Here is a 59,274-nt window from a genome sequence, read left to right as displayed (position 1 = left end):
ATGCACAATTGAGAGCATCCTGTCGGGCTGTATCACCGCCTTGTAAAGCAACTGCACGTTCTGCCCAACGCATCACCGGGGGTAAACTACCTGCCCTCCAGGACACCTACAGCACCCAATGTCACAAGAAGGCCAAAAAGTAATGATGATGCTGTTTAATCAGCTTCTTGATTTGCCACACCTGTCAGATGGATGGATTATCTTGGCAAAGGAGAAATGCACAACATTTGAGAGAAAGACGCTTTTGTTCGTATGGAAAATGTCTGGAATCTTTTATTTCAGCTCATGAAACATGGGACCAACACTTTACATGTTGCGTTTATATTTTTGTTCAGGATAGATGGCCATGCTACAAATGCTTTACAGAGCCTTTGATTCTCATGCCGTGTCTATGAGGGCAGAATTATAATACAGTCTTTTGATATAAGTGAGTCTGATCAGCTCCCATTAATAATAATTACTGGCTGTTTAGAATGCCAACTGAACTGAATATCCATGTTGGTCTTGTTTAATCAATCATTGCATTAAAAACGTTATTTTATTTCATTTAACCTTTATTTAACTAGGCAAGTCAGTTAAGAACTCATTCTTATTTACAATGACGGCCAACCAAAAGGCAAAAGGCCTCCTGCAGGGACGGGGAGGACCAAACACACATCACAACAAGAGAGACAACACAACACTACATAAAGAGAGACATAAGACAACAACATAGCATGGCAGCAACACACAACAACACAGCAAGGTAGCAACCCAACATGAAAACAACATGGTAGCAACACAACATGGCAGCAGCACAACATGGTAGCAGCACAAGACATGGTACAAACATGATTGGGCACAGACAACAGTACAAAGGGCAAGAAGGTAGAGACAACAATACATCACGTAAAGCAGCCACAACTGTCAGTAAGAGTGTCCATGATTGAGTCTTTGAATGAAGAGATGGAGATAAAACTGTCCAGTTTGAGTGTTTTTTGCAGCTTGTTCCAGTCACTATCTGCAGCGAACTGGAAAGAGGAGCAACCCAGGGATGTGTGTGCTTTGGGGACCTTTAACAGAATGTGACTGGCAGAACGGGTGTTGTATGTGGAGGATGAGGGTTGCAGTAGGTATCTCAGATAGGAGGGAGTGAGGCCTAAGAGGGTTTTGTAAATAAGCATCAACCAGTGGGTCTTGCAACGGGTATTCAGAGATGACCAGTTTACAGAGGAGTATAGAGTGCAGTGATGTGTCCTATTAGGAGCATTGGTGGCAAATCTGATGGCCGAATGGTAAAGAACATCTAGCCGCTCGAGAGCACCCTTACCTGCCAATCTATAAATTACGTCTCCGTAATCTAGCATGGGTAGGATGGTCATCTGAATCAGGGTTAGTTTGGCAGCTGGGGTGAAAGAGGAGCGATTACGATAGAGGAAACCAAGTCTAGATTTAACCTTATCCTGCAGCTTTGATATGTGCTGAGAGAAGGACAGTGCACTGTCTAGCCATACTCCCACGTACTTGTATGAGGTGACTACCTCAATCTCTAAACCGTCAGAGGTAGTAATCACACCGGTGGGGAGAGGGGCATTCTTCTTACCATACCACATTGTCACGCCCTGGCTCTGGGGACTTTAATATGTTGAGCCAGGGTGTGTATAGTCTATGTGTGTTCTAGGTTTCACTTTCTGGTTTTGTAGATCTATGTTGGCCAGGGTGGCTCCCAATCAGAGACGGCTGTAGCTCGTTGTCTCTGATTGGGAGTCATACTTAGGTAGCCGTTTGGCACTCATTCATTGTGGTTTCTTGTTCTTATTTGGGTTGTGATTTACCATTGACTGTCACGTCATCGTTTTGTTGTTTTGATCGTGTGATCATTATCTAAATAAATATGTTCGCCTTCAACGCTGCGCCTTGGTCCTCCTCTATGTATGACGATCGTGACAGAAGAAACCACCAAGATTTGACCAAGCAGCGTGTCCAGGAGCCATCACCAGGGAGATCCCTAGCAGATCTCCTTCGCCTCCTCGACTGGGTCAAGCCGAGTGAGGAAGAGAAGGGCTTGACATTGTGGCAGAAGGGTGAAAGGCTGGCGAGGGACATGGAGACCTGGTCCACGGGTAGGAGAGACGCCCAGAAAATTTTTAGGGGGGGGCTAACGCCGTGGACGACGGGCCAGCAGGAGACCGCGGCAGAGCGGCCCAGCGGATTGGCAGAGGAGGCCGCCAGGTTACGGGGGCCACTGGTCGAAGAGGGGGTGGAAGGTGTAGAGGCACGGCGAGAGGTACTGGGGTGTGTTACCAGTCCGGTCCGGCCCATTCCAGATCCCTGCGTAGGACCAGTGGTGTGTGTCCCCAGTACGGTCCGGCCTGTTCCTGCTCCCCGCACCAAGTCAGTGGTGCGCTTCGTCAGCCCGGCTCGGCCCGTTCCTGCTCCCCGCACCAAGTCAGTGGTGCGCTTCGTCAGCCCGGCTCGGCCCGTTCCTGCTCCCCGCACCAAGTCAGTGGTGCGCTTCGTCAGCCCGGCTCGGCCCGTTCCTGCTCCCCGCACCAAGTCAGTGGTGCGCTTCGTCAGCCCGGCTCGGCCCGTTCCTGCTCCCCGCCCCAAGTCAGTGGTGCGCTTCGTCAGCCCGGCTCGGCCCGTTCCTGCTCCCCGCACCAAGTCAGTGGTGCGCTTCGTCAGCCCGGCTCGGCCCGTTCCTGCTCCCCGCACCAAGTCAGTGGTGCGCTTCGACAGCCCGGCTCGGCCCGCTCCTGCTCCCCACACCAAGCCAGTGGTGTGCGTCGTCAGTCCGGCACGGCCCGTGCCTGTTCCACCGGTGGCTGGTCCGGCACCGGTCAGATGCTTCATGCCGGAGCTAGAGCAATCCGCTCCACCAGTGTGCAGTCCAGCTCCGGCCAGCGGGGCCAGACCGGACCAGGGGTACTTTGGGGGGTTGGAGAGGGAGCGGGGATCAGGCCCGGAGCCGGATCCGCCGCCTAAGCGGAGTGCCCACCCGGTCCCTCCCCTGTGGTGTTTGGTGGGCGCGGTCGGAGTCCGCGCCTTTAGGGGGGGGTACTGTCACGCCCTGGCTCTGGGGACTTTAATATGTTGAGCCAGGGTGTGTATAGTCTATGTGGGTTCTAGGTTTCACTTTCTGGTTTTGTAGATCTATGTTGGCCAGGGTGGCTCCCAATCAGAGACGGCTGTAGCTCGTTGTCTCTGATTGGGAGTCATACTTAGGTAGCCGTTTGGCACTCATTCATTGTGGTTTCTTGTTCTTATTTGGGTTGTGTTTTACTATTGACTGTCACGTCATCGTTTTGTTGTTTTGATCGTGTGATCATTATCTAAATAAATATGTTCGCCTTCAACGCTGCGCCTTGGTCCTCCTCTATGTATGACGATCGTGACACACATGACCTTTGTTTTGGAGGTGTTCAGAACAAGTTTAATGGCCGAGAAAGCTTGTTGGACACTAAGAAAGCTTTTTTGTAGAGCGTTTAACACAAAATCCAGGGAGGGGCCAGCTGAGCACCTGCTTTCATTCGAAATGCCTGTGTCTCTTAGAGACATGTATTTTTACATAGTCTGTATGTCCATGATGTGCACTTATATCAGATCTCAACATATGCAGAGGCACAACATGATGGCAGTAAGTGACATCATTTGACATTTGCCCAAAATGGCCACAGTGAGCAAATGCATGAAGAAGCCTGTGGCTGGCTGCTGTCTTCAGGAGAATCCCCCCCCCCCCCCCCCACGTGACGTCAGCACAGATCAAGGACCAGTGTTGCTTGGAGGAACAGGGGAGCTGGGAGACACAGGAATGTAGCTCCAGTGGAGCCTCAAGGAGAGGAGGGGGGCAATTAATTCTAAAACATCCCTCTAAGTGTTTTTTCTCCCTGTAGACATTTTGGGCTTCTTTTGTTTCCACTTTCTCCTTCAGTCTCAAGCTACAATTCTGTTGTTAAGACAACCAGAAGGAATGGCAGGCTACTGCTTGTTTGTAATGCCTGTCTGTCCTCATGAGAGAGCTAGTGTAACAGGGCACCACCACACATGCAAATACACAAACAAAGATGAGTATTACAGACACACACACACACACCTCATTATGGACACACACTCACACACACATATGCTCTGCAGCCTCTAACTTTCAATAGCTGACTGTCTCCGTCTGTCTCACTCTACTTTATTATATGTAGAATGAAAGTGCTTTTGGGCGGTATTTGAATGAGAGTGACTATACCCTTTTCAGCTGCTATGACCCTTTATTAACATGCGTCTCGAATGGAGGTCTCGTGCTCAGGTATGATGTCCCCTTTCGTTCCCCGTGCTCGCCACTCATTGGCTCCCCGGCGCTGGGGGGCTTTTGTTCTCCCCCTCTCCACTCCCTCTCTCTGTCTGAGCGAGTGAATGGAAATACGCACAGATGTGTGGCGCTGTTCAAACTTCTCCTACGCTGTCGCGCAACGGCCAGGCTAGACTGTGTGTGGTGTCCTCTAACTCGTTGTTAAAAAGATGCGATAGCCTATCCACCTGCGGATGCCACTCTATTGCGGTGGTTCACCCGTGACCAGTCCAAGGGTAGTAGCCGTCCTCCAGGCGCAGACGGCAGCGGGGAAAGCAGCTGTTCTTTTCAGGAGGCGAGACTTTGATCCGCGGCGTCATGGAATGGATGATGCAGCTCAGTGAGCCCACATTCCCTTCACTAACGTATCTCAACTCGTCTGCAGTCTAAAAATTGCAGAGGCTGAAGGAGTTTATTTTTGAATTAAGGTTAGGGTAGGTAGCCTGTGCCATTTATCACTAGGTTATATTGCACCTGCTTTCAACTGCTCGCCATGGCTATGGAAATCTCTACTGGTAGGATATGATTAATTTGTTCAGGATTAATTTTCTATTTGTATTTAGCCTACCACTTAGGCCTATGTAGCTTTTACAAATCACATGTTGATCTATAAAACGTGAACTGATGTGTGATTTTGTTGATGTAGAAAAAAACATACATTTTGTCATTTGTTTCATAACAGGCATGTGGCTGGGATCCAAGGACCATTGTCGATATTTCTTATTTTCTTTAAAGAAAAATATAATGATGCTAGGCATAATTTGATTTCATAGTCCTCGTGAGAGCCTAATTATTGATCTGTTTCAATGGTGAATATATGTCATTGCATTTTCTCTCGAGAAAGCGGGCTGGGGGCAACGGGGACACCAGAGGCACTCACAGACAGCGAGAGTTAAAAAATTCCTACTTTCACCTGCAAACGGCCAGACATCTCAGAGAAAGCGTCGACTTACGACAGGACAACAGGTGCCTCTTTGCGCACCACGACGAACACAGAACTGGCATTAAGCAGCGGGGTAGCAGTGAGAGAAGACACCGTTTCCTCTTACCTGGTGTGAAAACGGAAAAGGTTATACATGCTTCGGCTTTTGATTAAACAATATAAAAAGGTGGTGAATGAAGGAGTGGGGGAACTCTCAGCCAGCTCTGAAGTGGATTCATCCACACCTGTACCTTTCCTTACCACTAGGTGTAACGCTGCACCATACCTGCTATAAAAGTGTAGTTACTACACCACTCCTGTATGTGTGTGTGTGTGTGTGTGTATGTGTACACGGTTTGTGTAGCTGTAGCCTGTGTGTAAGTTATAGTCAGCTCAGAGTGCCCACTGCACTGTATGGCTTTTTATTCCTATCTGACTGCGTTGAGGGTTCATATAGGGATGGAAGCCATGCAGTGCGCTGGGCTCCTATCACGCTGGACCACAGAGGAGGACCACAGAGGAGGACCACAGAGACAAGCCCCCCAGTGCTCACCCCCCTCTCCCCTCTCCCCTCACCTTCCTCTCCCCTCACCTTCCTCTCCCCTCACCCCCCTCTCCCCTCACCCCCTCTCCCCTCACCTTCCTCTCCCCTCACCCCCATCTCCCCTCACCTTCCTCTCCCCTCACCCCCCTCTCCCCTCCCCTTCCTCTCCCCTCACCCCCCTCTCCCCTCTCCCCTCACCCCCCTCTCCCCTCACCCCCCTCTGCCCTCACCCCCCTCTGCCCTCACCTTCCTCTCCCCTCCCCATGATGATTTGTCTCCTACTGCAGCAAGACTGTCTGGAAATGTGGCTCTCTTATCAGTTCACAGACACCTCCCTGAAGTGAAATAATACCTCCAGGATCCGTCATCACCCAGATGTACATCCACAACAAGATACCATTGTGTGTGTTTGTCCATGATGAGGTGTGTGTATGTGTGTGTCTGTAATGTGCCACCTTCCCCCATGCCACCTTATCAAATACAGAGCTAAATGTTTATATATCCCCCTATGCAGCTTGTTATGGTCTAATCTCACATGTTGATTTTGAAAGATGATTGTGGTTTGGCCAATGTACAATCACAACAATATTCACTGACAAGTAAAGTGAATAGATGACATGTATTGTGTCTAGACTCAAACATGTCATAGTGAGACATATAGAGAATGAGATTGAAGGGGTGAGTGGGTGGTGCATCTAGCTGTTTTATAGAACAAGTGTCAAGAGTGATGACATTTGCCCCTTCCTGTGCCCTCACGGACACATATCATTGGAGAACCAGTTTATCTCGCCTTTGGATTTTCCTGGTGAAGTCCAGAAATGCAATAACCTTTTTGCCAGATAGCACAATACTGCCACCCTCAGTAAAGCACAGTGCACTGCATTTTACACTCAGTTTTTCTTATCACAGAGTTTCTCAAATCACCACTACATATTACAATAGAGTGAATTGAAAAAATAATAGATCTACCTAAACAAGTCTGGAACTTGTAGCCTACTAACCACTAGTACCCTAAGGCCTCTATGGGTAGACTTATCGATCTCCCAGACACACAGTCTCCCCCCACCCAGTCTCTCCCCAAAATAAACTCAGATCAGAACACAACCAAAAGTAATACAAGGACTATTTTACAACTATTGTACCACTAATCTGAGTTTTGATGTGCAGGGCACTGCTGCCTGCAGGCCATGCCTGTTTCTCTCTCTGGAGCAGCAAAGAGTGGGGAGTACTGGCACAGCGGAAGTGGATGCGGATATGACGTTTTCTGAAACCTACCAACAACAATCGCAGCACATTGAGGGGATTTGATTAATGTGCACTCGGGTAGGCGTGTTTTGCGCCAGGTAAAAGTTGATTGCATTCGTTTTGGAACCTGGCTGCCTCCCGGGCGTGAGCCAGGTGCAGGTTGACGTTTATTGTCATGAGTCTTGTCCTGGAGGCAGAACTGAGCGATTTCTCATTAGATAGGCCAGCTGAAAAGTCAAAATGGCTATATTATTAGAATTATTTGTTTGTTTGTTGCTTTTTGGTCTTAATTTGAGGTTAAGGTTAGGCAAGATCCAAGATGGCGTAGCAGTGCGGTCGTGTTCTCTGTTGTGTGTCCATGTAAATAGCCAGTTTTTTGTATTTTTTTGTATATATTTCCCTATCACACTTTTCATCCTTCTACTAAATATACTTTCCTGCAACCCGCCTCACTCAATGTGGAACGGATTCTATTATTTACTGACCTTTATCTAGAATCTCCAGTTGAAACTAGCTAGCCAGCTAACTAGCTACTTGCTATTAGCCACCGTTAGCGGTTTTCACCCAGAACATCGGATTTTCTGCTGGAATAACTGAATACTGGACCTTAACACCGGATCGCAACTAGCTAGCCGCAACCGAATGGATGTTGCTGTAGGCTAATCACCACTGCCCCCGAAGCAAGCACCAGTTAGCCTTGCGCTAGCCTCGAGCCAGGCCCATATCCCGGCTATCTACCTCTTTGTCTACCGGACGGGAGTAGCCAGTTAACTAGCTACTTGCTATTAGCCACCGTTAGCGATTTTTCACCATTGTCTGTGGCCTGCACTACCTACCAGCCAGCTCTAGCCTGGACTATTATCGGCCAGTCTGCACTGTCTGCACAGCGCGTTATCGACCCAGAACATATCGGATTTTCTGCCGGAATCACTAAATCACTGGACCTTTAACACCGGATCATCATTTGGATGACACCTCAATTGGGAGGTGGTAATGGCTGGAGCAGAATAGTGGAGTGGTATCAAATACGCCAAACAAATGGTTTCCATGTCGTTTCCATGTGTTTGATGCCATTCCAATCATTATTATGCCTGAGCCATTATTATGTGCCGCCCTCCCATCAGCAGCCTCCACTGCCATGGCCAAGTGTAAAACATCTGCAGAAACAGCATTGAAGACCGATACAAAGAAGCTTAAGCAGGTTGCAAAAGGCAAAGCTGGAGGACCAAGAGCCAAAAAAGACCAAGGTATTGGTAAATGTAGCCAACTAGTTACAACACCTGGCTAGCTAGCTAACACTGAGCAAATACTGATAGGAAACAGCCATGGAAATATATACTCTGTATCTTGCCATTTAGCTAAGTTAGGCACTGACAACATGACATATCAAATGTTTGGCTGCGAGTTACATGTAAAATGCAGTGTTGCAATTGCATCTCTCTGAGGCTGATTGCATGACTTCAATAACTCCTGCATCAAATTTGTCACTGATGCGTTTCAATGGGCCAGCATCTGTCAGATTCATGTTTTGACAGATTGTATGCAGGTGCATAGTCTTGCATGGTTACCACATTTTTAGCAAAAAATAATAATAATTGGGCTTGACTGTTTTGCATGTTATTTTGGCATTAATACGTGTCACATATCAGTTTGCAAACAATGTAAAAAATATATATCATTGAGTTAATAAAGTCGCATATAAACATTGTTTCTTTTGTTTTCTTGAGCTCCAAAATGCAGGTGTTTCAGCCTAGCTCAGTGCTTTCTGTGGTGGTGGGGCAAGCCAGCAGAAAATACGTAGTGTTGCGCTGTGATTGGCTCAGTGTTCTGTCACTCATGGGGACACTACATCACTGCCAAGTCTAAAGGTAGACATCGACAATTCAAGCCCTTTGGATGCTGTCATAGAGTTACATTAGAAGTGCCCTTCCAAGAAGGCTCAAGGTCATTGGCCACAGATAAAATGACGTCAAATCACGTAGCTTTGATTGGACTGATCATGTCAACGTCTTACTTTCAAAATCTTAGCTAGCAGTCATCATCATGAATCAAGTCGACAATCTACTGGCAAATCCTTTTTAATCCTTGTCATATGAAGAGAAATAATGAAGAGAAATTATAGATAAAACGTATCGGTGCTCATCGGCCATTGGAACAAGTTGGAAATCGCAAATTCAACAATGAGTGGTTTGAAAGGAATCGGTGACAGTGGCTAACTGCAAGCATTTCCCTATCACACTTTTCATCCTTCTACTAAATATACTTTCCTGCAACCCGCCTCACTCAATGTGGAACGGATTCTATTATTTACTGACCTTTATCTAGAATCTCCAGTTGAAACTAGCTAGCCAGCTAACTAGCTACTTGCTATTAGCCACCGTTAGCGGTTTTCACCCAGAACATCGGATTTTCTGCTGGAATAACTGAATACTGGACCTTAACACCGGATCGCAACTAGCTAGCCGCAACCGAATGGATGTTGCTGTAGGCTAATCACCACTGCCCCCGAAGCAAGCACCAGTTAGCCTTGCGCTAGCCTCGAGCCAGGCCCATATCCCGGCTATCTACCTCTTTGTCTACCGGACGGGAGTAGCCAGTTAACTAGCTACTTGCTATTAGCCACCGTTAGCGATTTTTCACCATTGTCTGTGGCCTGCACTACCTACCAGCCAGCTCTAGCCTGGACTATTATCGGCCAGTCTGCACTGTCTGCACAGCGCGTTATCGACCCAGAACATATCGGATTTTCTGCCGGAATCACTAAATCACTGGACCTTTAACACCGGATCATCATTTGGATGACACCTCAATTGGGAGGTGGTAATGGCTGGAGCAGAATAGTGGAGTGGTATCAAATACGCCAAACAAATGGTTTCCATGTCGTTTCCATGTGTTTGATGCCATTCCAATCATTATTATGCCTGAGCCATTATTATGTGCCGCCCTCCCATCAGCAGCCTCCACTGCCATGGCCAAGTGTAAAACATCTGCAGAAACAGCATTGAAGACCGATACAAAGAAGCTTAAGCAGGTTGCAAAAGGCAAAGCTGGAGGACCAAGAGCCAAAAAAGACCAAGGTATTGGTAAATGTAGCCAACTAGTTACAACACCTGGCTAGCTAGCTAACACTGAGCAAATACTGATAGGAAACAGCCATGGAAATATATACTCTGTATCTTGCCATTTAGCTAAGTTAGGCACTGACAACATGACATATCAAATGTTTGGCTGCGAGTTACATGTAAAATGCAGTGTTGCAATTGCATCTCTCTGAGGCTGATTGCATGACTTCAATAACTCCTGCATCAAATTTGTCACTGATGCGTTTCAATGGGCCAGCATCTGTCAGATTCATGTTTTGACAGATTGTATGCAGGTGCATAGTCTTGCATGGTTACCACATTTTTAGCAAAAAATAATAATAATTGGGCTTGACTGTTTTGCATGTTATTTTGGCATTAATACGTGTCACATATCAGTTTGCAAACAATGTAAAAAATATATATCATTGAGTTAATAAAGTCGCATATAAACATTGTTTCTTTTGTTTTCTTGAGCTCCAAAATGCAGGTGTTTCAGCCTAGCTCAGTGCTTTCTGTGGTGGTGGGGCAAGCCAGCAGAAAATACGTAGTGTTGCGCTGTGATTGGCTCAGTGTTCTGTCACTCATGGGGACACTACATCACTGCCAAGTCTAAGGGTAGACATCGACAATTCAAGCCCTTTGGATGCTGTCATAGAGTTACATTAGAAGTGCCCTTCCAAGAAGGCTCAAGGTCATTGGCCACAGATAAAATGACGTCAAATCACGTAGCTTTGATTGGACTGATCATGTCAACGTCTTACTTTCAAAATCTTAGCTAGCAGTCATCATCATGAATCAAGTCGACAATCTACTGGCAAATCCTTTTTAATCCTTGTCATATGAAGAGAAATAATGAAGAGAAATTATAGATAAAACGTATCGGTGCTCATCGGCCATTGGAACAAGTTGGAAATCGCAAATTCAACAATGAGTGGTTTGAAAGGAATCGGTGACAGTGGCTAACTGCAAGCATTTCCCTATCACACTTTTCATCCTTCTACTAAATATACTTTCCTGCAACCCGCCTCACTCAATGTGGAACGGATTCTATTATTTACTGACCTTTATCTAGAATCTCCAGTTGAAACTAGCTAGCCAGCTAACTAGCTACTTGCTATTAGCCACCGTTAGCGGTTTTCACCCAGAACATCGGATTTTCTGCTGGAATAACTGAATACTGGACCTTAACACCGGATCGCAACTAGCTAGCCGCAACCGAATGGATGTTGCTGTAGGCTAATCACCACTGCCCCCGAAGCAAGCACCAGTTAGCCTTGCGCTAGCCTCGAGCCAGGCCCATATCCCGGCTATCTACCTCTTTGTCTACCGGACGGGAGTAGCCAGTTAACTAGCTACTTGCTATTAGCCACCGTTAGCGATTTTTCACCATTGTCTGTGGCCTGCACTACCTACCAGCCAGCTCTAGCCTGGACTATTATCGGCCAGTCTGCACTGTCTGCACAGCGCGTTATCGACCCAGAACATATCGGATTTTCTGCCGGAATCACTAAATCACTGGACCTTTAACACCGGATCATCATTTGGATGACACCTCAATTGGGAGGTGGTAATGGCTGGAGCAGAATAGTGGAGTGGTATCAAATACGCCAAACAAATGGTTTCCATGTCGTTTCCATGTGTTTGATGCCATTCCAATCATTATTATGCCTGAGCCATTATTATGTGCCGCCCTCCCATCAGCAGCCTCCACTGCCATGGCCAAGTGTAAAACATCTGCAGAAACAGCATTGAAGACCGATACAAAGAAGCTTAAGCAGGTTGCAAAAGGCAAAGCTGGAGGACCAAGAGCCAAAAAAGACCAAGGTATTGGTAAATGTAGCCAACTAGTTACAACACCTGGCTAGCTAGCTAACACTGAGCAAATACTGATAGGAAACAGCCATGGAAATATATACTCTGTATCTTGCCATTTAGCTAAGTTAGGCACTGACAACATGACATATCAAATGTTTGGCTGCGAGTTACATGTAAAATGCAGTGTTGCAATTGCATCTCTCTGAGGCTGATTGCATGACTTCAATAACTCCTGCATCAAATTTGTCACTGATGCGTTTCAATGGGCCAGCATCTGTCAGATTCATGTTTTGACAGATTGTATGCAGGTGCATAGTCTTGCATGGTTACCACATTTTTAGCAAAAAATAATAATAATTGGGCTTGACTGTTTTGCATGTTATTTTGGCATTAATACGTGTCACATATCAGTTTGCAAACAATGTAAAAAATATATATCATTGAGTTAATAAAGTCGCATATAAACATTGTTTCTTTTGTTTTCTTGAGCTCCAAAATGCAGGTGTTTCAGCCTAGCTCAGTGCTTTCTGTGGTGGTGGGGCAAGCCAGCAGAAAATACGTAGTGTTGCGCTGTGATTGGCTCAGTGTTCTGTCACTCATGGGGACACTACATCACTGCCAAGTCTAAGGGTAGACATCGACAATTCAAGCCCTTTGGATGCTGTCATAGAGTTACATTAGAAGTGCCCTTCCAAGAAGGCTCAAGGTCATTGGCCACAGATAAAATGACGTCAAATCACGTAGCTTTGATTGGACTGATCATGTCAACGTCTTACTTTCAAAATCTTAGCTAGCAGTCATCATCATGAATCAAGTCGACAATCTACTGGCAAATCCTTTTTAATCCTTGTCATATGAAGAGAAATAATGAAGAGAAATTATAGATAAAACGTATCGGTGCTCATCGGCCATTGGAACAAGTTGGAAATCGCAAATTCAACAATGAGTGGTTTGAAAGGAATCGGTGACAGTGGCTAACTGCAAGCATTGCAACTGGGAAGTCGGGAATAAACAAGCTCCGACTGGGAAAATACGTTTTGAACGGTCATCCAACTCGGAATTGTAAATCCGGCCTCTTTCAATTTCTTTGATGACAATATTTGCCCAAGAAGGACCGCCGCGCCACCTTTCTGTTCAAGTGAGCAAAGCACAACAAGGTGAGTCCAAAAATTTATTGTATGCTGCTGCATAAATTATGTAATATGCCAGGGAGATATGTATACTGTAGCTAAGAAAGTAATACTAAGTGTATGTTGTGTAGTAAGCTGTTAGTAGCCCATGTGCTTCACCCTAATAATTTGGTCTATTTTCACCTCTTAATTTCACCTACTGTTCTGAGTCGGTGGTGCACATGTAGCCTATAACCTGTTTTTGAGAAATGTAATCGAATATTGTAAGCACTTTCATTGTCTGCTTATATGCCCCCTTTATTTATCCTACGGTTCTGACTTGGTGTACAGGGAGAACACTGTAAGAGCGGCCCATGTTCTGAATTCTGTCGCTGTACATTTCAAAAGTGCTGAACAAATAGTTATATTGACTACGTCCATCCTAGCTCGCTCATTAATGTCTTAATCGAAATTACGGATTGCCTCTTATCCGCTTGTCGTCCCCTTATGCCATAGTTTGTACATCTCAATTGTCAGTAGAAACCACATTTGTTTAAGCAAGTCAGCCATATCAGCTATGTTTTTTTTAAAGGCAGTAAATGAGGCTGAATGTCACGCCCTGGCTCTGGGACTCTGTTATGTTGAGCCAGGGTGTGTAGTTTCTATGTGTTTGTGTTCTAGGTTCTTTATCTAGCTCATGTGTTTCTGTGTTGGCCGGGGTGGTTCTCAATCAGAGGCAACGAGTGTCAGCTGTTGCTTGTTGTCTCTGATTGGGAACCATACTTAGGCAGCCTGTTTTCCACAGTGTTTTGTGGGATCTTGTTCCGTGTTGGTTTTGTGTTGTAAACCAAGGACTTCACGTATCGTTTTGTTGTTTTGTTCGTGTGGGTGAATATAAATAAAAGTATGTTCGAATATCACGCTGCGCCTTGGTCCACTGTGTTTGACGATCGTGACACTGAATGAACTGTTTCGCTGCCAGACAAGGCTCTGCTGATAGCCAGTTGTAGCAGTGGTATAATGTTGGGACTGCAGTTGGGACAGCTTTATGTAGGCCCTAACAGTTTGTGGACACCGTTTGTCACCGTTATAATGCAATTAATTTATTGTTTAGTGTTGTGTTGTGTAGTGGCTTTGCTGGCATGCATCCCACTTATTTATTTTTTTGCCCCACCAAGATTTACATGTTAGAAGCGCCACTGGTTACCATTGTGGATCAACTACAGTGGGGAGAACAAGTATTTGATGCACTACCGATTTTGCAGGTTTTCCTACTTACAAAGCATGTAGAGGTCTGTAATTTTTATCATAGGTACACTTCAACTGTGAGAGACGGAATCAAAAAAAAAAATCCAGAACATCTAATTGTATGATTTTTAAGTAATTAATTTGCATTTTATTGCATGACAGAAGTATTTGATACATCAGAAAAGCAGAACTTAATATTTGGTACAGAAACCTTTGTTTGCAATTACAGAGATCATATGTTTCCTGTAGGTCTTGACCAGGTTTGCACACACTGCAGCAGGGATTTTGGCCCACTCCTCCATACAGACCTTCTCCAGATCCTTCAGGTTTCGGGGCTGTCGCTGGGCAATATGGACTTTCAGCTCCCTCCAAAGATTTTCTATTGGGTTCAGGTCTGGAGACTGGCTAGGCCACTCCAGGACCTTGAGATGCTTCTTACGGAGCCACTCCTTAGTTGCCCTGGCTGTGTGTTTCGGGTCGTTGTCATGCTGGAAGACCCAGCCACGACCCATCTTCAATGCTCTTACTGAAGGAAGGAGGTTGTTGGCCAAGATCTCGCGATACATGGCCCCATCCATCCTCCCCTCAATACGGTGCAGTCGTCCTGTCCCCTTTGCAGAAAAGGATCCCCAAAGAATGATGTTTCCACCTCCATGCTTCACGGTTGGGATGGTGTTCTTTGGGTTGTACTCATCCTTCTTCTTCCTCCAAACACGGCAAGTAGAGTTTAGACCAAAAAACTATATTTTTGTCTCATCATACCACATGACCTTCTCCCATTCCTCCTCTGGATCATCCAGATGGTCATTGGCAAACTTCAGACGGGACTGGACATGCGCTGGCTTGAGCAGGGGGACCTTGCGTGCGCTGCAGGATTTTAATCCATGACGGCGTAGTGTGTTACTAATGGTTTTCTTTGAGACTGTGGTCCCAGCTCTCTTCAGGTAATTGACCAGGTCCTGCCGTGTAGTTCTGGGCTGATCCCTCACCTTCCTCATGATCATTGAAGCCCCACGAGGTGAGATCTTGCATGGAGCCCCAGACCGAGGGTGATTGACCGTCATCTTGAACTTCTTCCATTTTCTAATAATTGCGCCAACAGTTGTTGCCTTCTCACCAAGATGCTTGCCTATTGTCCTGTAGCCCATCCCAGCCTTGTGCAGGTCTACAATTGTATCCCTGATGTCCTTACACAGCTCTCTGGTCTTGGCCATTGTGGAGAGGTTGGAGTCTGTTTGATTGAGTGTGTGGACAGGTGTCTTTTATACAGGTAACGAGTTCAAACAGGTGCAGTTAATACAGGTAATGAGTGGAGAACAGGAGGGCTTCTTAAAGAAAAACTAACAGGTCTGTGAGAGCCGGAATTCTTACTGGTTGGTAGGTGATCAAATACTTACAGTGGGGAAAAAAAGTATTTAGTCAGCCACCAATTGTGCAAGTTCTCCCACTTAAAAAGATGAGAGAGGCCTGTAATTTTCATCATAGGTACACGTCAACTATGACAGACAAAATGAGAAAACAATTTCCAGAAAATCACATTGTAGGATTTGTAATGAATTTATTTGCAAATTATGGTGGAATATAAGTATTTGGTCAATAACAAAAGTTTCTCAATACTTTGTTATATACCCTTTGTTGGCAATGACACAGGTCAAACGTTTTCTGTAAGTCTTCACAAGGTTTTCACACACTGTTGCTGGTATTTTGGCCCATTCCTCCATGCAGATCTCCTCTAGAGCAGTGATGTTTTGGGGCTGTCGCTGGGCAACACGGACTTTCAACTCCCTCCAAAGATTTTCTATGGGGTTGAGATCTGGAGACTGGCTAGGCCACTCCAGGACCTTGAAACGCTTCTTACGAAGCCACTCCTTCGTTGCCCGGGCAGTGTGTTTGGGATCATTGTCATGCTGAAAGACCCAGCCACGTTTCATCTTCAAACAGGTGCCATTAATACAGGTAACGAGTGGAGGACAGAGGAGCCTCTTAAAGAAGAAGTTACAGGTCTGTGAGAGCCAGAAATCTTGCTTGTTTGTAGGTGACCAAATACTTATTTTCCACCATAATTTGCAAATAAATTCATTAAAAATCCTACAATGTGATTTTCTGGATTTTTCTGATTTGTCTGTCATAGTTGACGTGTACCTATGATGAAAATTACAGGCCTCTCATCTTTTTAAGTGGGAGAACTTGCACAATTGGTGGCTGACTAAATACTTTTTTTCCCCACTGTATGTCATGCAATAAAATGCAAACAATGTGATTTTCTGGATTTTTGTTTTAGATTCCGTCTCTCACAGTTGAAGTGTACCTATGATAAAAATTACAGACCTCTACATGCTTTGTAAGTAGGAAAACCTGCAAAATCGGCAGTGTATCAAATGCTTGTTCTCTCCACTGTATCTGTCTGTAAACATGGCTGCATATAAAAACGCATTTTACAACTGATCTGAATTTATTTTTGTATTGATTTTGTGCAGAATTAAACTCTGCAATAGCTATTTACCACACGACTTTCATATAATAGTAGCCATATTCATGAACTGTCCTCTTTCATCAAGACCCTTTATAGGGGTTTAAACAGAGATTTTAGGTTAGGCAATTTCTCAACATAATGGCTAGGGTTTTATCTATTTTATGGTGTGGCATGAAAACAAATCAGTGGACCTTCTCTCACTCTCATCATCTTACCATGACCCATCTCTCCACCCCCTCAGAGAATGGAGAGGAAACCGAGAAGGTTCAGAGAAAGGCCAAGCCCAAATCTCGCCCCATCAAAACTACAATAGGGAACAACCAACACCAGCAAATACTTCCACAAGGCTCCAGTGAAAGAGGAGTCTGCTGATATGACTCCTGAGAGTGATATCATCCCTCCTTTTATAAGAGCTAGGATATACATGTATACCGTAAAGCCTGGGAAAAAATAAGAGGATGAAGACTGGGAGGACGTGTAAAATGTGAAAGGAATGAACACTAGTTTTGCTTGCACAATGTTTGTTTACATCACATGTAGGTCTGTGTAGATTAGTGTTCTCTGTATGTAAGCCTATGATGGCTCTGGTCCTTACTCTGTGTGTGTGGCCATGTGATATTGTTGTCTGTCCTCAGAGCTGGCTGAGCCCTTAGGTCCAGTGGAACCAGTAGAGCCAGCTCTGCCCTCACAGCCTGTGGAGATAGAGATTGAGACCCTAGACATCATCCGCAAAAGGCAGAAAAGTTGAGAGATGGTGAAAGATACCATGTTAGCACTGGCAGTCCGTGTATTTGTGTGTACTCCTTTGGAAAAGCAAGTGCTCCATCCTAGATAATACTGTCAGAGACTAGGATAATTGGTCATTTTTCCAAGATGGAAATATGAATCAATCAATCACCATGACAACTCTGGTAGTAAACCACATGACTCCAGGGAGAAGAGGAAGGCAGAGTTTGAGACCTATCTGCGACGCATGATGAACCGCTTCAACAAAGATGTGGTGGAGGACACACACAAGGTGAGCACACACGCACACCCCCCACACACACCCACACACACAAACATGTAGTGTAAGGACCTCCACATGGCCTGCCTCACAGACTGTCATGCTGCGTTCACCTGATCACAGAATGGCTGTCAACCATTTTCCGCATGTTCTCTTCTCATCCGAACACTGTATTCTTACGATACAGATGATTAACATCTCTCCAATAGGTCCACCTCGTGTCTTCTAGCCAATGGGATGTTCCGGAATCGGTTGTGTAGTGAACCAGATCTGCTGGCTATCGCCCTCTCTCTGCTGCCCACCCACTTTACCATGGTGGCCAAGGAACGCATTGACACCAACTACCCCTCTGGCCTGCTCAACTGGCGAGAAGGGCCTTCAATTTGTGTGTGTGACTTTAATTGTGTGGAAACCTTTGTCTCTGCTTATTCCTTGTAGCATGCTAAACTATGTTTACCGTTCTTAACACCTGACTCATTTAATCATACCTGGCTATGTTGTTAAGTCTGTGTTGTTCTTTGTAATTGATCCTGTTTGATGTCGTCCTTCGCTCCAGGTTTGGGGCAAAGTTCACGCTGAACCCAGATCTTTCCTGTGAGGAGAGGCTAGAACCACAGGCCATGCTGGAGAGGAGGCTGGGCAGTCTCACCGCTAGAGACCAGGAAATGACACATGTGAGTGACATGTATCCTGCACACTGAAGGCACCTTGCAGAAACTTTTGTGCATGTTCGTCTGTAGCATTTTTTTTTTTAAACTGCAAATGGAGTATGTTTGTGAGGGAGGACCATATTGTTTTGAACAGGTCGGGCTCTTATGGTATGACTTGTTCTCTATAGAGAGTAATCAGGCCTAACTTTGTTTGCCTTGATGGTACTCAACTGAAGCCTGTTTCCTTTGTCTTACCTGCATGATGTAACCTTGACCTCTGACCCCTGCGCTTGTGTCTGTTTCCTCCAGCTGTTTCTGTTGGTGTTTAGGTCGTTGCAGCTCTTGTCGACTGGTGCTCTCTCTGCAGCCCTTGTCACTGAAGCCCCCCATCAGCCAAGGTACAGCCTGACTGAAGGCTTTTGGGTCATTCCACGAAATGATTGCCTTTTGCATCCCTTTGATATTTTAAGTAGACATTGTGCACCAATATTGGATTTTAAAATCCTGTTATATTAAATGAAGTGCCCTTTAATATAGACCACATGGAGTATTCAATAAATCAGATTTTTTATATGAATAAAGACTTGCTAAAGTGCCAAAATCCCGCATTTTGACACGTCCCTCCGTGAACCCTCTGTGACTTCTAGGAAGATTTTAACCCACTTAACCCCAACATTACTCCAAGTTTCACCATTATTGTAAAGCCATAATTATTTGTTGCTTTGACAGTCATTTCTCAAGATTATTATTTATTTAATCTGATTTAGTTATTAATTTACGTCTGTCCCTCATTTTAAGGTCAACTCAGTTATGTGAACTGAACTCTCATTTTAATGTGGTGAAGCTATTCCTTTTAAAGTATTTTTTAAACATCTATTAGTCAAACGATAGTGTAAAAGCAGGTGAACTGGTTCTACACTTTTTTTGACCATGTTCTGATGTTTTGTGGTGGAAAAAATGTCAACCCTGTGTTACCTATAGATAGACAGTATGTCACGATCGTTGACACATGATGAAGCGGACCAAGGCGCAGCGTGATAGGCGTACATACTTTTAATGAGTACTTTACATCCACAACAAACGATACGTGAAGTCCTAGGTTAAATACACAAACCTTCCGGAACAAGATCCCACAAATGACAAGTGCCAACAGGCTGCCTAAGTATGGTTCCCAATCAGAGACAACGAGAATCAGCTGCCTCTGATTGGGAACCACCCTGGCCAACATAGAAAACACGAACTAGAACACAACATAGAAAATAACACATAGAAACTCCACACCCTGGCTCAACATATAAGAGTCCCCAGAGCCAGGGCGTGACAGTACCCCCCCCCCAAAGGCTCGGACTGCGACCGCGCCAACCAAACCCAACAGGGGAGGGGCCGGGTGGGCATTCCGCCTCGGAGGCGGATCCGGCTCCGGGCGTGACCACCACTCTCTCGCTACCCCCCCGTAGCGCCCCTGGTCTGGTCTGGCCCCGCTGGCCGGAGCTGGACTGGACACCGGTGGAGCGGATTGCTCAGGCTCCGGTGTGGAGCAGCTGACCGGTGCCTGACCAGGCACCGGTGGAGCAGGCACGGGCTGTGCCGGACTGACGACGCGCACCACTGGCTTGGTGCGGGGAGCAGGAACAGGCCGGACCGGGCTGGCGACGCGCACCACTGGCTTGGTGCGGGGAGCAGGAACGGGCCGGACCGGGCTGACGACGCGCACCACTGGCTTGGTGCGGGAATCAGGAACGGGCCGGACCGGACTGGTAACACACCCCAGTACCTCTCGCCGTGCCTCTACACTCTCCTTCTCCCTCGTGAACAGTGGCCCCACGTAACCTGGCGGCCTCCTCTGCAAACCTGCCGAACCGCTCTATCGCGGCCTCCCGCTGCCTCGCCGTCCACGGTGTGAGCCCCCCACTAAAACATTTTTGGGCTTGTCTCTCCCCCGTGCTCATGGCCTCCATCCCTCTTGCCAGACTCTCACTCATCTCCTCCCAGGTCCATCCTCTCTCCTCGTCACGCTGCTTGATCCAGTCGAGGTGGGATCTTCTGTCATGATCGTCGTAAGAAGCGGACCAAGGCGCAGCGTGATAGGCGTACATATTTTATTGAACGTACTCACACGAACAAAAACAACAAACCAATAAACGATACGTGAAGTCCTAAGGTTAACAAAACACAAACCTCTCCGGAACAAGATCCCACAAATGACAAGTGCCAACAGGCTGCCTAAGTATGGTTCCCAATCAGAGACAACGAGAATCAGCTGCCTCTGATTGGGAACCACCCTGGCCAACATCGAAAACACGAACTAGAACACAACATAGAAAATAACACATAGAAACTCCACACCCTGGCTCAACATATAAGAGTCCCCAGAGCCAGGGCGTGACACAGTAGTGGTGGAAAAAGTACCCAACTGTCATACTTGAGTAAAAGTAAAGATACCTTAATAGAAAATGACTCAAGTAAAAGACACCCAGTAAAATACTACTTGAGTAAAAGTAAAAGTATTTGGTTTTAAATATACTTAAGTATCAAAAGTAAAAGTATTAATTATTTCAAATTCCTTCCTCTGTTGTCATGTGACATCCTTTTTTTTTTTTTTTTACGGGTAGCCAGGAGCACACTCCAACACTCAGACATTAATTTACAAACAAAGCATTTGTGTTTAGTGAGTCCGCCAGATAAGAGAGAGTAGGGAAGACCAGAGATGTTCTGTATACATGTGCGTGAATTGGTCAATTTTCCTGTCAAAATGTAACAACAACTTTTGGGTGTCAGGGAAAATGTATGGAGTAAAAAGTACATTATTTTCTTTAGGAATATAGTGAAGTAAAAGTTGTCCAAAATATAAATAGTAAAGTAGAGTACAGATACCCAAAAAAACTACTTACTTATTTTACACCACTGATAGACAGGCTAGAAATGTTTTAACGATTATTTTTTTGGGGTGAAACTTACTTTCAATTGCCCCTCCTGTTGCACACAACAAACTTCCATTCCCCCTGTCACAATGAGATTAATGGCTGTTTTAAGATAAAATCGTCAACCCATTACTGTATTTGGCACTTAATAGGCACTTATTATAGTCTTTTTATTTTATTTAACCTCTTGAGATGGGAAAACGTTTTTTATGAAGTTGAACATGTGCACTTTATGATAGACTGTTAAAATTAGGTGAAATCAAAAGTTACACTACTCAAAAGGCACCCAATCTGTGGAACAACCCTTTTATTTGTTAGTGTGCTTGTGTTCATTGGGGTTGTATGTGTACACTTGTTAAAGTTCACAGGCTCTGTGTGTGTCCTTATCTGATCCAAATATATTCCTCATAGCAAGGCCAATAACTCAGGTAGCCTGCCTGGGAAGAGTCCCTTGCAGAAGAAACCTCCCAAAGAGAGCCTCTCAGAGCCCAAGGTCTCCCCAGGGACCAAAATACCATCAGGGGGGAAGGGCGAGAAAGAAAGGAAGAAGGCAAAAAAGAAAGAGGCAGGGGAGACTGAGACAGGTTTGTCAGTGGGACAGAAACCCAATATCTCCAAGTGCCACAGCATATCCTTGAAGGTGAGCTACAAAGAGAGCAGTGAAAGGGAGGGACCCAGTGATGGGGAGGAGTTACAGCTGACCAATGAGGAGGACAGCGAGGCATCTGAGGAGCCAAAGCCATCAGGGCCAAGAAAGGGAAAGGAGGCAAGAGAAAGGCCAAGAGTTCAGCTCTACAGAGAAGAAGTAGTGGAGGCAAGAAGAAAGTGAAGAGTGAGGAGGAAGATGGGGGGGCGGAGGAAGAGCAGGGGATGAAGCCGGGCAGGAGGAAGGTGGGGAAGGGTGAAGACGAGTGGCTGAAGGTCTACCTGGAGAAGGCTGGGTGTGTGTGGACGTGGTGCAGGGGGTGGGGCAGCCTCCGCTGTTCTCCAAGCAGGTCACCCAGCCCATGACCTACGTGGTAGCCGTGGATGGGGACAGTCACCTGAAGGATCTGGGCAGCAAGTACGACCCCACCTGGATGACCTCCACCAGAAAGCGCCAGGTGGACGAGGAGTGGTGGGAAGTGACGAATCTGAGAGAGACATCCAGGAGGATAAAGAGGTGAGAATGAGACGCACATCCACACACCTTCATTTATACAGCTTGTCATATACACTCCTCTCTCTGTGCTCTAGCTCCAGGGGAAGATGCTGGACAAGCCGTTACCAACATCAATAGCAGAGTTCAAAAACCACCCCTGTATGCCCTGAAGAGACATCTACTGAGATATAAAGCCCTCTAACCCCCCCCCAGCAGCGATCCTGGGGTACTGCAGGGGAGAGCCCGTCTACTCCAGGTAAGCAGCACACATAACAGGGATTTAGTTTAGTTCGTTTATTAGTTTTTTCATAACTGATTTTGAATGCAAAGCATTAGATAGAGGGCTGTTTAAAAGTATAATGTTGTTTCAAAGCAGAGTTAATGGAAATGTATTATCGTGGTATTCGTAGAGTTTGTGTTTGGTATCCAAAACAAATGTATATTTTTTTGATTGTGAAAAGTCATGAGAAATACAGTAGTACCTATTTGCATCTGGGTTATCCACAGGGACTGTATTCACGCACTACACTCCAAAAACACATGGCTGAAGGAGGCACGCACCTTCCGTCTAGGAGAGGAGCCCTACAAGGTGAGCAGTCGTATTCATTAGGGCACACTGTAGCAAAACCCTCTCTCTCCCCCACACACTCTCTCAACCTCTCCTTTCTTCTCTCTCTCTCTCTCTCTCTCTCTCTCTCTCTCTCTGTCTCTCACTCACTCTCTCTCTCTCTCTCTCTCCCACACACACTCTCAACCTCTCTCTCTCTCTCTCAGATGGTGATAGGGTGTTCGAATCACTCTCGGAAGGCCAGGATGGTGTCAGAGCAGAAGGACAAAGATGCCCTGCCTCTGTTTGGTGAATGGCAGACAGAGGAGTACAGCCACCGGTAACTGTAGATGGCAGGGTATAATTACTTTCTAATAAAACTGTGTGTGTGTGGGTCAACTGTATACAGTGAGGGAAAAAAGTCTTTGATCCCCTGCTGATTTTGTACGTTTGCCCACTGACAAAGAAATGATCAGTCTATAATTTGAATGGTAGGTTTATTTGAACAGTGAGAGACAGAATAACAACAAAAAAATCCAGAAAAACGCATGTCAAAAATGTTATAAATTGATTTCCATTTTAATGAGGGAAATGAGTATTTGACCCCCTCTCAATCAGAAAGATTTCTGGCTCCCAGGTGTCTTTTATACAGGTAACGAGCTGAGATTAGGAGCACACTCTTAAAGAGTGCTCCTAATCTCAGCTCGTTACCTGTATAAAAGACACCTGTCCACAGAAGCAATCAATCAATCAGATTCCAAACTCTCCACAATGGCCAAGACCAAAGAGCTCTCCAATGATGTCAGGGACAAGATTGTAGACCTACACAAGGCTGGAATGGGCTACAAGACCATCGCCAAGCAGCTTGGTGAGAAGGTGACAAAAGTTGGTGCGATTATTCGCAAATGGAAGAAACACAAAAGAACTGTCAATCTCCCTCGGCCTGGGGCTCCATGCAAGATCTCACCTCGTGGAGTTGCAATGATCACGAGAACGGTGAGGAATCAGCCCAGAACTACACGGGAGGATCTTGTCAATGATCTCAAGGCAGCTGGGACCATAGTCACCAAGAAAACAATTGGTAACACACTACGCCGTGAAGGACTGAAATCTTGCAGCGCCCGCAAGTTCCCCCTGCTCAAGAAAGCACATATACATGCCTGTCTGAAGTTTGCCAATGAACATCTGAAGGATTCAGAGGATAACTGGGTGAAAGTGTTGTGGTCAGATGAGACCAAAATGGAGCTCTTTGGCATCAACTCAACTCGCCGTGTTTGGAGGAGGAGGAATGCTGCCTATGACCCCAAGAATACCATCCCCACCGTCAAACATGGAGGTGGAAACATTATGCTTTGGGGGTGTTTTTGTGCTAAGGGGACAGGACAACTTCACCGCATCAAAGGGACGATGGACAGGGCCATGTACCGTCAAATCTTGGGTGAGAACCTCATTCCCTCAGCCAGGGCATTGAAAATGGGTCGTGAATGGGTATTCCAGCATGACAATGACACAAAACACACGGCCAAGGCAACAAAGGAGTGGCTCAAGAAGAAACACATTAAGGTCCTGGAGTGGCCTAGCCAGTCTCCAGACATTAATCCCATAGAAAATCTGTGGAGGGAGCTGAAGGTTCGAGTTGCCAAACGTCAGCCTCGAAACCTTAATGATTTGGAGAAGATCTGCAAAGAGGAGTGGGACAAAATCCCTCCTGAGATGTGTGCAAACCTGGTGGCCAACTACAAGAAACGTCTGACCTCTGTGATTGCCAACAAGGGTTTTGCCACCAAGTACTAAGTCATGTTTTGCAGAGGGGTCAAATACTTATTTCCCTCATTAAAATGCAAATCAATTTATAACATTTTAAAAAATATGTTTTTCTGGATTTTGTTGTTGTTATTCTGTCTCTCACTGTTCAAATAAACCTACCATTAAAATTATAGACTGATCATTTCTTTGTCAGTGGGCAAACGTACAAAATCAGCAGGGGATCAAATACTTTTTTCCCTCACTGTATTGCAGTGTATTAACCATTGAGTTAAGTGTATGCTTGTTTTCTCCAGGTGCCTTGTAATGACTTTGGCAACGTGTTCCTGTTCAAGCCCTGCATGTTGCCAGTTGGCTGTGTCCATCTTCAACTGCCAAACCTCAACAGAGTGGCTAAGAAGCTGGACATGGACTGTGCCTCTGCTGTCACTGGCTTTGACTTCCATCATGGTGGCTACTTTCATGCTGTGTACGTTTTTCAATGCTTGTGTGCCTGTGTGTGCACATGACTTGTTGGGGAATTGTTTGTTTCTGACATGTATGCTGGTGTTACATAGTATGTTTCTGTGTGTTTATTTTCTAGAACGGATGGCTACATTGTGTGTGAGGAGCATGAGGAGATCCTGAGAGCAGCTTGCGTGGAAGACCAAGAGATCCAGAGATAAAGGAGAACAAGGTGAGTTATAGTGTGTTATATTAATCCCATCTTTATGGAGGTGTCTTTTTTAAACATGTACTACAGTGTGGTACAGACATAATGTTTGTTAGGTTAGTGCTGCTCATATTTTGTTCACATGTATCTTATGTGTCTTGTGTGTGTTTTCCAGAAGCAGGAAAAGAGGGCAGTGTCTAACTGGACTCTGCTGGTGACGGCCCTGCTGATCAGGGAGACACTCCAGCGGTGCTATGGGATGAAAGGCCCAACAGCCGGAAGAAGGACTGGACCAACTGAATGGGGATAGGGGGGGACAGGGTCTGTCGTCTGAAGAGGAGGGGGAGGGTGGGCCAAACATGGCTGCTGCCACACTGGCACAGACCTGGCCCCAGAACAGACAGGAGCAGGACAGTGGCACGGGGGGACCAAACGGGAGAAAAGGGGCCAGCAAAATCACCTTTTCCCATTTGAGAAAGTATGAGATGAGTTCATCCAACCCAACTGTCTCTGACTCTCATACAGTTGTGTTCTTCATGTTGCCAGAACAGATCACGGCCCATATTCACAAAGTGTTTCATTGCTGATCTAGGATCTGTTTTGCCTTTTAGATCATAATGAATAAGATTACATGGACGGGGGAACCTGATCCTAAATCAGCACTCCTACTTGAAGACACTTTATGAATATGGGCCCAGAAGTAGGTCAGACAGACAGGTGTCATAACGACACTAGTGTTTCGTGATGCTCTGTTCTCGGTTCCTGATGTGTTACAGGAGATGTAGGTCATTGTAATCCCCGTGGACCAAGACCTACAAAGCAGCCTGGCACAAACTCAAACCTGCACTGCTGCAGGTGGTGGAACCTCAATGTAAACTGATTCCCTTTTTTCACACACCTCCCCCCGTTACACTCCTATCTCTCTAGAGAGAAAAAGCTGCTGCTGGTGTGTACGTTGGTACGGGCACGTAAATGGGGGAGCTCAGTTGTTTGTCTCTAATCTATATTGGTAGACATAATATTTTTGTATCAAAAACATGAAAATAAAAAATTTCACACAGTATTGTTGTTATATTACAACTGATGGAGTATTAAAAGAATAGAAATGAATAGCAAATATTTTGGGACACATTAGTTTGACCCAAATGGAAGCGTTGACTCATGCATTTGTCTCATTATCAAGTTGCCCACAAGATCAATTTCATCATCTGAGCACAGACATTTATTTTGTGAATCATATTCTGTCTCATAGCAACAGTCTGTTTTATCCTTGATAAAAGGATAAATGGAGCCAATCAGAGATTGAGAGTCAGAGACAAGGATTACCCAGGAGGTCAGGGCTTCCCATCATGAGCCAAGGACCGCCACACAGCCAAGAATTCACTCTCAGTTCTACAAAGGCATCAGAGCTTGAAATATATTCCCAGCTACTCAGAGAAAATAGTGGAAGAGTGTTGTTGTTGATTTCTGCCAGAAGTTGTTTAAACCAGACTGATCTCATGTCTGTGTTTTCCGCATGTAGGTTATTTATTTTTTCCATTGCATTACTTTTGTTAATGCCCTGTTGATGCAGTGCAGTCTGACCAGAGACAGTTCTTAAAATGTCACCAAACTATGTTTCATTGTGTCTATGGACTTCTCCTACTTGTCAGAAGATTGTATTGGTATTAAAAGATGGGGAAATGATTAAAATGTAGATTCATTTGTTAGTTCACCAGAAACTACCGTCAGAAAGTCTATTTCCGTTTGGGTTCCGCCTTGAAGAAGAGAACTGTCCAATGGGTGTCATAGCTGCGACACGGAAGTGACGTAATTGTGAATATTCGTGTACTTCCCGTCTTCTGCTTAACAGGGGTGCTGATCAGGAATTGGTTCTGTTTTGTAAAACCAGGTTTGGTTTCAATTGCAAGGCGAACCAACGCAGTCCGGAAGGTAAGTGAAGACCGCAGTACTTGGTGGGAAGGTATATGCTAATGGTAAGGTGGAGTAGTTTGTTAACGAGACCCAGACGGCCTTGTTTATATGCCAATCCCCGGACTAGAGTGTGAGAGGCGGTTGCGAGGGGGGTCCAGCGACTCGTTAGCTAGCTAGCTAACTATCAGCTGTGGATAATTCCAGGTGGAACAATGGCACAGCTGTTTTTCCTACCTCGTCAAGGATATCGTATTTGATGGATTATTAAAATAATGAGTTGGAAAACTGATTGTGTGTTAACCTCCAGTGTATTACTATTATGTTGCTAACTAACGTTAACTAAACAGCAACGTTAATGTGTAGCACCCTAAGTGAGGGAGGATTGAATGCTCTGGATTTTAAAACCTCTAATATAATATTTAAGATAAAATGGATACAAAACTACTAAATAAATATTTAATAATTTAGTATTGCATTTAGAAACTAATCCCTAATTAAATATTCCAACAGATTGGTTGTCTATAGAGTTTTTACTCAACTGCAACTTTGATGTGGGTAAGATCCATATTAAGCTTGCTAACTTTAATAAACAAGTGCTTCTAATTTGGAACCTCATGTACAAACAACTTTTTCCCACAGAGATATACATTCTGGAATAATGAAGACAAAAAAAAAAGAAGTGTTTTTCCAGAACTGGTTTGACAACGGCATTATCTGTGTTAAACAATTGTTGAATAACGATGGACAACTATATGATTGTCCAGAATTCATGAGAACACACGATGTTACATTCACTCCTGAGGAGTTTCAAATAGTTGTTAGAGCTGTCCCTAAAGGTGCTATTCTTCATTAAGGCTAATATAACAGTACTCCGAGTGTAACTGTTGAGGATTTTGTAGCCTCAATTCAGTTAGAAGGAATTTACATTTTAAACTATAAATGTAATATATACACAGTGCCTTCGGAAAGTGTTCAGACCCCTTGACTTTTTCCACATTTGTTACGTTATTGAACTACATCAAGGTGCTTTTGAGATTGCAAGTCATTAGTTGGCTAAATAATCCTGTTTTTGGTTATTATGGCTAGCTAGACTGTGCGTCACGCGGCTGCTCCTGTGTCTACTGTCTTACCGCCTTGTCTGTACTGTAAAACATTGTCATGTAGCTAATCCTTTAAACTGCTGCATTAAGCTGCTACTCATGCTTTGTATCCCACACGTGTTCACTTACTGTTTGTCTAATATGCAGTACAACTAAAAGAAAGTCCTAGGGGTAATGGAAGATCTTAAGAGTAAATCTGAAGCTTTGGTTGGAGAGAAGTTTTACTGGATCTCTACTCAGTGAATCACACAAGTGGCAGGGTATTAGAGCAGACTACTCTGTCTTGTCTTGTGCAAAGAGAGACCTTTACTGGAGTACAACTTACATTGATCTAAGTACAGAAGATTCAGATGAATGAACACCATGCCTGGCAAGCCATCTCGCGTCCCTGACCCAGTGTTCTTCTATATCATAGAACTTATTGTCCTTATAAAGCTCTTCAAAGTAAAACTCAACCATTATCTGTTTTTTTTCTCCAACTAAACCACTACTAAACCCTTTCCCCTTTCATCTCTCCCTCCCTCCTCTTCTACAGTTCTTCGTCTCCTCTCAGACCATCCACCTTGTCGGTTCCTCATGAAAGACGGGGAGTGTAACTTCTTCTGCTTCTTCCGTTGCTGCTGAGTGGTGTCGGGCTAGTCTGTGGAACAGTGTCCTCTGGGAGCTGTAGTTCCCCCGGTGGCGCTGACGGACGGAGAGCTGTCAGTCAGTCCCAGAGAGAGAGAGAGGGAGAGAGAGAGGCTCTGCCGGGGAATGTCTGTGGACATGAACAGCCAGGCCTCTGACAGCAATGAGGATGACTTTGGGGTCAACTCGGAGGAGGAGGAGGATGATGACGGGGGTGACGATGAGGACCAGGGGGACATAGCGGACTACTACGACGGCGTGGCCGGAGACATGGAGCAGCAGGGGGCCGACTCGTTCGACCCAGAGGAGTACCAGTTCACCTGCCTCACCTACAGGGAGAGCCAGAAGGTGCTCTGCGAGGAGGTCAACAGTTTCGCCGCCATCCTGAAGGTTGGTGTTGTGCTAGTCTGTGGGGTAGTTGAGGTAGATGTTACCATTAACCACAGATCTAGGATCAGATTACCATTCCCTCAATCATAACTGTAATGATTAGGGGTGTGAAAATATCTGACCCTAGGTTAGAGGACATGCATGATTCATTCGCATCAGAACGGGTGTGCTTTAACCCAAATTAAATGGGGAACTGAAATATCAGACCAAATCAGTGGCAGGGTCACATGATATCTAGGTATGAGGTCCTTATCGTTCCTGTCTCAGTAATGATCAGTTTGAAGAAGTATGTCAATGAAGGTAGTTGAAGATAAGGGTGTGCTCACTGCTGGGAACAGCTGTATTGACACGCTCGCTTCTCCTGATGCTTATGCTCCTCTCTTTGGACAGATTTTACCTGCTGTAGCCAAACTGATCCTTGTGCATTTTCACTGGCAAGTGTCACAAATACTGGACAGGTAAACACACACATGCATTGGCATACTCACTCACTTGTGTTTTCATACACATGCATTGCAAATATTCTGATATACTGGTACTCATTTTATTTTGCCTTTCAGATACAAGTCCAACTCATCACAGTTGCTGTCTGAGGCCCAGGTCCAGCCCAGCAGCACCTGCAGATCAGTTCCTGTAAGAATTAAGAGTGCTCTTTTGTCTGGTGTGTGTGTGTGTGTGTAATGTATTTGGGTAAAGTTAAAGGTGGTATCAGGAAAGGCAAGGAGACTCAATGTTCCAGTTGTGTAGGTGGTCTGAACTGCTCCGCGGGCCACCAACTAAAGGGTTACTGACCAGATATGGCCCTTGGGCCACCATTTGAGTATCACTGGTGTGTAATATTGGTGTTTATAAACTGGGTGGTTTGAGCCCTGAATCCTGATTGGCTGAAAGCCGTGGTATATTAGACCGTATACCACAGGTATGAAAAAACATTTATTTTACTGCTCTAATTACGTTGGTAACCAGTTTATAGAGATCCTGGTTCCAATCCAGGCTCTGTCGTAGCCGGCCGCGACCGGGAGACCCATTGGGCGGCGCACAATTGGCCCAGCGTCGTCCAGGGTAGGGGAGGGAATGGCCGGCAGGGATGTAGCTCAGTTGGTAGAGCATGGCGTTTGCAACGCCAGGGTTGTGGGTTCGATTCCCACGGGGGCCCAGTATAAAAACAATAAAAAATGTATGCACGCACTAACTGTAAGTCGCTCTGGATAAGAGCCAATATACCACAGCTATGGGCTGTATCCAGGCCTAAGAACAGCCCTTAGCCGTGGCCATATACCACACCTCTGGCCTTGTTGCTTAAGTATAATGTGTGTAGTCCCGTGTAGCTCAGTTGGTAGAGCATGGCGTTTGCAACGCCAGGGTTGTGGGTTCGTTTCCCATGGGGGACCAGTATGATGAAAAAAATTGGGGGAAAATGTATGCACTCACTAACTGTAAGTCGCTCTGGGTAAGAGTGTCTGCTAAATGACTAAAATGTAATGTTTTGTGGGTCTCCAGACACCTCAGTCCCTCCAGTGTGGGGTGTGTCTGCAGCTGGTTCGGAGGGACGCCCTGCTCGCGCTGCCCTGCCAACACTCCTTCTGCAAAGCATGCTGGGAGCAGCATTGCACTGTACTCGTCAAAGATGGGATGGGAGTGGGTAAGCAGCACTGCTAGGGCTGATACAACCTATCAAAGTGTTTAGAAGTCAGGAGCTGGCTGTTCCTTTGAAGATAGTGACATGATAGGCTTTGAAGATGACCCCTGGTGGGATATTTATTTACCAGTATTTGATAGCCTTTATGTGCAGTCAGATTCAGATGTCTTTGTACCTTAGATGTTTTGGTATTCCATTTGTCTTGTTTAAAAAACAAAACATGCATGTGTTTCTCCAGATCTTGTTTTTTTAATGCTCTGGGTGTATGCATCATCTTCAAATCTTATGTGTTTGTGCGTGCAGGTATCTCCTGTATGGCTCAGGATTGTTCCCTCCAAATTCCCGAGGACTTTGTTCTCCCGCTACTGCCTGGTGAAGAGCTGAAGGACAAATATAGACGCTACCTCTTCAGGGACTATGTGGAGGTATGAGTCTTTGCCTGTCCTTCTGGTGGTCTGTCTGGCAGCTTGTTGGTGCTTCTCTCTCTGTCTGTCTGCCCTCTTTCTATTGGTCTCTCCCAGTTTCCCTTTGTCTCTCCCTGCACCTTTTGTTATTGGACAGCAAACAGTGAAAAATCACACTGTCAGCATACACTGTTAATCATTATTTTTTTACAATCAACCTCTTAATATCTGTCATTCAGCTAATGTGTTCATGTTTATCAGGTGCTCTAAAGCTACTGAACATGTCAGTAAGGCCCAGTCTCTAGAACTGCCGGTAAGGCCCAGTGGGTCTCTAGAACTGCCGGTAAGGCCCAGTGGGTCTCTAGAACTGCCGGTAAGGTCCAGTGGGTCTCTAGAACTGCCGGTAAGGCCCAGTGGGTCTCTAGAACTGCCGGTAAGGCCCAGTCTCTCTCCTTCCTTCAGAGCCACTTCCAGCTGCAGCTGTGTCCAGGGGCAGACTGCCCCATCGTCATCCAAGTGCAGGAGCCACGGGCCCGCAGAGTACAGTGCATCCGCTGCAATGAGGTCTTCTGGTGAGACACGCACAGATGCCCGCACATACAGCTCTTACACACAGATTAATGCACAAGGTGTCAAATGAATGTGCATCATGTCAGATGAACATATGCACCAGTCATGATCATATCATTGACTCCCTGCGGATGCCCTTTTTAATGTTTCTCTCTACCCCCGCCCTCAGTTTCAAATGCCGGATCATGTACCACGCCCCAACAGACTGCCCAACCATCCGAAGGTGGCTAACCAAATGTGCAGACGATTCAGAGACCGCCAACTACATCAGTGCACACACTAAAGATGTAAGACTGCGCACACACACACACAATTTAAAGTATTTGTGATTTTACAATATTTTCCTTTGCTTTTGTCCATAATGTTTAATAGTATGTATTTTTCAGTGTCCTAAGTGTAATATCTGCATTGAGAAGAATGGAGGCTGCAATCACATGGTGAGTGGGAATGGAATCCAGCATTATCTCAAGGTTATGCCAACTATGGGCACATTGACATTTGTATTAGTGTTCTCTAAATCTCTGGCACTTTTAAAGGAAATTCAAACTATACATGTTCTTTATATTGTCTCTATTTAATCAGGCTCTAAATGAATCAGACAGCTAGCTAGACAACTGCAGGACAACCTCTATCTTATGACATCAGAATTATTCAAATACAATTTGCCCAACTAGAATTCCCCTTAAGAGAGAGACTGCCTACTGCTTTCTTGCTGAGCTATAAGCTGAAGATTTCAGTAATGCTTTAGCTCCTGTCTTTATTCAGACCAGGCACTTTGGTGAAATACTAATTGATTCTGAAGTCATTGAATGATATTATATGTAATGTTAGTGGTAATTCAGAGCTGCTATATAACTGACGTTGCGTTTCCTCTGTCTGTTTCAGCAATGCTCCAAGTGCAAACACGGTATGTATCCAATTATACTGCTACTTACAGCTTTACATGATTATCATTTTTTGTCAGTTCAACTGACTCCAGCCATATGTAACCCATTTTGACAATGATATCATATTGTTTTTCCGCTAATGGCAGCATCACTGTGTGTGCGTGTGTGTAGACTTCTGCTGGATGTGTCTGGGGGACTGGAAAACCCATGGCAGTGAGTACTATGAGTGCAGTCGCTACAAGGAGAACCCAGACATCGTCAACCAGAGCCAGCAGGCACAGGCCAGAGAGGCCCTTAAGAAATACCTCTTCTACTTTGAAAGGGTGAGATGTATTCAAACACTGCGTACACACAAACATGCTACTATCTGACAGGAACATATGCCAGTCAAACTTCTGCTCACACTATGAGTATTATGTGGAATTAAGTTAACCTTTCTGAAGTATCAAGCTGTGTAATGTAAATAATGACATGAACTACATCAAATAACTGCGTTGCCAGAGTAACCGTGTCAATCAGGTGACCTGTGGTTTGTTTAGTACTTGGCTGTAATGTCAGCCAGAGCCATATATTTAGAATAAAATAAGAAAATATTATACTAATATATACTGTGCACTTTCAAGGATAGTATATACATGCATGTTCCTCAGTCACATACTTACACAGAAGTAGTCTTCACATTATCTCTTGTACTTTTAGATTACGGAAACTCAATCTCCCATACATGTTCAATAACAAATCTGTGAATGTTACAAGCAACGACACCATGTCGAATTAACACTGAGATCCCTCTCAGAATCACCCAGAACATGTCTGTCATGTTTTCTTACTGTTTCTCCAGTCCAGACTGTGACCGTGTGTTTGTGTCTCTTTAGTGGGAGAACCACAATAAGAGTCTGCAGCTGGAGGCTCAGACCTACCAGCGGATCCAGGAGAAGATCCAGGAGCGGGTGATGAACAACCTGGGCACCTGGATAGACTGGCAGTACATGCAGAATGCTGCCAAGCTGCTGGCCAAGGTACTACTGCCCCTGCCTGCCTCAGTCACACACAAAAAACACACATTAACAAGGGAATGTATAGGGCTTTTCACACTACAAATTAGTATGTATCCGAGCCAGCAGTTTGGTTCAGGTTGGTATAATGGTGTGAAAGTAGTATCTGTGTACTTATTTGACCTACTACGCTGTGCTTAAACCAATAGCAAGTCATGCTTATCTCTTATGTTTGTCCCACAGTGTCGCTACACACTGCAGTATACTTACCCCTACGCCTACTACATGGAGTCTGGTCCTCGCAAAAAACTGGTGAGAATTGTGTCTGTGTGCCTGTCTTGTTCTGTGTGTCTGTAGTATAAGCTAACAAAGTCTTAATATATAGGCTATATTAAATATATCTAGTCAAATGCTAATGATCTATATTATAATACCGTAAGCCACTTAACTGCGGGGGGATCTCCCCTTACAATTTAGCGCTGATTTATAAGGGGAAGAAAGCACGTCGTCCTGTTACATGCCACTGGCCACTTTATATTCCACTGTGTTTTGTATTTTTGTTTATTTTCCCGGTTTTTGTGTTTTCAGAATGTTCGTTGCTGTGGGAGATCGTGCTGTCACAATGCATATGATGTAGGCAATTGTAGGCCAATTTGGAAACTGTAGAATGACTACATTACCCATAATACTCTGACTGAACATTCCAAATTACCATGGCAATTATGCTGCGTTCAGTTGCTAGTCGGAAATAAGAAACTCAGAAATTTGACTTGGAAACTAGTTGTAGAAGCAAACTGTTTCCCACTTGAAAGTACCAAAATCAACCAATAGGACGCTCTATGCAAATAACTTACATTCATTTGAACTCGGAGGTTCTGAGTTTCCGATAGCACGTGAATGCAGCATTATGCATCACAATAGTGAACCAAGGCAGTTATTCATCACAATAGAACTTATATTTCTATTGTGTAGGGCAGGCCAGTAACCTTTGCAACCAAATTATTTTACTGTGCCCGGCCGCATAGACATTTTATGGTCACACAAGGTGCCACCTGGGGATTCAAAATAAGTAGCCTAATTATTTACATGGACACAATTGCTTTAAAAAAATTAATAGGAGAGGGGAATTCCACTCTCACATTTTTCAAGCTTTTATTTAGACAGATTATAAATTACAAGGGGATACAGAGGTAAATATGGGAGAAGGTGGAGAGGGTCAACTTGGAGATTGAACCCCAGTCTCTGGCGGGGAGTCACATATGTGTTGAGAGCTGGGAGAGTTACCACTCAGCCACGGCTCTGTACGACCACTTACATTTGTAACCAAATAATTTTTCAGCATTGCACACACAGGATGACATTTAGTAGTGTGCAAAATAACCATAACATTTTAAAATAAACGTGAAGTTGCGAATAGCTTATTAGCAGCATGAATTTGTGCTTTGCGGGGGGGGGGGGGGGGGTTATTGAGTGAACGATAATGTGATGGTTGCAGTCCACAAAGATGAAATTGCATTGAATCGAATTGATCAGATCCATAAATTTACAAGCAGGGTGCTGCTAGTTGCTGATGATGATATGTCATAAGTAACAAACATGCTGTCTGTAATGATTGTGTTTTTCTGTCCTATTCAGTTTGAGTACCAGCAGGCCCAGCTGGAGGCAGAGATTGAGAACCTGTCCTGGAAGGTGGAGCGAGCAGACAGCTACGAGAGAGGGAGTGAGGGGGAGCTGAGCGCCAATGACAGAGGGGTAAGGAAGAGGTCAAAGAAAGATGGGGGTTTGGGAGGTGGGTGGGGATATGGATATTAAGGTTTCCAGATTGGGACTTGCATTGGCTGGGAGCACAGGGGAGTTGAGGGGTATTGGCATGTCTTGGGAAATCGGAAGGACCCAAATAATGTTGCATCGTATTAGTTTATTAGACCATTGTGTGAAGTATTTAACTCATTAGTCATTCATGACACACTGTTTCTCTCAGGATCTGGAGAATCAGATGCACATTGCTGAGCAGAGGAGACGCACGCTGCTGAAGGATTTTCATGACACCTGAAGTCTCCATCCTACTGCAAAGCACCAGCAGCTCCCTCCTTCACCTTCCATCCCTTTGTCCACAGATCCCTCACTCATCCCTTCCTCCATACCTCCCTCATTAAGTGCTCTATTTGTCTGCTACAGGGTCTCAGAATGGCACGATTGTACCCCCCCCCCATTTAGATCTGTTGTCAACAATGCCACATTCATACACACTACACCTTGAAATGAGAAAGCATGCTCATGCTCGCGCACACATGTACACACAAACATGCTCAAACACTCCTCAAAATAAAACATGAATTGTTCATTTGCCTCCCATGCAGTCCCACCATCCCTCTACCTTTCTTTTCATATTGTTCACCTTTTTCTGGAAATGGCTGTTGATAGTTAGATCGTTTAAAGAAACTGAAAAGAAAAAAATGCTGTAATTTTCAACAGTTGTACATTAATACAGATAGTTACTGAGGTTTTAAACCAGATTTTGTTTCTTGTGTATTAATTATCACACAAACACACACACCAATGTAAGAGTTTGCAAGAGCGCAGAAACACACTGGCACCCAGGCTAGGTTCACCAGCTGTGGTGTGGATGTGTTGACATTTACATTTTAGTCATTTAGCAGACGCTCTTATCCAGAGAGACTTACAGTTAGTGAGTGCATACATTTTCATACTGGCCCCCCGTTGACCCAGATCTTTGACTCAGAACTTTAGCAGATAACCTTTTACTCTCAGAGACTCTTAACTTTAGGACTCATGTTGCTCAGATTACAGATCACACACTCAACACTTCAGATGTGTTAAAATGTTCCGAAACCCTCTGACCTTCCAACACAAACAGTAGGCCTCCACAATGCATTCATTTCGACACAGCCTCTTAACAAGAGCTGCAGCATAGTTACTGCTTATTCTGGTCAGTATAATATAATAATAATGCCATTTAGCAGACACTTTATCCAAAGCGACTTATTTTATTTTAATTTTTTGTCATTTAGCAGACGCTCTTATCCAGAGCGACTTACAGGAGCAATTAGGGTTAAGTGCCTTGCTCAAGGGCACACCGACAGATTTTTCACCTAGTTGGCTCAGGGATTAGAACCAGCGACATTTCGGTTACTGGCACAACGCTCTTAACCACTAAACTATCTGCTATGTCCAAATATAGGCAGCATCATATGCCAGATGTAACTGATTTAATGCCCTCTGTCCTTTTACGTGTGCATACTGGTGGGAGGTCCGTAGACATTAAATAGGGGAGCTCACAGGGTGACATTCACCGCGCCCTCTCGAGTACACTTGATGAACTGCAAGATTGAGCATAGGGCGGAGTTAGGCCCGGTCCCGGAAATGACGCATGATCAGGTTGGAGGGATTTATTTGTCGTGACGGAAAAAAGGTCAGATGAACTAGTGATGGGAAGTTCGGCTCTTTTTACTGACTCGGATCTTTTCGAGTCGTTCAGTCAAAAGAACGAATCTTTCGATTCATTTCGTTCATTTGAGTCAGTGCTACCCAAATAATCATGATTCTACAAGCTTCTGTTCATATGTGCTTCACCATAGGGGGCTTATTGGCAGTAGCGGTGCTTGGGTAAAATCACTGGGGAAGCACTGGAGAATTGTGTTATTTGCTCTATAACCTGTTCATTCATATGCCTTGCGACCGTGATATATACAGTTGAAGTCGGAAGTTTACATACACCATAGCCAAATACATGTACACTCAGTTTTTCACTATTCCTGACATTTAATCCTAGTAAAAAAGTCCCTGTCTTAAAATAAAGTGGTGATCCTAACTGTTCTAAGAATGTGAAATGTCAGAATAATAGTAGACATAATTATTTATTTCAGCTTTTATTTATTTCATCACATTCCCAGTGGGTTAGAAGTTTACATACACTCAATTAGTATTTGGTAGCATTGCCTTTAAAATTGTTTAACTTGGGTCAAACGTTTTGGGTAGCCTTCCACAAGCTTCCCACAATAAGTTGGGTGAATTTTGGCCCATTCCTCCTGACAGAGCTGGTGTAACTGAGTCAGGTTTGTAGGCCTCCTTGCTCGCACACGCTTTTTCAGTTCTGCCACAAATGTTCTATAGGATTGAGGTCAGGGCTTTGTGATGGCCACTCCAATACCTTGACTTTGTTGTCCTTAAGCCATTTTGCCACACTTTGGAAGTATGCTTGGGGTCATTGTCCATTTGGAAGACCCATTTGCGACCAAGCTTTAACTTCCTGACTGATGTCTTGAGATGTTGCTTCAATACATCCACATAATTTTCCTTCCTCATGATGCCATCTATTTTGTGAAGTGCACCAGTCCCTCCTGCAGCAAAGCACCCCCACAGCAAAGATGCTGCCACCCCCGTGCTTCACAGTTGGGATGGTGTTCTTCTGCTTGCAATTTTCCCCATTTTTTCCTCCTAACATAACGATGGTCATTAGGGCCAAACAGTTCTATATTTGTTTCATCAGACCAGAGGACATTTCTCCAAAAAGTACGATATTTGTCCCCATGTGCAGTTGCAAACCGTAGTCTGGCTTTTTTATGGCGGTTTGGGAGCAGTGGCTTATTCCTTGCTGAGTGGCCTTTCAGGTTATGTCGATATAGGACTCGTTTTACTGTGGATTTAGATACTTTTGTACCTGTTTCCTCCAGCATCTTCATAAGGTCCTTTCCTGTTGTTCTGGGATTGATTTGCACCAACCAAAGTACGTTCATCTCTAGGAGACAGAACGCGTCTCCTTCCTGAGCGGTATGACGGCTGTGTGGTCCCATGGTGTTTATACTTGCGTACTATTGTTTGTACAGATGAACGTGGTACCTTCAGGTGTTTGGAAATTGCTCCCAAGGATGAACCAGACTTGTGGAGGTTTTGGCTGATTTTTTATTTTTTTCCCATGATGTCAAGCAAAGAGGCAATGAGTTTGAAGGTAGGCCTTGAAATACATCTACAGGTACACCTCCAATTGACTCAAATGATGTCAATTAGCCTATCAGAAGCTTCTAAAGCCATGACATCATTTTCTGGAATTTTGCAAGCTGTTTAAAGGCACAGTCAACTTAGTGTATGCAAACTTCTGACCCACTGGAATTGTGATACAGTGAATTTTAAGTGAAATATTCTGTCTGTAAACAATTGTTGGAAAAATTACTTGTGTCATGCACAAAGTAGATGTCCTAATCGACTTGCCAAAACTATAGTTTGTTAACAAGAAATGTGTGGAGTGGTTGAAAAACGAGTTTTAATGACTCCAACCTAAGTGTATGTAAACTTATGACTTCAACTGTAGACCTAAAGGCCGAGACAAGAAGACAGTGGCAGAATAAATTCAACCACATCTTTGATTTATCACAAAACCGGATAGCAACCTCAGTGAAGTCCACAAAGCATATTGCATGTACAGTAACAGACCTACAGCATGGTCAAGCAAGTTAATTTCCAACATTTTCAGACCACTAAACAACTATTGATTTAGAATACCAGAGTTACCGCAAGTCACAATGAAAACAGGAGCTGCCTCTACTATTCCAGCACCATTTTAATTTCAACATCATCAACTCACCACTGCTTAGTCTAATACAGTGACAACTAAAATATACCAAAAACTATTTAGTCCAATCAACGTAAGCTAAATATGTGACTGTCCATGGTTCTGATTTCTGTATGTGCGCGTTCGTGCAAGTAGAAAATCATATACTCACCCTACTTGTAGAGAAACGCCAATGCCATCCTCCTCTCTTTCATGTTGACGAAAAACAGTCTATCACGCTGTCATACAGTACACACTTTTATTTTTTGTTGTCCTAGGCTACCTGGCTAAAATGCTTGCTCGCTAGCCTAACTTCCATTCATGGGCAACGTTAACTAGTTAACATTCGCCTTCTACATCTAGCTACATATTGAACTTCCATCCTCTCAGGCCAGGGGCACAACAATGTATGAATGAATGGTTGGATCAGGATCGCCTTTATAATCATTGGCCAGTACGGAAAACCACAAGTCCAAATCCCTATCTCCATCCATGGCTAATTTAGATGAGGGCCAATTTTAGCTAGCTAGCTAGCCACCGGAGGACAACAACACAACAAGATTCAACAATTCAAGTTTTTCTGTCAATGAGGTATGCTCTCAATGGGATTTGATAGGAGTGACGCCAAAATCCAAGCTGGCTTCCCTTTACACTTTTTTTTGGTCCAGGACCATTCACAGTTGAGCTCACTCAGTTCAGCACAATGCTGATTGGCTATTTTTTAAATACCTTTTTTTTAAATCAAGGGAGGCCAAATGCTCGCTGGCTTCCCTTGCGTTCAATGCTACGGCGGGAACAATGTCATACTCGTTTGGACCAGACAGCATCAGATAGATGGCCTACACGTAGCGAGACAGAGGGGCGCTATTTCGCTCGCTCGGATGCCTTCTCCTGTGAGATACATTCAGCCTCTTGCGAATTGAAGGAAAATTATGAAACAGACATTAAATATATATTATTTTATGTATTTTAATTTTTTTTCTTGGTCATTTTTTTGGGGGAAGCCTGACTTCCCTTGGCATCCATGAATACACGCCACTGCTTATTGGAGCTGTCATTTGTGACACTTGTTAAAAGTGTGCTTTAAACAGTGGTGTAAAGTACTTAAGTAAAAATACTTTAAAGTACTACTTAAGTAGTTTTTTTTGGTATCTGTACTTTACTTTACAATTTTATATTTTTGTCTACTTTTACTTTTACTTCACTACATTCCTTAAGAAAATATTGTGATTTTTACTCCATTCATTTTCCTTGACACCCAAAAGTACTCCTTACATTTTGAATGCTTAGCAGGACAGGAAAATAGTCCAATTCACGTTCACGTACATATAAACCGAACATCGCTGGTCATCCCTACTGCCTCTGATCTGGTGGACTCACTAAACACACATGCTTCGTTTGTAAATTATGTCTGAATGTTGGAGTGTGCCCCTGGCTTTCCATTAATTAAAAAAAACTAGAAAATGGTGCCATCTGGTTTGCTTAATATAAGGAATTTGAAATGATTCATACTTTTACTTTTGATACTTAAGTACATTTTAGCAATTACATTTACTTTTGATACTTAAGTACATTTTAAACCAAATACTTTTAGACTTTTACTCAAGTAGAATTTTACTGGGTGACTTTGGCTTTTACTTGAGTCATTTTCTACTAAGGTATCTTTACATTTACTCAAGTATGACAGTTGGGTACTTTTTCCACCACTGGCTTTAAACAATGTACATTTGTTGATTGCTAGGCATACAAATAAGATTATTTCTTGATACATTTGAAACGAGGTCTAGTTGTTGTGGCCACAACCAGACTAGATTGTAAGACTTGGCGGAATGCATTACTTGACTGCAGTGAGAGTAATATGTACAATACCGTTAACGATTCGTTCTCGAGTTTGTTGAGCAGAGGCTGTGTCCATCATAACATTCAATAATCAATTAATTGCATTCATTCTTGCACCATGCGATCAATTATCAATTCTAAACATTTATTTGTATCTATGCTCCCTGCAGCATGATCTATTTTCCCATGCGAACATGATACACAGTTGCTGGTCGGCGCACTACCCGAGGAGCTCGTATTTATCCTGCTGTAGAATTCATTGCGGCCAGCAGGTCAAACGAACGACTAAAATGAACGAGTCGCTCTGACAAAACGAATCATGACTCTCGAGTCAGTAAAAAGACTCGTTCGCAAACTGAACATCATGAACACGTGTGCGACCAGAGCTACCTCCAGACAGGACAGGAGCCTGATAACGTTAAAGGCCGAAGAATAAAAATAGCATTTCGGGTTATGTTCTACTGTTGTGAATGCATTACATGTCATTTCTTGACTTGAACAAGGCACGCGGGGAACAGAGCGTACTGTCGCACTACGCCACAGCTGACTGACAGATCGCCAATCGGAACTAGGGAGTGAAGCAAAAAAAGTTATCGGTCTCTTGGGCGGTTGTATGTTTAGCACCAAAGTGACTGATCAACCACTAAATAGATTGTGTATCATGGCGGACTACTTGATCAGTGGACAGACTGGTTACGTGTCCGACGATGGACTGAGCGGGCAGCAACTCTTCAACTGCGGGGACGGCCTTACATACAAGTAATTATTGGAATTTGGCAGGCGTTTTTTTTTTTTTTTTTTTTACAGTCTATGGTCGCATGGCTCCTTGTTGAAATCCATCGCAATTAGCTTGCGTCATATCGTTGTTAGCTCCTCGGACAACTATTTGTAGTTAGCTAATAACCAGAGCCTGCCATATATTATGTCTTAAGCACATTAGATTATTATTTGCACATGCAGGAGCTTTGGGTCATTGCAGTACATGCAGTAAGTTACTTCTTTCTACTTGGGTCTGCCGACTCAGGTTTCCCGGCTCAACTCGTGCTTTCAAGTGACATCGAGTTAAGTAACAATTTGACTATTGGGACTGATGCAAATCTACCAAAATAAAGAAGTAGTTAGCTGGGTATTTGATGAGGTTCTGGATAAGCCAGGCTATTCATTTATGCAAGCCAGTGATTTGGACGTTCCTCGACTGTAGTACACTACATTACCAAAAGTATGTGGACAACAGCTCATTCCAAAAACATGGGCATTAATATAGAGTTGGTCCCCCTTTTGCTGCTATAACACCCTCCACTCTTATGGGAAGCCTTTCCACTAGATGTTGGAACATTGCTGTTGGGGCTTGATTCCATTAAGCCACAAGAGCATTAGTGAGGTCGGGCACAGATGTTGGGCGATTAGGCCTGGCTCGCAGTCGGCATTCCAATTCATCCCAAATGTGTTCGATGGGGTTGAGGTCAGGGCTCTGCAGGCCAGTAAAGTTCTTCCACACCGATCTTGACAAACCATTTATGTATGGACCTCGCTTTGTGCACGGGGGCATTGTCATGCTGAAACAGGAAAGGGCTTTCCCCAAACTGTTGCCACAAAGTTGGAAGCACAGAATCGTCTAGAATGTCATTGTATGCTAAAGCATTAAGATTTTCCTTCACTGGAACTAAGGGGCCTAGCCTGAACCATGAAAAACAACCCCAGACTATTATTCCTCATCCACCAAACTTTACAGTTGGCACTATGCATTGGGGCAGGTAGTGTTCTCCTGGCATCCGCCAAACCCAGATTTGTCCGTTGGACTGCCAGATGGTAAAGTATGATTCATCACTCCAGAGAACGCGTTTCCACTGCTCCAGGGTCCAAGCTTTACATCATTCCAGCTGACGCTTGGCATTGCGCATGGCGATCTTAGGCTTGTATGCGGCTGCTCAGCCATGGAAACCCAGTTCATGAAGCTCCCGACGAACAGTTCTTGTGCTGACGTTGCTTCCAGAGGCAGTTTGGAACTCGGTAGTGAGTGTTGCAACCGAGGACAGACCATTTATACGCGCTTCAGCACTCGGCGGTCCCGTTCTGTGAGCTTGTGTGGCCTACCACTTCGCGGCTGAACCGTTGTTGACCCTAGACATTTCCACTTCACAATAACAGCACTTACAGTTGACCAGGGCAGTCTGACTTGTTTTAAAGGTGGCATCCTATGACGGTGCCATGTTGAAAGTCACTAAGCTCTTCAGTAAGGCCAGTCTACTGTCAATGTTTGTCTATGGAGATTGCATGACTGTGCTCGATTTTATACACGTCAGCCACGGGTGTGGCTGAAATAGCCAAATCCACTAATTTGAAGGTGTGTCCACATACTTTTGTGTATATATAGTGTATCTAGGTCCATGCACTTATGGCACTGCATCACCCTTATTAAGGGTGTCTGGGACATGTTTCTCTAAATTCTGTTTATTAATAATCAGCCTACTTTCAGTGTCTGACACATGAGACAATAACTATTTTGTGGTCAGATACGTTAGCTTAGTTTCCAGCAGTTTAATTAGAAATTCAAAAGGCACTCTCACATCTGAGCTATCTTTGTTGCTGGTGCATGGTAACAGTTGAAAAAGATAAAAAGAAGAAACCCGCACACTGCTCTTGCTAGTATCACTGCGCTTTATTAAGCTTTATGTATCGGCCTCAAGGCCTTCGTCAGCAGTTGAATTAGGAAATACCATGCAGTCATGACGGGCCTTGTGTGATGGTGTTTGACAAGAATGTAATTATGACACCCTGGAGGCACCATCATGTCAAGATATTAGCTAAAGGGTCTGATTGTATTGGAATGCCACGAACAGTAAGTAGTTAGGTAGAAGTATAGCTTATTTGGCAGTCAGTCAGCCACTGTCTGCTACAGTGCCTTCTCTCTTGTCTGCTCTTTCAGTGAAGGTACCACATCACATTCTGCTAATTCCTTGCTTAATACAGGCCTAATCTCCTAGAAACATGGGTCACACATTTGACTATTTAGGTATTTATAGTATCGGTAAACTTCAAAGTGAAGATGCAAGTGGAACAGCATGTTTTAATGCTCTCATCTAGTTAGTACAAGACAGACAGTGTGCTTGGAAACTTCTCAGGACCTTTAGGAATGTGCTGACCATCAGCACTAATGTGTAATAACACAGGACTCTGTTGCCTGCTCATCACATGCATGCACACTCCACGTAACATACAGTGGGGGAAAAAAGTATTTAGTCAGCCACCAATTGTGCAAGTTCTCCCACTTAAAAAGATGAGAGAGGCCTGTAATTTTCATCATAGGTACACGTCAACTATGACAGACAAATTGAGAGAGAAAAAATCAAGAAAATCACATTGTAGGATTTTTAATGAATTTATTAGCTAATTATGGTGGAAAATAAGTATTTGGTCACCTACAAACAAGCAAGATTTCTGGCTCTCACAGACCTGTAACTTCTTTAAGAGGCTCCTCTGTCCTCCACTCGTTACCTGTATTAATGGCACCTGTTTGAACTTGTTATCAGTATAAAATACACCTGTCCACAACCTCAAACAGTCACACTCCAAACTCCACTATGGCCAAGACCAAAGAGCTGTCAAAGGACACCAGAAACAAAATTGTAGACCTGCACCAGGCTGGGAAGACTGAATCTGCAATAGGTAAGCAGCTTGGTTTGAAGAAATCAACTGTGGGAGCAATTATTAGGAAATGGAAGACATACAAGATCACTGATAATCTCCCTCGATCTGGGACTCCATGCAAGATCTCACCCCGTGGGGTCAAAATGATCACAAGAACGGTGAGCAAAAATCCCAGAACCAAACAGGGGGACCTAGTGAATGACCTGCAGAGAGCTGGGACCAAAGTAACAAAGCCTACCATCAGTAACACACTACGCCCCAGGGACTCAAATCCTGCAGTGCAAGACGTGTCCCCCTGCTTAAGCCAGTACATGTCCAGGCCCGTCTGAAGTTTGCTAGAGTGCATTTGGATGATCCAGAAGAGGATTGGGAGAATGTCATATGGTCAGATGAAACCAAAATATAACTTTTTGGTAAAAACTCAACTTGTCGTGTTTGGAGGACAAAGAATGCTGAGTTGCATCCAAAGAACACCATACCTACTGTGAAGCATGGGGGTGGAAACATCATGCTTTGGGGCTGTTTTTCTGCAAAGGGACCAGGACGACTGATCCGTGTAAAGGAAAGAATGAATGGGGCCATGTATCATGAGATTGAGTGAAAACCTCCTTCCATCAGCAAGGGCATTGAAGATGAAACGTGGCTGGGTCTTTCAGCATGACAATGATCCCAAACACACCGCCCGGGCAACGAAGGAGTGGCTTCGTAAGAAGCATTTCAAGGTCCTGGAGTGGCCTAGCCAGTCTCCAGATCTCAACCCCATAGAAAATCTTTGGAGGGAGTTGAAAGTCCGTGTTGCCCAGCGACAGCCCCAAAACATCACTGCTCTAGAGGAGATCTGCATGGAGGAATGGGCCAAAATACCAGCAACAGTGTGTGAAAACCTTGTGAAGACTTACAGAAAACATTTGACCTGTGTCATTGCCAACAAAGGGTATATAACAAAGTATTGAGAAACTTTTGTTATTGACCAAATACTTATTTTCCACCATCATTTGCAAATAAATTCATTAAAAATCCTACAATGTGATTTTCTGGAATTTTTTTTCTCATTTTGTCTGTCATAGTTGACGTGTACCTATGATGAAAATTACAGGCCTCTCATCAATTGGTGGCTGACTAAATACTTTTTTCCCCACTGTATTTGTTCTTCTCATATAGATACTTGCTCCATATTTTTCTTCTTCAATCTGTTGTTTAATGTTGCTCTTGTTCTTTCAGGACTCCTCTCAAGGGAACTCGATCTTTCAAATCAACATGATTAAGTACATCAAAGAGAAATACCCACCGCTTCAGGTCATTGGAGGCAATGGTGAGTGTTGGGGCACACACACAGAAATGCTCCATTCTCAGGGTTACCCTCAGTATGAAAAAAAAAAAAAAAAAAAAAAAAGTATGCACTCACTAACTGTAAGTCGCTCTGGATAAGAGCGTCTGCTAAATGACTAAAATTTTAACAAAAAATAACGGTTGCACCATGCACCACCCTTGACATTGTTGGTCTGTCTCCCCCTGTCTGTCTCAGTGGTAACTGCAGCCCAGGCCAAGAACCTGATCGATGCAGGGGTGGACGGCCTGCGCGTGGGCATGGGCAGTGACTCCATCTGCATCACACAGGAAGGTAAGTCGCACCAATGGCAGGCTTCCTAGCTCCCCTCCCTCCCACCCACCCACCCACCCACCCACAGCTCTAACCCAATCGGGAGCCTCCAATCTGAACACCTTCCCACTAATGACTGAAATCGCTCTTTAGCCAAGTGTAGAAGTCTGTACAAAGGGTCCCATCCGTAAGTGTTCGTCCTAGTCTCTCCACTGGCTGTAGGGAATGCTGAATGGTTTTGCAGAATCAAATTGTGCTGCCATGCTATATTCTAATACAGGCAATTTAACCGAATAAGAGCACCTGCTGAATGAATGCAGCATATGCCACATCCTCAAACCTCAGTCAAACCACTTCAGAGCAAAACTTTGAAAACGGACAAACAATGGACTTTCTCAAGGGGCAGGTCCTCAGAAATCAGGCACAACTTTCTTCTCGTTCATCGTTCCTACCCTCTATTTTCTGTTTCTCTCCGTCTCTTCCTCCCTTTCCCTCCCCTTCTCTCTCCATCATGCTATTCTCGCTCCATCATGCTATTCTCGCTCCATCATGCTATTCTCTCTCCATCATGCTATTCTCGCTCCATCATGCTATTCTCGCTCCATCATGCTAGTCTCGCTCCATCATGCTAGTCTCGCTCCATCATGCTAGTCTCGCTCCATCATGCTAGTCTCGCTCCATCATGCTATTCTCTCTCCATCATGCTATTCTCTCTCCATCATGCTATTCTCTCTCCATCATGCTATTCTCTCTCCATCATGCTATTCTCTCTCCATCATGCTATTCTCTCTCCATCATGCTATTCTCTCTCCATCATCCTATTCTCTCTCCATCATGCTATTCTCTCTCCATCTTTCATGATCTGTTTTGGGTTTCTTGTTTTCTATCTATCTATCTCTTCCTTTTTTCCTCTCTGCAACAGTCTGTTTCTTTCTTTTTGTATCCCTCTCTTTCTCATCTCCTTCATTTCCTGTTTGGTTGTGTGGACCTCTCCTCTCTTGGTTTCACACCGCCTGTACTGTATGTGTCTCTCTAGCGCCTCTCAGTGTTCCTCCTGGTATAAAGCTCCACAGCCCCAAAACCCCAACTACTGTTACGGGATACTGCAGTAAGTCCCCCACCCCCCTGCGCAGGGCTCTCTCTCATTGGCTCTACTATCACACTGTGCCCGCCCACCCCCCTTCACGGCCTGTCTGCATTGGTTGCTAACAGCTCTGCATCAGTAGAAGTAGTAGTCAAGCTGGCCTTGGGTTTTGGATGCTTGTCCTTTTGACCTTGACTAACCTGTTAGTCACAGTGTGTGACATCACACCTACCTTGTCTCTACATGCCCTCATCATTACGACACATGTGCTACGTTTGGATGCATATGATGAAGTATGTTTTAGTAGTGGACTCGAGATGCATCCTTCATTGCAGTGCACAGGCATGCGATGGACAGTCTCAGATATGATGGTGTCTGTCAGTTAGGCCATTCACCTTCCCTCATCTGAAACTAATTGTACCTGAACTTCTTTAGCAATATCAATTGGCCTACTACAGATGAAAGATAGTTTCATCATTCTGCATCTGTCAATTCACTGTAAAAGGTCAGTGTCCCTGTTAAGAAAAAATAAACACACCCCCCATGAATTGGATTTAACCGCATTTACCCTGTTGGATGTACACCGACCTATGGCCAGGATTTCATATAGGATTGGGGAGGGAGCCCTTAGCTCCGGATTAGACTGGCTGTTGTAACACATTCATTAATTTACTTACGTCATTGTTTCTAACACCTCATTTACATATGTCATTGACTTAACATAAACCCTGACCTGTCACCTATGATTTACTATGTATTCGATCATAATAATATCATTATTTTAAGAGAGGAAAAATATGCATGTCTTCAAAAACTTTCTGGAAGTGCTGGTCTGCATATGAGTATTTTTATGTGATTATTTAGTATATTGAATTCTTGTCACAGTTAGACTTTGATCCAAAGCTCATGAATATGCATACCAATCACAGAAAAAGAAGTGGGCAAGCTAAAATAATATTTTCCACTTTATCAACTTCCTTCTTTGATGTTGGCTTCTGACATTCTAATGAACTCATTTTAGAGTAAGAGTTCATAAAAAATGATCTGAAAACCTGATGGCTTACAACACGATTCATTGAAACTGTTACACAACTCGTTTAGGAGGAAATTATGGCAATCGTCTACTTCTCAAATTTAGTGTTGATGGACAAAGCCTGCAAAAAAAGCCTGAATATGAAACAGACTCCACTCAAACACTTTCTAAGAATTACTCGGTTTCAGTTTTCTCTTTTCATTTTATGAATGTTATTTTCCCAAATAAACATCACATTTGTATAATGTAATATGATGTGCAGTTGGTCTATGTTTGCAAATGGGAAATCCGATCATACTAAATGCCACAAGGTTTTTCATGCCCCATCATCTTGCTATGTAATCAGTTTGATAATGATTTGATTTATCAGGTAAACGCATGATAAAATACCATTCATTATAATATAATCCACTCAAATAAGCCAAAACCATGTTTAATCTACAGCATATCAACAAAAATATGAATTAATTGTCAAATAATACTGATGAATTAACTTTATAAACCAGGAAATTACAACATCAAATGCATGCAAGGACAGACTGTCTGCTGTGTGTGAGAATGCCTAGTCTGTCTGTCTCTGATAGGTGGGCTACAGCAGGGTTTCCCAAAGGGCCCCCACCTCTGGGTGCACGTTTTGGCTTTATGCCCTAGCACTACACAGCTGATTGAAATAACCAACTCATCATCAAGTTTTGATTATTTTAATCAGCTGTGTAATGCTAGGGCAAAAACCAAAACGTGCACCCAGGTGGGGCCCCAGGACCGAGTTTGGGAAACCCTGGGCTAAATGTGCAGGCTTGGCTAGATATTCCCCACAATGACCTGTCAGCCTCAATTGAAGTAAGTCTGCGTCTACACAGGCAGCCCAATTCTGATCTTTTTTCACTAATTGGTCTTTTGACCAATCAGCTCTGAAAAATATCTGATGTGAAAAGATGTGATGTGATTGGTCAAAAAAACAATCAGTGGAAAAAAGATCAGAATTGGGCTGCCCCCCCCCCCCCCTGATTTAGACCTGGTATTCAACTCTTACCCTACAAGGTCCAGAGCTTGCTGGTTTTCTGTTCTACCTGATAATTAATTGCACCCACCTGGTGTCCCAGGTCTAAATCAGTCCCTGGTTAAAGGGGAACAATGAAAACAAGCAGTGGAACTGGCTTCGAGGTCCAGAGTTGAGTTTGAGGGGTCTAAAGTGCACACTCAGAGAAAGGCTTTTACAAAAAACACACCACAAGCATACACGCATACCATTAGCCGTTACCATCCCCCCTATGTCTCTCCAGTGATGATGGGCTCTCTCCTGGCTGCCACCAGCGAGGCTCCAGGTGAATACTTCTTCTCTGATGGCATCAGGCTGAAGAAGTACAGAGGCATGGGCTCACTGGATGCCATGGACAAGAACCTGGGCTCCCAGACCAGATACTTCAGGTACTGAGGCGCAGTAATACTAATATAATAATTTTCCAATCGTTTCGTTCTGAACAGAACCATAATTGTTTTCATTCCGACTAGCAAAATATAGTTCTGAACCGGTTCGAACCAAAAAAAAAGTCACAGTTTATGAAGCGATGGGTTGTTATGACATGCATTATCTGAATTAGGCCCACAGAATTATACCTACGGAGGAGCGGCAACTATGAAGGAACTTTGAATGTCTTTGAACTTCAGAGAGTTGGCTTAACAAACGTTGGACCAGAGCTAGCCCTTGATCATGACTCTCAGTTCCATTGCATTACATATAATGCCGCCTAGAGTTTGGGAGCTAGACCAGAGCTAGCTAGCGTGTGCAGAGCGGCACCAGAATAAAAACAAAGTGATAACTTTAGTATCCTTAACTAGCATTGAAAAAGTTAATCCATTATTCTAAGAAAAAATGTCTTCCCCTAATAGCTACAGTAGACTATGCTTCGGAGGGAGGAGGAGGAGGGGCAGGTAGCTTACACACACACACAGGCAAATATTTTCAGCTGGCAGGCAGGCTGACACTGGAATTAGTTTGAGTGACAAAGTGAGGGTTTTTGCATAGGCGCTTTGTTGCGTTTTTTTTGTGGGAACGGAAAAAAATGCCCAGAACGTAAAATAACGGTTCCCATGCTTTTAAAATAACGGTTCAGTTCCGGAACAGTATGACTTTCGTTCTCGGTTCTGTTCCTCTGAAAATGTTTGTTATTTTACGGTTTTTGGTTCTGTTCCCTGAACCGGTTCCAACCTGATACTAATACAGTAACACACATTTATTATCTCCAGGGTTGTTGTATTCATTAGGCACAAAATGAAATAAAACAGACAAAGGCACTACCTGAAAGCTTGTTTTCGTTTCCCGTTGCAAAACGTTTTGCTACGGTGTGCACTAATCAATTAATACGACCCAGGGGCAACTGGCTTTGCAGCAGGCAGTCAATCAAAAGACAAACAACATATATACAAAAGTGCCTTCAGAAAGTATTCACACCCCTTGACTTGAGATTTTTTTTGTCACTGGCCTACACACAATACCCCATAATGTCAAAGTGGAATTTTCCCCCAGAAATGTTTACAAATTAATACAAATTTTAAAACTGAAATGTCTTGATTCAATAAGTATTCAACCTCTTTGTTATGGCAAGCCTAAGTAAGTTCAGGAGTAAAAATGTGCTTAACAAGTCACATAAGTTGCATGGACTCACTATGCAATGATAGTGTTTAACATTATTTTTGAATGACTACCTCATCTCTGTACCCCACACACAATTATCTGTAAGGTCCCTCAGTTGAGCAGTGAATTTCAAACACAGATTCAATCATAAAGACCAGGGAAGTTTTCCAATGCCTCGCAAAGAAAGGCACCTATTGGTGGATGAAAAAAACAAAAGCAGACATTGAATATCCCTTTGAGCATGGTGAAGTTATTAATTACACTTTGGATGGTGTATCAATATACCCAGTCACTACAAAGATACATGCGTCCTTCCTAACTCAGTTGCCGGAGAGGAACCTCTCAGGGATTTCACCATGAGCCAATGGTGACTTTACATTTACATTTTAGTCATTTAGCAGACGCAATTATCCAGAGCGACTTAGTTAGTGAGTGCATACATTTTCATTCTGGCCCCCCGTGGGAATCGAACACACAACCCTGACGTTGCAAACGCCATGCTCTACCAACTGAGCAACACGGGACTCTAACTTTAAACAGTTAGAGTTTAATGGCTGTGATAGGAGAAAACTGAGGACGGATCAACAACATTGTAGTTACTCCACAATACTAACCTAACTGACAGAGTGAAAAGAAGGAAGCCTGTACAGAATAAAAATATTCCAAAACATGCATCCTGTTTACAACAAGGCACTAAAGTAATACTGCAAGAAATGTGGCAAAGCAATTAACTTTTTGTCCTGAATACAAAGTGTTATGTTCGGGGCAAATCCAATACAACACATTACTGAGTACCACTCTCCATGTTTTCAAGCATAGTGGTGGCTGCATCATGTTATGGGTATGCTTGTAATCGTTAAGGACAGGGGAATTTTTTGGGAGAAAAAACAAACGTAATGGAGCTAAGCACAGGCAAAATCCTAGAGGAAAACCTGGTTCAGTCTGCTTTCCACCAGACACTGGGAGATGAATTCACCTTTCAGTAGGAGAATAACCTAAAACACAAGGCTAAATCTACACTGGAGTTGTTACCAAGAAGACAGAATGTTCTGGAGTGGCCTAGTTACAGTTTTGACTTAAATTTACTTGAAAATCTATGACAAGACCTGAAAATGGTTGTCTAGCAATGATCAACAACCAACTTGAAGAACTTTGAAAAGAAAAATGGGAAAATGTTGCACAATCCAGGTGTGTAAAGCTCTTAGAGACTTACCCAGAAAGACTGACGGTTGTAATCATTACCAAAGGTGCTTCTACAAAGTATTGACTTTGGCTGTGAATACTTATGTAAATGAGATATTTCTGTATTTTATTTTCAATACATTTGTCATTATGGGATATTGTATGTATTGTGTGAGATGTTGTATTTTATTTTATTCAGGCTGTAACACAACAAAATGTGGAATAAGTCAAGGGGTATGAATACTTTCTGAAGGCACTGTAGCTTAACCCTCTCCTCCTCCTCCTCTCCAGTGAGTGTGACAAGATCAAGGTGGCCCAGGGTGTATCGGGGGCGGTCCAGGACAAAGGCTCCATCCATAAGTTTATTCCCTACCTGCTGGCTGGGATCCAGCACTCCTGTCAAGACATCGGATCCAAGAGCCTCACCCAGCTCAGGTACACACACACCGACACACACACACATTTGAATGTACAGTACCAGTCAAAAGTTTGGACACACCTACTCATTCAAGGTTTTTTTTTTTTTTTTTACTGTTTTCTACTTTGTAGAATAATAGTGAAGACATCAAAACTATGAAATAACACATATGGAATCATGTAGTAACCAAAGAAGTGTTAAACAAATCAAAATATATTTTATATTTGAGATTCTTCAAAGTAGCCACCCTTTGCCGACAGCTTTGAACACTCTTGGCATTCCCTTCATGAGGTAGTCACCTCTATACCAGGCGGTGTCAGAGGAAGGCCCAAACAATTGTCAAAGACTCCAGCCACCTTAGTCATATACTGTTCTCTCTGCTACCGCACGGCAAGCGGTACTGGAGCGCCAAGTCTAGGTCCAAAAGGCTTCTTAACAGCTAATCATGGCTACCCAGACTATTTGCATTGCCCCCCCCCCCCCCCCCCCTTTTACGCTGCTGCTACTCTGTTTATTATCTATGCATAGTCACTTTAACTCTACCCACATGTACATATTACCTCAATTACCTTGACTAAATGGTGCACCCGCACGTTGACTCTGTAGCGGTACCCCCTGTATATAGCCTCCCTACTGTTATTCTATTTAACTGCTAATTTTACTTATCCAGTTTTTTCTTAAAACTGCATTGTTGGTTAAGGGCTTGTAAGTAAGCATTTCACTGTAAGGTCTAAACCAGTTGTATTCAGCGCATGTGGCAAATACAATTTGATTTGAATGCATTTCAATTAACAGGTGTGCCTTGTTAAAAGTTAATTTGTGGAATTTCTTTCCTTCTTAATGCGTTTGAGCCAATCAGTTGTGTTGTGACAAGGTAGTGGTATACAGAATATAGCCCTATTTGGTAAAATACCAAGTCCATATTATGGCAAGAACAGCTCAAATAAGCAAAGAGAAATGACAGTCCATTACTTTAAGACGTGAAGGTCAGCCAATCCGGAAAATGTCAAGAACTTTGAAAGTTCCTTCAAGTGCAGTCGCAAAAACCATCAAGCGCTATGATGAAACTGGCTCTCATGAGGACTGCGACAGGAAAGGAAGACCCAGAGTTACCTCTGCTGCAGAGGATAATTTCATTAGAGTTAACTGCACCTCAGATTGCAGCCCAAATAAATGCTTCACAGAGTTCAAGTAACAGACACATCTCAACATCAACTGGTCAGAGGAGACTGTGTGAATTAGGCCTTCATGGTTGAATTGATGCAAAGAAACCACTACTAAAGGACACCAATAATAAGAAGAGACTTTCTTGGGCCAAGAAACACGAGCAATGGACATTGTACCGGTGGAAATTTGTCCTTTGGTCTGGAGTCCAAATTGGAGATCTTTGGTTACAACCGCCGTGGCTTTGTGAGACGCGGTGTGGGTGAACGGATGATCTCTGCATGTGTATTTCCCACCTTAAAGCATGGAGGAGGAGTTGTTATGGTGTGGGGGTGCTTTGCTGGTGACACTGTCTGTGATTTATTTAGAATTCAAGGCACACTTAACCAGCATGGCCACCACAGCATTCTGCAGTGATACGCCATCCCATCTGGTTTGGGCTTAGTGGGACTATAATTTGTTTTTCAACAGGACAATGACCCAACACACCTCCAGGCTGTGTAAGGGCTATTTTACCAAGAATGAGCGTGATGGAGTGCTGCATCAGATAACCTGGCCTCCACAATCTCCCGACCTCAATCCAATTGAGATGGTTTGGGATGAGTCGGACCGCAGAGTGAAGGAAAAGCAGCCAACAAGTTCTCAGCATATGTGGGAACTCCTTCAAGACTGTTGGAAAAGCATTCCAGGTGAAGCTGGTTGAGAGAATGCAAAGAGTGTGCAAAGCTATGTGGCTATTTGAAGAATCTCAAATATAAAATATATTTTCATTTGTTTAACACTTTTTTGGTTACTACATGATTCCATATGTGTTATTTCATAGTTTTGAGGTCTTCACTATTATTCTACAATGTAGAAAATAGTAAAAATAAAGAAAAACCCTTGAATGAGTAGGTGTGGCCAAACTTTTGACTGGTACTGTATATCAAAGTGAGCCTACTTTGATAACGCCATGTGTGTGAGCTCGGGGCTCCGTGTAACACTATTTGTCTTCCCCCTGCAGAGCCATGATGTATTCTGGAGATCTGAAGTTTGAGAAGAGGACAACATCGGCCCAGATGGAGGGAGGAGTCCACAGCCTGCACAGGTACTTACTGATGTGATCTAGCTAGGCAGTGTTGGCTAGCCCATAGTGCAATGCTGTCACAGAGGCTAACATTACAATATACACTGCTCAAAAAAATAAAGGGAACACTTAAACAACACAATGTAACTCCAAGTCAATCACACTTCTGTGAAATCAAACTGTCCACTTAGGAAGCAACACTGATTGACAATACATTTCACATGCTGTTGTGCAAATGGAATAGACAACAGGTGGAAATTATAGGCAATTAGCAAGACACCCCCAATAAAGAAGTGGTTCTGCAGGTGGTGACCACAGACCACTTCTCAGTTCCTATGCTTCCTGGCTGATGTTTTGGTCACTTTTGAATGCTGGCGGTGCTTTCACTCTAGTGGTAGCATGAGACGGAGTCTACAACCCACACAAGTGGCTCAGGTAGTGCAGCTCGTCCAGGATGGCACATCAATGCGAGCTGTGGCAAGAAGGTTTGCTGTGTCTGTCAGCGTAGTGTCCAGAGCATGGAGGCGCTACCAGGAGACAGGCCAGTACATCAGGAGACGTGGAGGAGGCCGTAGGAGGGCAACAACCCAGCAGCAGGACCGCTACTTCCGCCTTTGTGCAAGGAGGAGCAGGAGGAGCACTGCCAGAGCCCTGCAAAATGACCTCCAGCAGGCCACAAATGTGCATGTGTCTGCTCAAACGGTCAGAAACAGACTCCATGAGGGTGGTATGAGGGCCCGACGTCCACAGGTGGGGGTTGTGCTTACAGCCCAACACCGTGCAGGACGTTTGGCATTTGCCAGAGAACACCAAGATTGGCTAATTCGCCACTGGCGCCCTGTGCTCTTCACAGATGAAAGCAGGTTCACACTGTGCACGTGACAGACGTGACAGAGTCTGGAGACGCCGTGGAGAACGTTCTGCTGCCTGCAACATCCTCCAGCATGACCGGTTTGGCGGTGGGTCAGTCATGGTGTGGGGTGGCATTTCTTTGGGGGGCCGCACAGCCCTCCATGTGCTCGCCAGAGGTAGCCTGACTGCCATTAGGTAACGAGATGAGATCCTCAGACCCCTTGTGAGACCATATGCTGGTGCGGTTGGCCCTGGGTTCCTCCTAATGCAAGACAATGCTAGACCTCATGTGGCTGGAGTGTGTCAGCAGTTCCTGCAAGAGGAAGGCATTGATGCTATGGACTGGCCCGCCCGTTCCCCAGACCTGAATCCAATTGAGCACATCTGGGACATCATGTCTCGCTCCATTTTTGTGTGATGTTGTTGTCAGCACATTCAACTATGTAAATAAAAAAGTATTTAATAAGATTATTTCATTCATTCAGATCTAGGATGTGTTGTTTAAGTGTTCCCTTTATTTTTTTGAGCAGTGTATAATCTGCTTGGTGAGAGGATTTTCTGAACATCTCAGTTCCACATACCACATGCAAGCCCCTAGATTTAGAATGGTTCCCCTTTCAAAACGAATCTCACTTCAACCTGCCTGTAGGTCTCTACAGTATCTGATCTTGGCATGATGCAACATGTTGGTCATTTGTTATGTGATCCATTCATCTTGTAAATCTCTCTCTCTCTCTCTCTCTCTCTCAGTTATGAGAAGCGCTTGTTCTAAGGGAGAGAACAACAGTAATGGGCTGCAGACTTGTGTTCCTCAAGCATACGCACATGCAAGCACAAACAACTACTTGCCATCCCCCTTACACACACACACACAGGGTGGCAGGAAAGCCTAGCGGTTAGAGCGCTGGGCCAGTAACTGAAAAAGTCGCTAGTTCGAATCCCCGAGCCGACAAGGTGCCCTTGAGGAAGGCACTTAACCCTAATTGCTCCAGGGTCGCCGTTGATAATTGCAGACCCTGGCCGTGACCCCACTCTCCGAGTGTCTCAGGGAGAGTTGGGGTATGCAAAAAAACAAAATGTTTCCAATTCACACATGCGTATTAATACACACTTGTACATGTGTGAAATAGGAAAAATATATGCACCCACAAAATTATTATTACACACTCACACACAAGTGCTGAGCGATTAGTGCTTTTTGAGGTAGTTTCGGTTCGATTATGAACAAATAATCAGTTTTGATAATTTTTTTAAGATAAAATGCATTATGAAATAATGACATTAAAATGATTTTATAGATCCTTTATGGAAATTCCAAAGCCAAAAATAGTGAACATTCAATTGCCAAAAAATTTACAATATTCCATTGTCTCTTTCAGGTCTACATTGGGTGGACATCGATAGAAAAATAAGAAATTACTATGAAACAGAGGTGGGACAAAGTCATTGTTATGCAAGTCACAAGTAAGTCTCAAGTCTTTGCCCTCGAGTCCCGAGTCAAGTCGAGTCAAAGATGAGGCAAGTCCCAAGTCGAGTCAAAAGTCAAAGCCATCAAGTCTCAAGTCGAGTCCAAAGTCCTACCATTTTAGTTTCGAGTCATTTCAAGTCCTCTTACCACAGAAATAAAATGTATACAAATCATGTATGTCTGTAAGATTTGTATTTATTTAAACCTTTTTATACAATAACATTAATCAAATACAGCAAAAAACATAACATTTAATTTTCACAAAAAAAATGCTTGTATTTGAACAGCATATTGCACTAGAACAATGCAGAGAGAGAGAGAGAGAGAGAGAGAGAGAGAGAGAGAGAGAGAGAGAAAATGGTTTACGGGGAAGGACAAACACCAAAGCTCTGGAAGTAAAAACAGTGTGGGAACCTGCACTGCAAATGAACAGATCTTACTCCATGTGAAACTCCTACCACAGGAGAGAGAGAGCTGTGTGGACAGGTGATGAGCAGAGAGTGAGTGTGTGTGCGCGCATGCGTGCTGTGGACAGGTGGAGGGAGGCCCCTATACTGCATTGCATTTGCAAAAGATCAAATTGGCCAAAAGTCTGTCAGTCATTTGTGCACGATGGGGACGCAGAATGATGCCACCATGGCTGAAAACTCGCTCCACTGGAGCACTAGAAGCAGGCACTGCCAAGACTCGGATGGCTACTTGAAAGAGTGAAGGAAGAGTCTTACTGTTCAGTGCCCAGAACAAAAGGGCATTCTGTCCTTCTGCCATGTCAATGTAGTGACTTAGCTGTACTGCTGGTGGGGTCCCAACATCCCTTTTCTGCCTCTTATGGTATGCAGCAAACAGCCCTTCTCCTTCCATGTCCTCTAGTTCTTCTTCAGCAGGCACCGGCACAGGCTGCTCTGTCTCTGCAGCATCTTGCAGGATCAATTCTAAAAATAAAAATAAAAACGTGTCACAACAGCAGAAACAAAAGAGCCCTTATTTCTGATGTTGATGATACTGTTCAAGACTGAAATTTTTTATTATTGTTAAAGTCAGATTAATATCACATTAGATCCTATATCAGATTAAGATCAAATTATTGTACGTTGCATTTAAGTTGCATTGCAAGTCAATAATATTTACCTTTAACTCGTTGTGCCACCTCTGCCTTGATGTCACGGTTGACCAGCACATGGGGCTCAATCCACAGCAGACAAAAGGCTGGATCCAAGGCAGCTGCTTTCAGGTAGACTGTGTCTGAAAAGGGGGCAGTGATCCCTTCTTGAGACTGGGCCATTTTTACATTAATGAAGATCCCAAGAAATCTTTTTTTCAGGGATGCCTGCAGACCTCTGACCAGGCCACTCAGGAAACGAACTTGAGGCTTCAGCTTCTCAAGATGGTGATTGAGGGACAAGATGGATGGAACAACTGCACTGATTGTAATGACTTTCTCCCCCTGTGTCAAATCAGTTGCTTCTCCGAACGGTTTTAAGATGTCCACCAACTCCTTCAGCAGATTCCACTCTCGTGGTGTGAATGACAGTTCTTTATGCCCGGCCTTCTCAAGAACTGCGCAGAGCTTTTGCTGATCACAATGAAGTACTGCTTTTACCTGCCGCAGTGTGGAATTCCACCTCGTGCTCACTGCAGCAGGGATGCCTCTGTGCTCCCCAAATTCACCATCGAAGATGTCTTTAAACGTTGTGCTTGTGTGGAGCAGGGAGCTAAGTTTTGATAACTTGGAGAGAGAAGGACATGCCGCTT

At 44.1% G+C, this 59,274-nt stretch overlaps 2 protein-coding genes and 1 pseudogene across 5 annotated transcripts; all 3 read left to right on the top strand.

The window, feature by feature from the left end:
• Window positions 1-11,724: 11,724 nt before the first annotated feature.
• On the top strand, window positions 11,725-26,499 carry LOC311149408 (DNA repair protein complementing XP-C cells homolog; annotated as a pseudogene). The gene is made up of 14 exons: window positions 11,725-11,936; window positions 16,999-17,241; window positions 17,393-17,501; window positions 17,691-17,775; window positions 17,973-18,128; window positions 18,320-18,437; window positions 18,723-18,811; window positions 21,746-22,496; window positions 22,571-22,731; window positions 22,983-23,064; window positions 23,250-23,380; window positions 25,083-25,255; window positions 25,370-25,462; window positions 25,614-26,499. The product of its transcript is annotated as a DNA repair protein complementing XP-C cells homolog (transcript).
• A 745-nt stretch (window positions 26,500-27,244) lies between these two features.
• Window positions 27,245-36,478, top strand: LOC311149411 (E3 ubiquitin-protein ligase ARIH2-like). Of its 2 annotated transcripts, XM_084186594.1 has the most exons (16): window positions 27,245-27,370; window positions 28,988-29,469; window positions 29,860-29,927; window positions 30,030-30,102; window positions 30,970-31,111; window positions 31,412-31,533; window positions 31,975-32,084; window positions 32,252-32,369; window positions 32,469-32,519; window positions 32,968-32,989; window positions 33,141-33,292; window positions 33,845-33,988; window positions 34,208-34,276; window positions 34,553-34,597; window positions 35,600-35,716; window positions 35,946-36,478. In XM_084186594.1, the coding sequence occupies exons 2-16, from the start codon at window positions 29,206-29,208 to the stop codon at window positions 36,015-36,017; spliced, it is 1,569 nt and encodes a 522-aa protein (XP_084042720.1). In that variant the 5' UTR covers window positions 27,245-27,370; window positions 28,988-29,205; the 3' UTR covers window positions 36,018-36,478. The 2 variants fall into 2 exon arrangements, with proteins under 2 accessions (XP_084042720.1, XP_084042721.1); XM_084186595.1 differs by lacking the exon at window positions 34,553-34,597 and having other exon boundaries at window positions 27,250-27,370.
• A 5,240-nt stretch (window positions 36,479-41,718) lies between these two features.
• LOC311149415 (inosine-5'-monophosphate dehydrogenase 2-like) lies at window positions 41,719-57,694 on the top strand. 2 transcript variants are annotated; one of them, XM_084186603.1, is made up of 7 exons: window positions 41,719-42,131; window positions 46,242-46,332; window positions 46,546-46,641; window positions 50,021-50,165; window positions 52,846-52,989; window positions 55,140-55,223; window positions 56,805-57,694. In XM_084186603.1, the coding sequence occupies exons 2-7, from the start codon at window positions 46,278-46,280 to the stop codon at window positions 56,824-56,826; spliced, it is 546 nt and encodes a 181-aa protein (XP_084042729.1). In that variant the 5' UTR covers window positions 41,719-42,131; window positions 46,242-46,277; the 3' UTR covers window positions 56,827-57,694. The 2 variants fall into 2 exon arrangements, with proteins under 2 accessions (XP_084042729.1, XP_084042728.1); XM_084186602.1 differs by having other exon boundaries at window positions 41,730-42,131; window positions 57,434-57,694.
• The last annotated feature ends 1,580 nt before the right edge of the window (window positions 57,695-59,274 follow it).

Source organism: Coregonus lavaretus (assembly GCF_964263955.1).
Source record: "Coregonus lavaretus genome assembly, chromosome: 22".
Lineage (NCBI taxonomy): Eukaryota > Metazoa > Chordata > Actinopteri > Salmoniformes > Salmonidae > Coregonus > Coregonus lavaretus.
Note: the sequence above shows the minus strand (reverse complement) of the source record. Positions and strands in the feature narration are given on the sequence as shown.

What these genes read in the sequence shown, in the direction of transcription:
- LOC311149411 (XM_084186594.1), top strand. Translation starts at nt 29,206, where the DNA reads ATGTCTGTGGACATGAACAGCCAGGCCTCTGACAGCAATGAGGATGAC. An exon ending in GTTTCGCCGCCATCCTGAAG is followed by an intron (nt 29,470 to 29,859) that starts GTTGGTGTTGTG and finishes CTCTTTGGACAG; the next exon opens with ATTTTACCTGCTGTAGCCAA. An exon ending in ACCTCTTCTACTTTGAAAGG is followed by an intron (nt 33,293 to 33,844) that starts GTGAGATGTATT and finishes GTGTCTCTTTAG; the next exon opens with TGGGAGAACCACAATAAGAG.
- LOC311149415 (XM_084186602.1), top strand. Translation starts at nt 46,278, where the DNA reads ATGATTAAGTACATCAAAGAGAAATACCCACCGCTTCAGGTCATTGGA. An exon ending in TCCCAGACCAGATACTTCAG is followed by an intron (nt 50,166 to 52,845) that starts GTACTGAGGCGC and finishes CCTCCTCTCCAG; the next exon opens with TGAGTGTGACAAGATCAAGG. An exon ending in AAGAGCCTCACCCAGCTCAG is followed by an intron (nt 52,990 to 55,139) that starts GTACACACACAC and finishes TTCCCCCTGCAG; the next exon opens with AGCCATGATGTATTCTGGAG.